This window comes from Cajanus cajan, chromosome 2 (genome assembly GCF_000230855.2).
Source record: "Cajanus cajan strain Asha chromosome 2, NIPB_CcT2T_4, whole genome shotgun sequence".
In the NCBI taxonomy this organism is placed as follows: Eukaryota; Viridiplantae; Streptophyta; class Magnoliopsida; order Fabales; family Fabaceae; genus Cajanus; species Cajanus cajan.
In genome coordinates, this window is record NC_138518.1 from 26,573,026 (window position 1) to 26,645,114 (window position 72,089).

Sequence of the window (72,089 nt, forward strand, 5' to 3'; positions counted from 1 at the left end):
ATTTTTAGAAATAATCTGTCATAGGGAACCCGAAAGGGGCGTTGTGGGGTGCTAACACCTTCCCCACACGTAACCGACTCCCTTACCCGACTCTGGTTGTAATGGCCGAAGTCGATTTTTGAATCGATTGCCTTAAGCTTCTTTTTCCAATGTTTTGAGTAAAACATTGGTGGCGACTCCATGAACCCTTCCTTTTTATGAAAACCGCTAATCCATGGAGGGTCCCGCTTGGGATTAACATGGATTGGTGAGCCTTTTAATAAAATTGCTCGTTTGACGAGGTCTCAGTTTGAGAATAAGTCATTCTAGCAATCCATATTTTTAAACAAATAAAAGAGTCCAACCATCCTTCGCGAATGCCGAAAGCCCGTTTCGGGCCGGTGGCGACAGATGGCGACTTCACTGGGGAAGCCTCGAGAGTCAGTCCCATTTAGTGACAGATTATTTTTAACAAATAATAGTTAAAATTACTTCATTACCCCTCGCTTGTATAATAACATGTTTTACCTATTTGGCTTTTAATAACTGTTGTTTGTTTAATTTTCGCAAATGTTTGAAATAAAAATTGCACACAAACCTTTGCACACAACAGTTCCCTCTATACCCGGGGGCATGAGTGGTAAGCCATAGGGAGTGGATGTTAGTACGGCCGGTTGTCGAATGGGTCTATAGGTGCCCGTAGACCGTTGTCGGAAAGCATCACTCAAGGTGATAACCATGAACTCGAGTCCGACAGTGCGTTGGAGCTTTCCATCGACTTACGACGAGAGGAATTGGGTCCCTATAATGGGGGCACCTTGGGGGCCTCAGACCGGTGAGAACAGTTAGAACCACCTTGAATATGCACTTTTCTGCATGATACCCCTACCTCGTGATTCGCTCGTGACTGTTCGTGGATGAGTGAATTGTTTGTGTAAATGCTTATGTGCAATTGTTTGTGCATTAATAAATAACCTCGTGATAAGGTCTAAAGAATAGTCCCCATGCATGAAAATGTCATGACATGAGAGGAAAAACCAATGTGTGAAAATATAATAAAAGTAAGGAGCATAGGCATCATTATCAATAATACCTCATGCATCCTCATCAATTATTCATTTTAGGATCACCAATACCCTCTCGATGTGAGTAAAAGGGACCCATGATTATTGAGATTCTCCGTTGGGGAGAGATCATAGGCTAGGGAGGGTGATAAACCTTCATCTTAAAAAGGCAGCGCCTTAAAGATGGAGTCTTATCAAGCTCACATCGAGAGCGTATTCATACCATGAATAAACTAATTAGAATAAAACATTCATTTTAGAAAGTGGCTGGTCATCTCTCTGTCCTCACACGCGCGCAGAAAATCAAGAAGATGGAAGCGCTGGAGGACCAAAATAAGAAGCTTACAGCCGAGCTCTCACAGCTCAAAGAACAAATGGCGCAAATGATGGAACTCATGCGTCACCATAATGTACATGGGTCTCACCACAGTGACCATGAGTCCCATCATCATGAGGAGGAGGAACATGAGGAAGAACCTCCACGAGCTGTACCCCTTGGGGCGGGGATCATGATTAAAGAGCCCGAGGTTTCAAAGGAACAATTCCATGCTCTTGAGGATCGGCTAAGGGTTATGGAGGGGCATGATTTTGACATCAAAGATGCCGCCGACATGTGCTTGGTGAGGGACATCCAATTCCCTCCCAAATTTAAAGTGCCAGATTTCCCAAAATATGTGGGATCGACTTGCCCTAAGAGTCATCTCACCATGTACTGTCGCAAAATGGCTGCATATGCCACAAATGAAAAGCTCTTGATCCATTGCTTCCAAGAGAGCTTAGCCGATACTGCGCTCAATTGGTATATGCAGCTAGATGGAAATCTAGTACATACATGGAGGCAGTTGGCCGACGCCTTTCTCAAGCGCTATAAATACAACATCGACCTAACACCCGATAGGTCAGATCTTCAAGCCTTGAGTAAGAAAAGTGATGAATCTTTCAAGGCGTACGCCCAACGATGGAGGGAGTTGGCGGCACAGATAGAGCCCCCGCTGTCGGATAAGGAGACGGTGTCCTTATTCATCAACTCGTTGACTGGTCCCTATTACGATAAAATGATAGGGAACACAACGACACTCTTCTCGGACATCATCACCATTGGGGAGAGAGTGGAACAAGGACTCAAAAGTGGGAAGCTGGCTAAGCCTTCCCAATCATATGAAGCTAAGAAGACCTTCGGGAAGAAGAAAGAGGGAGGAGTCAATGCTATAACCATACCCTCGGCTACTTTCACTTCGAAGTCGGGAAGATCGCAATTCACCCCTGTGAAGAAGTTTGATAAACTTCCGACCACTTATAGCGATCTCCTGCCGAAGCTAGTAGAAGCCAAACTTCTAGCTCATGTTCCACCAAGGAAGATCGACCCACCTTACCCCGATTGGTACAAGCCACAAGACAAATGTTTATACCATTCGGGGGCACCAGGGCATTCAACAGAGAAATGCCTAGCTCTCAAATACAAGGTCCAAAACCTTATTGATGCCGGGTGGGTCACCTTCGATTCGACAGCGCCCGACGTGAGCAAGAATCCTCTGCCAAAGCAGGAGTAGAGAGAAGAACAAGCCACGATAGGGCCCCTTCATTTTTCTCTTTTAGGGACTCATGATCAGTACCCGAGATCATGAGAACCTTTTCATGTAAATAAGGGTTTTTGTACAGTTTTAATGCATATCAATAAAGAGGCATTTTTCGCACATTACTCTCTTTTTTGTTCTTTTCTCTCTTCCCTCATTGACATTAATAATTCTAAACCTAAACAGAACCAATAAAATAATTATGTCTGTAATTGTTCGCTCTGACCGGGATCCGAAGGTGAATGGGTTGAGTTGGACAGTGATGAGGAGACCATCTCTCCGGATCTGCAAAGACTGCTAGAACGAGAAGCTCGCATACTCCAACTCATCAAGAGAAATTGGAGACTGTGAATTTGGGGCATGGCCGAGAGATATAAGAGGTCAACATTGGGACCCATATCAGTGATGAAATAAGAACACATGTTTCCGCTATGATTATAATAAAATCATTCTTCATTGCTTCTTTTCTTGCTTATAATAAAATTCTAAATCACATTATTTTTAACCCTGTTTGAATAAACATGAATGAGGTTAAAATCATCTTAATAATAATAAACCCGCATCATTCTTTATGTGGAAGTGTGTGTGACAACTTGGAGCACCTTCCCTTGGCCTCGACAAGTGCCATCATGGATAAAAATAAATCCTTTAAAATAAAAGAAGCTCGGCAGAAAACTCAAAAAGGGGACTGCGCAAAAATAAGAGCAAAAGACCCACTAGGAATCCCACGAAAGGGTGACCTAGGCAAAAGTTAGGGTTACAAAAATAAACAAAAACAAAGGTCCACTAAAACGCCACAAAAGGGTGTTTTAGGCAAAAATAAGGACAATCAAAAAAACAAAAATAAATCCATGATGGTACCATGAACCGAATTCAAAAAGAAAGGTTCAAAGGAAGCTATCCAAGTTGTCAATCACAACACGACTTTTTAACTTCATAAGTGTTTAATCAAACAAGCCTAAACACATAAGCCTATCTTGGCCATCCATTCTTACAAAAACCATTTTTGAAAAATAAATCCCCTCTAAAACACAAACTTCAGAACAAAAAATATCTTTCCTTTCTTTTCTCTCTTGTCCCAAACGATTTTAGAATAATATAGTGGAAGCATGGAGAAATAAATCATCACTGATAATGGATCTAATCTGAACAACAAAATGGTGGAAGAACTGTGCCAAGAATTCAAGATCCAACACCGCAACTCTTCCCCATATCGGCCAAAGATGAATGGGGCAGTCGAGGCAACCAATAAGAACATCAAGAAAATAGTGCAAAAGATGGTTGTCTCATTTAAAGACTGGCACGAGATGTTACCCTTCGCTTTCCATGGTTATAGGACTTCTGTACGCACATCTACAAGAGCTACTCCATTCTCCCTCGTCTATGGGATGGAGGCAGTGCTACCCGTCGAAGTCGAAATACCTTCCCTAAGGGTAATCATGGAAGCAAAACTTTCCGAAGCAGAACGGGTTCAAAGCCGGTATGACCAGTTGAACCTCATTGAAGAAAAACGGCTGAACGCCATATGCCATGGTCAAGCCTATCAGAGGAAGATCAAAAAGGCTTTTGACAAGAAAGTCCACCCTCGAATCTACCATGAGGGAGAGTTGGTAATGAAGAAATTGCTACCAACTCGAAAGGACAAAACCGGAAAGTGGGCCCCAAATCACGGAGGACCATACGTGGTAAAACGAGCCATCTCAGGAGGAGCATTGATCCTCACAGACATGGATGGAAAAGAACTTCGATACCCAGTCAACGCTGACGTGGTAAAGGAGTACTATGCTTGAAGACGTTGCTTGCATAGGCCCGCTAGGATGAAAACCCAAAAAGGGCGTCCTAGGCAAAAGTTAGGGCAAAACAAAAAGCTCGCCAGTACAAGGGTACTAGGCAAAACAAAGGCAAAATTATCCCCGCTAGGATACGTCCTAGGCAAAAGTTAGGGGCAAAAGAATAAGATGTAAAAGCAAAGCAAGCAACGGTCACTTGAATCGAAAACCGAAAGGCGGTTCAAGTGATTATCTTCTAGAAGCAAGCGTCTTGCAGCATCTACGCTCTTGCAGCATCTTCTGTATATCTTTCTGTAAAAACACTTGTGAATATCAATAAAATATCTATTCATTTTCTCTTCTCTCTTGACCATGTGATTATGCCTCTAAAATTGGTATTTCTAAAAAATTGTATGAAATTCCTTAATAATCGGTCAATAAAGAAAATTGGAGGGGTTCCTATAAAATCCATAATCTCCTGCATAAAAGGCTCACAAAAATATTCCCTCACGTCGATGACAGAAATTCCTCCAAGAAAAGGAGGATAGGGAGAGCCATTCATTTTTCTAAAAACATTAAATAATAAAACTTGCATTTGTGCATCACACACATTAGTTGCACATTCAAAGACCTTATCATGAGGCAATTGCATAAAATAGAAAAAATAGAAAATTGCTTGTGTATGACAGCAGTCAACAAAAGCCGAAAACGAAAAAAGGCAAGGATACAAACAATACTCCTCAGTTTGTACAGAATAATTGAGCCTGGAGAGGCTTGCTGAAAAAATACTTCCTCAGAATAATTAAGCCTGGAGAGGCTTGCAGAAACAATACTCTCTCACCATACAGAATAACCGAGCCTGGAGAGGCTTGCCGAAATAATACTCTCTCAGAAATAACTGAACCTGGAGAGGCTCGCCGAAATAATACTCTCACAGAATAATTGAGCCTGGAGAGGCTCGCCGAAATAATACTCTCTCAGAATAACTGAGCCTGAAAAGGCTTGCCAAAATAATACTCCTCAGAGACATTTCTGTACAGAAAAAACCGAAATCAACCAAAAAAGCAAAAACACAGAAAAAGCCAAAATCAACAAAAAAGGCAAAAACACAGAAAAAGCCAAAATCAACAAAAAATGCAAAAACACAGAAAAAGCCAAAATCAACAAAAAGGCAAAATACCAAAAATCCAACAAATTATACAGAATAAATGAGCCTGGAGAGGCTTGCCAAAATAATACTCTCCAAAAGACGTCTCAGCTCGCATTCTCGGGCTGAACAAAAAAAAAAACAATTCATCATACAGAATAATTGAGCCTGGAGAGGCTTGCTGAAATAATACTCTCTCAGAATAAATTGAGCCTGGAGAGGCTCGCCGAAATAATACTCCCTCATCAGAATAATTGAGCCTGGAGAGGCTTGCCGAAACAATACTCCTTCAGAATAATTGAGCCTGGAGAGGCTTGCCGAAACAATACTCTCTCAGAATAACTGAGCCTGGAGAGGCTTGCCGAAATAATACTCTTTCAGAATAATTGAGCCTGGAGAGGCTTGCCGAAATAATACTCGTACAGAATAATTGAGCCTGGAGAGGCTTGCCGAAATAATACTCATACAGAATAAATGAGCAGAATAATTGAGCCTGGAGAGGCTTGCCGAAATAATACTCTCACAGAATAATTGAGCCTGGAGAGGCTTGCCGAAATAATACTCTCTCAAAATAATTGAGCCTGGAGAGGCTTGCCGAAATAATACTCATACAGAATAATTGAGCCTGGAGAGGCTTGCCGAAATAATACTCTCATCAGAATAATTGAGCCTGGAGAGGCTCGCAGAAATAATACTCCCCAGAGAAACCCCAACTCAAGCTCACGGAACAAATCCCCAGCGAGAGCTATCAAAGCAAGATCGACAAAATTCCCAATGGAAGCACGATCGCCCAAGCAGTATATCTAGTCAAAGGACTTAAAACTTCCTCAGAGGAAGATAGCTCTCCAACTCAGGCGTTGAGTGAGTCTAAGCCTGTAGAGGCTTCCTAAATAATACTCTGGGATACATAAGATCCCCAAATCCCCAGTCGCCTACTCAAGAGGCATTCCTACAAAAAGGAAAAGATCAAAAAGATCAATAATCATTCCCCAAGTGGAATCCGGCTCTTAGCCAATCATTGAACATCAAGATGATCTGCCTAACAGAAGAGGCTAATCACAATCAATGACAAAATCCCCCAGCGGATAACAGCCTACACAGAGGCGACAAAACCAGAAAAACAAAAGAGATACCCGAATAAGGATAACCGGGACACTCCACAACGTCGAAAGGACGACAGCCAAACATAAGGCATCGCTCAACTCAGAGAGAGAGCTTCTGCGTCTACACCTCAAGGAGTCAGAAATTCTCCATGGGTACCAACTAAGCAATGCAAGTTGGGGCACAAAAACCTATGAATGACTGCACATCCCCTAGACGGATCCCTGCATTATCCAGCCCTCAGTGGCATCAAAATCAAAAACAATCGTCAAAGCAGCATCGTGGACTGTGGAGACAAAATCAAAATCAACATCCAGAACCCCCAGTGGATAATAGCCTACATAGAGGCTACAAAATCAGAAAATCAAAGAGAGACACCCGAATAAAGATAATCGGGATGCTCCACCAACGTCAAAGGACGTCAGCCAAACATAAGGCATCGCTCAATTCAAGAAGAGCATCTGTGTCTACACCCCAAGGAGTCAGAAATTCCCCATGGGTACCAACTATGCAAATGCAAGTTGGGGCACAAGAACCTATGAATGACTGCACATCCCCTAGACGGATCCCTGCGTTATCCAGCCCTCAGTGGCACAAAAATCAAAAAACAATCGTCGAAGCAGCATCGTGGACTGTGGAGACAAAATCATCACAAATCCCTGGAGAGGGTAAACTCGCATTGCCGAAGTGATCAGAAGACACGGACGCAGACCCTGGAGAGGGAAAACTCAGTTGCCCAAGTCTGGAGAGACGGTACTCAAACAAAGTCTGGAGAGACGGTACTCAAACAAGGTCTGGAGAGACGGTACTCAAACAAGGTCTGGAGAGACGGTACTCAAACAAAGTCTGGAGAGACGGTACTCAAACAAGGTCTGGAGAGACGGTACTCAAACAAAGTCTGGAGAGACGGTACTCACTCAAAGTCTGGAGAGACGGTACTCAAGGTCTGGAGAGACAGTACTCAACCATCAGCGTCGTCAGAGGCACGTTGGTGTTCAACTTCCAGCTCGGGCGTCGAGTGAAGTTGACCCTGGAGAGGGTAAACTTAGCTACCGAGGTTGTCAGAAGCGCCGAGGTATGCAACAACCTGGAGAGGCTACTCAACAATTTTCCACCGGAAGACACTACAAGTCGGAAGGATGGCCTTATTCCTCGGACAATTGGGTCAACTCCTTTACTTATCAACCGGTACACTAAAAGGCCGTTTGACTAAGTAAAGGGGGGGCAGCTGTAGACCCCTAAAATTGTCCGGGTCGGAAATAAGACTCGAAGACTCTCGAAGATTAAAGGAAAGTCACCCGGAAGGACTCCTGGAAGACCCTAGAAGACCCTAGGATGACAATCTGTAGGTTTAGAGGTCTTAGAGTAGCAAAAAATAAGAAAGTGGAGGGAAGGAAGCCCAATACGGCCTCCCAGAAGTTCAATACGGCCGTATTGAAGTTTCTGAACTTCAATACGGCTGCATTGAACTCAATGCGGCTGCACTGAACTTCAATACGGCCGTATTGAGGTTTTTGAACTCAATACGGCTGCACTGAACTTCAATACGGCCGTATTGAGGTTTTTGAACTTCAATACGGCCGTATTGAATTCAATACGGCCGTATTGTAGTTCAAAACTTCAATACGGACCGTATTGACCCTCATAAACCGTATTGAGCCTCATCCCTATAAATGTGACGTCAATGGGACGTCATTTGACACTTTTACACACAGTTTTGACTCCCTCCTTGAGTATTCTGGGGTTTTTGAGCAGTGTTCTGCCCTAGAAATCTCTCTGGGAGTCGATCCGACGAAGTTCTGGAATTCCGAGCATTTAGCTTGGAGATTCGAACTTAGTCGAAGGGAAATCCTCCGGATTTCCATAGTCAAAAATTATTTTTAGGAAGGAGTGAGCGGGCTTGTAGAGCGAGGGAACGCCAAAAAGCTTCCCAGTTTTACTTGATATATAAAAAGCACGCTTCAAGAGGTTTCTTTTCTAAAAATCCCTTCTTTTACTGCTTTCTGTGTGCATATTAAACTGTCATCATGTAGATAGTTAATTTATAATTGCTTAGAATAAATAGGGGTAATTTAGTAATTTTGCACTATTATTTTTAGAAATAATCTGTCATAGGGAACCCGAAAGGGGCGTTGTGGGGTGCTAACACCTTCCCCACACGTAACCGACTCCCTTACCCGACTCTGGTTGTAATGGCCGAAGTCGATTTTTGAATCGATTGCCTTAAGCTTCTTTTTCCAATGTTTTGAGTAAAACATTGGTGGCGACTCCATGAACCCTTCCTTTTTATGAAAACCGCTAATCCATGGAGGGTCCCGCTTGGGATTAACATGGATTGGTGAGCCTTTTAATAAAATTGCTCGTTTGACGAGGTCTCAGTTTGAGAATAAGTCATTCTAGCAATCCATATTTTTAAACAAATAAAAGAGTCCAACCATCCTTCGCGAATGCCGAAAGCCCGTTTCGGGCCGGTGGCGACAGGCACCACTATTACCAGCCATCAAGAATAGAAAAGGCTAGAAAAAGGAGAAAGACGAAGAAAGAAGAAGAGGGAGATCGATGGAGACAAAGAACGAGGAAGAAGGTAGAGCAGGGGAAGTACTTGGTACTCCTCAGATAATGACCTTAATGGCGACTCGATTACCGAAAACAGCGACGGTAGGGCACAACGAAGCCACTAAGAGAAAATGGAGATGAAGGTAAGTGATCGAGAGAAGAGCGTATGAGAAATGTAGACCCCTAAAATTGTCCGGGTCGGAAATAAGACTCGAAGACTCTCGAAGATTAAAGGAAAGTCAGCCAAAGGGACTCTTAGAAGACCGTGGGATGACAATCTGTAGGTTTAGAGGTCTTAGAGTAGCAAAAAATAAGAAAGTGGAGGGAATGAAGCCCAATACGGCCTCCCAAAAGTTCAGTACGGCCGTATTGAACATTTTAAACTACAATACGGCCGCACTGAACTCAATACGGCCGTATTGAAGTTTCTGAACTTCAATACGGCTGCACTGAACTCAATACGGCTGCACTGAACTTCAATACGGCTGCACTGAACTCAATACGGCCGTATTGAGGTTTTTTGAACTTCAATACGGCCGTACTGAATTCAATACGGCCGTATTGTAGTTCAAAACTTCAATATGGACCGTATTGACCCCCAGAGGCCGTATTGCGCCTCATCCCTATAAATATGACGTCAATTGGACGTCATTCTACACTTTTACACTGAGTTTTAACCCTCTTCTTGAGTATTCTGGGTTTTTTTGAGCAGTGCTCTGCCTAGAAATCACTCGGAGAGTTGATCCGACAAAGTTCTCGAGTTCTGAGCTTTTTGCTTGAGTCTCGAACTGAGTCGAAGGGAAATCCTCCGGATTTCCATAGTTAAAATTTTCTAGGAGGGAGCGAGCGGGCTTGTAGAGCGAGGGAACGCCAAAAAGCTTCCCAGTTTTACTTGAATATAAAAGCACGCTTCAAAGGTTTCTTCTTAAGACCTTCCTTTTACTGCTTTCTGTGTGTATATTTAACTGTCATCATGTAGATAGTTAAGTTATAATTGTTTAGAATAAATAGGGGTAATTTAGTAATTTCGCACTATTATTTTTAGAAATAATCTGTCATAGGGAACCCGAAAGGGGCGCCGTGGGGTGCTAACACCTTCCCCACGCGTAACCGACTCCCTTACCCGACTCTGGTTGTCATGGCCGAAGTCGATTTTTGAATCGATTGCCTTAAACTTCTTTTTCCAATGTTTTGAGTAAAACATTGGTGGCGACTCCATGAACCCTTCCTTTTATGAAAACCGCTAATCCATGGAGGGTCCCGCTTGGGATTAACATGGATTGGTGAGCCTTTTAATAAAATTGCTCATTTGACAAGGTCTCAGTTTGAGAATAAGTCATTCTAGCAATCCATATTTTTAAACAAATAAAAGAGTCCAACCATCCTTCGCGAATGCCGAAAGCCCGTTTCGGGCCGGTGGCGACAGATGGCGACTCCACTGGGGAAGCCTCGAGAGTCAGTCCCATTTAGTGACAGATTATTTTTAACAAATAATAGTTAAAATTACTTCATTACCCCTTGTTTGTATGATAACATGCTTTATTTATATGGCTTTAATAACTGTTGTATGTTTAGTTTCTGCAATTGTTTGAAATATAAATTGCACACAAACCTTTGCACACAACAGTTCCCTCTATACCCGGGGGCATGAGTGGTAAGCCATAGGGAGTGGATGTTAGTACGGCCGGTTGTCGAATGGGTCTATAGGTGCCCGTAGACCGTTGTCGGAAAGCATCACTCAAGGTGATAACCATGAACTCAAGTCCGACAGTGCGTTGGAACTTTCCATCGACTTACGACGAGAGGAATTGGGTCCCTATAATGGGGGCACCTTGGGGGCCTCAGACCGGTGAGAACAGTTAGAACCACCTTGAATATGCACTTTTCTGCAGGATACCCCTACCTCGTGATTCGCTCGTGACTGTTCGTGGATGAGTGAATTGTTTGTGCATTGATTATGTGAAATTGTTTGAGCATACATTGCATTTCTTTAAACATACAACATTCCTATTCTTTTAAAAATAAGAATAAATAGGAATAAGAATCTTCCATTATACGGTGTTAACATCTACCTTCATCACATTCATATAGGTAGTTTCCCTTTTCACCCAAAAAATACAAAAAATACCCAAAAGAAAAATAGAGAAAAATATTATTTATCCAAACCAAGCAATATCATGCATCATCTTAGGGACATCCTAAAAACATGATAATGCTTAGTTGAATAAACACAATGCATGCATATTCAACGTCATCATCTCATATCATGCATTCTTATCAAAGATCATGGAGGGATCTAGGTTTACATTTCATACATCCCTCCTAGTAAATCATTAATAAACATTAATAAAAAGAAAGAATTAATCGATGCGTATGTTCAAAGAATGGATCGCACGCCGTTCGTTATCAAGTGTAAGCCAACAACCGCGCCAAGCGAACACACGTCAACTCCGTTGTTGGTAATCAAGACAAACAAAGGGGAAGGTCCAACACCATTAAGGATCACCGCTCCAAGGCCTTTCCCTTACGAATCAAATAAGGCTGTGCCGTGGATATACGACATCCACTCTTCTGCCAACAGCAATATCTCCAACATCGCTGGACTTGGGGGCATGACTAGGAGTGGCAGGATCTACACTCCCGAAGATCTTCAGGATAAAGCTCCCAAGAATAAAGGAAAAGAAGAAAAGAAAACCGAGGAAAAAGAATCTGAGGAGGAGACAGACGAGCTGTTAAAGTTTATCCGACAGAGCGAGTACTCCATCGTGGATCAACTTCATAGGACGCCAGCAAAGATTACACTGTTGTCGTTGATCCTAAGCTCCGAACCGCATCGGCAAGCTCTGTTGAAAGTCTTGAACGAGGCATATGTGTCGCATACTATCTCCCAAGACAAGTTTGAGGGGATTGTTAGTCACATCACGGCTAATGATCACCTCACTTTCACCGATGAGGAAATCCCCGCTGGGGGACCAAATCACAACAAGCCCTTGCACATCTCTGTAAAGTGCAAGGAGTATCACATCGCTAAAGTCTTCGTAGATAATGGATCTTCCTTGAACGTAATGCCAAAAAGAACGCTCGAGCAAGTGGCAATCAAGGGAATCCAAATGCGCCCGAGCAACATGATCGTCCGAGCTTTCGACGGTTCTAAAAGAGAAGTGGTGGGAGAAGTCAATCTTCCAATCCAAATTGGACCCACCATCTTCAACGTCGAATTTCAAGTGATGGACATTTCTCCCGCATATAGCTGTCTCCTCGGCCGACCTTGGATTCATGATGCGAAAGCTGTTCCCTCTACGCTCTACCAGAAAGTCAAATTCATAGTGGATGACAAACTGGTGACCGTACAAGCTGAAGATGACATACTCATCAGCAAGCCATCCACCATACCTTACGTGGATGCAGCAGAGGAAGCTTTAGAAACCGCCTTCCAAGCATTGGAGATCGCCAATGTTGAGACATTTCCCCGAGAAATGAAGAAGGTAGCCCATATGCTCACCAAGAATGGATACTTGCCGGGACAAGGACTTGGCAAGGATTCCCAAGGAATTCCCGAGCTACCTATTATCAAGGATAATCCGGGGAAACAAGGGTTAGGATACAACCCTAATAAAGATCAAAGGACGAAGAAGAACCAAGATCCTTCTCGACGTTCTTTAAGCCAGATCTTTAGGAAGGCCGGTTCACAAGCGTCAAGGCCGGTCGTCGTCATCAAGTGCTCTTCTCCTTCCGATAGGGATGTATAGACCTGATGACTATTAGAGATTACTCCTCGGGGACAGCCCGACCCCCGAGCCTCGATAGGGCACATGTTTCCATTATGATTATAATAAAATCATTCTTTATTATTTCTTATTGCTTCTTTTCTTGCTTGCAATAAATCTCTAAACCACATTATTTTTAACCCTGTTTGAATAAGCATGAATGAGGTTAAAATTGTCTTAATAACAATAAACCCACATCATTTTTATGTGGAAGTGTGCGTGACAACTTAGAGCACCTTTCCTTGGCCTCGACAAGTGCCATCATGGATAAAAAGAAATCTTTTAAAATAAAAGAAAGCTCGGCAGGAAACCCAAAAAGGGGGCTGCGCAAAAATAAGAGCAAAAGACCCGCTAGGAATCCCACGAAAGGGTGACCTAGGCAAAAGTTAGGGTTGCAAAAATGAACAAAAATCAAAAGTCCGCTAAAACGCCGCAAAGAGGTGTTTTAGGCAAAAATAAGGACAATCAAAAAACGAAAGAAATCCATGATGGTACCATGAACCGAATTCAAAAAGAAAAGTTCAAGGGAAGTTATCTAAGTTGTCAAATCACAACGTCAATAACAAGATTTGATTAACTTCATGAATGTTTAAACAAACAAACCTAAACACAATAAGCCTACCTTGGCCAGCCATTCTTACAAAAACAATTTTTCAAAATAAAAATAAATCCCCTCTAAAACACAAACTTTCAAAAAAGAATATACCTTTCCTTTCTTTTCTCTCTTGTCCCAAACGATTTTAGGATAATCTAGTGGAAACATGGAGATATAGTGGTCAATAGGAGGGTTGACATATCTTTTAAAGGAAGGGAAGGATCATTTGGTTGATGACACCAAATCTCAATATAACATGCATCATTCCTCGGTTACAGAAATCGGCAGCACACAGCCCGTCTAGAGGAATGGCAAAAATCCAAACAGAGAAACGCATCGGTTAATTCTTTTGAAAAGTGAATCAAATAGAATTAGGTGCATCATACTGCATACATGCATACAGATGATAGGTGTAATGGAAGATCACTTATTCTCTGTTTATTGAAAAAAACAAAAAAATATAAACTTCAGAAAAACAATACGCCCGTATCATGTTCAGTACTCCCGTACCAAAATTAGGGTTATGAACAAATTTTCAATTCAATACGGGCATACTGAAATGAATAACGGCCGTATTGGCAATAACAGAAATCCTCCCTCACGTCGATGACAAAATTCCTCCAAGAAGAAGAGGATAGGGGGAGCCATTCATTTTTTCTAAAAAAAAAAAAAAAAAAAAAAAACAAATTAATAAAATAATTAAACTTGCATTTTGTGCATCACGCACATTAATTGCACATTCAAAGACCTCATCATGAGGCAGTCGCATAAAATAGAAAAAATATAAAAATTGCTTGTGTATGACAGCAGCAAACAAAATGCAGAAATTCAGAAAATCAATAAAACGTACAGAATAATTGAGCCTGGAGAGGCTTGCCGAAATAATACTCTCTCAGAATAACTGAGCCTGGAGAGGCTTGCCAAAATAATACTCTCTCAGGATAACTGAGCCTGGAGAGGCTCGCCGAAATAATACTCTCTCAGAATAATTGAGCCTGGAGAGGCTCGCCGAAATAATACTCTCTCAGAATAACTGAGCCTGAAGAGGCTTGCCAAAATAATACTCCTCAGAGACATTTCTGAACAGAAAAAGCCAAAACCAACAAAAAAGGCAAAAATACAGAAAAAACGACAAAAAGGCAAAAATACAGAAAAAGCCAAAAAACGACAAAAAAGGCAAAAATACAGAAAAAGCCAAAAAACGACAAAAAAGGCAAAAATATAGGAAAAGCCCAAAAACGACAAAAAAGACAAAAAAATTAGAAAATCAATCGCATCGTACAGAATAATTGAGCCTGGAGAGGCTTGCCGAAATAATACTCTCTCAGAATAACTGAGCCTGGAGAGGCTTGCCGAAATAATACTCCCACAGAATAATTGAGCCTGGAGAGGCTTGCCAAAATAATACTCGTACAGAATAATTGAGCCTGGAGAGGCTTGCCGAAACAATACTCCCACAGAATAACTGAGCCTGGAGAGGCTCGCCGAAATAATACTCAACAAATTGTACAGAATAATTGAGCCTGGAGAGGCTCGCCGAAATAATACTCCCCAGAGATATCTCAGCTTCCACTCACGGGCCAAATTCCCCAGTGAAAGCTATCAAACCAAGATCAGCAAGATTCCCCAAGGAGGGTTTGATCGTTTAAACAGAATATCCAAGTCGAAAGGACTTAAACTTCCTCAGTGGAAGGTAGCTTTCCAACTCAAGTGATGAGTGAAGCTAAGCCTGAAGAGGCTTTCTAAATAATACTCTGGGATACATAAGATCTTCAAACCCCATTCGCCTATTCAGAGGCACCCCTTCAAAAAGCAAAAAATCAAAAAACATCAATAACCATTCCCCAAACGGAATCCGGCACTCAGCCGAACACCGAACATCAAGATCATTCGCCTACTCAGAGGCACCCCTTCAAAAAGAGGAAAAATCAAAAAGATTAATAATCATTCCCCAAGCGGAATTCGACACTCGGAACATCAAGATCATTCGCCTACTCAGAGGCACTCCTTCAAAAAGCAAAAAATCAAAAACATCAATAAACCATTCCCCAAATGGAAATCGGCTCTCAGCCAAACATCAAGCGTCAAGATGATCTGCCTAACAGAAGAGGCTAATCACAATCAATGACAAAATCCCCCAGCGGATAATAGCCTACACAGAGGCAACAAAATCAGAAAAACAAAAAGAGTCACCCGAATAAGGATAACCGGGATACTCCACCAACGTCGAAAGGACGTCAGCCAATCATAAGGCATCGCTCACATCAGAAAGAGCATCTATGTGTCTGCATCCCCAAGGAATCATAAATTCCCCAGTGGGCACCAACTACACAATGGAAAGTTGGGACACAAGAACCTATGAGTAACTGCACATCCCCTAGACGGATCCCTGCGTTATCCAGCCCTCAGCGGCATCAAAATAAAAAACAACCGTCGAAGCAGCATCGTGGACTGTGGAGACAAAATCATACGACAGAATCCCCTAGTGGATAACAGCCTACGCAGAGGCAATAAAACCAGAAAATCAAAAAGAGTCACCCGAATAAGGATAACCGGGATACTCCACCATCATCGAAAGGACGTCAGCCAACCATAAGGCACCGCTCACATCAGAAAGAGCATCTTTGTGTCTGCACCCCCAAGGAATCAGAAATTCCCCAGTGGGCACCAACTACGCAATGGAAAGTTGGGACACAAGAACCTATGAGTAACTGCACATCCCCTAGACGGATCCCTGCGTTATCCAGCCCTCAGTGGCACAAAAATCAAAAACAATCGTCGAAGCAGCATCGTGGACTGTGGAGACAAAAATCATCACAAATCCCTGGAGAGGGCAAACTCACGCTACCCCGAGGTTGTCAAGAACACGGAGGTATGCAACTGCCAGTGTCGTCAAGAACACGCTGGTATAGCCTGGAGAGGCGGTACTCGGCTACCCCGAGGTTGTCAAGAACACGGAGGTATGCAACTACCACGAGGTTGTCAAGAACACGTTGGTATAGCCTGGAGAGGCGGTACTCGGCTACCCCGAGGTTGTCAAGAACACGGAGGTATGCAACTACCACGAGGTTGTCAAGAACACGTTGGTATAGCCTGGAGAGGCGGTACTCGGCTACCCCGAGGTTGTCAAGAACACGGAGGTATGCAACTACCACGAGGTTGTCAAGAACACGTTGGTATAGCCTGGAGAGGCGGTACTCAGCTACCCCGAGGTTGTCAAGAACACGGAGGTATGCAACTACCACGAGGTTGTCAAGAACACGTTGGTATAGCCTGGAGAGGCGGTACTCGGCTACCCCGAGGTTGTCAAGAACACGGAGGTATGCAACTACCACGAGGTTGTCAAGAACACGTTGGTATAGCCTGGAGAGGCGGTACTCGGCTACCCCGAGGTTGTCAAGAACACGGAGGTATGCAACTACCACGAGGTTGTCAAGAACACGTTGGTATAGCCTGGAGAGGCGGTACTCAGCTACCCCGAGGTTGTCAAGAACACGGAGGTATGCATGAGCCTGGAGAGGCGACGACTAATACTCACCCTGGAGAGGGCAAACTCAACCTGGAGAGGCTACTCAACAATTTTCCCACCTGAAGACACTACAAGTCGGAAGGATGGCCTTATTCCCCGGACAATTGGGTCAACTCCTTTACTTATCAACCGGTACACTAAAAGGCCGTTTGACTAAGTAAAGGGGGGGCAGCTGTAGACCCCTAAAATTGTCCGGGTCGGAAATAAGACTCGAAGACTCTCGAAGATCAAAGGAAAGTCAGCCAAAGGGACTCTTAGAAGACCGTGGGATGACAATCTGTAGGTTTAGAGGTCTTAGAGTAGCAAAAAATAAGAAAGTGGAGGGAATGAAGCCCAATACGGCCTCCCAAAAGTTCAGTACGGCCGTATTGAACATTTTAAACTACAATACGGCCGCACTGAACTCAATACGGCCGTATTGAAGTTTCTGAACTTCAATACGGCTGCACTGAACTCAATACGGCTGCACTGAACTTCAATACGGCTGCACTGAACTCAATACGGCCGTATTGAGGTTTTTTGAACTTCAATACGGCCGTACTGAATTCAATACGGCCGTATTGTAGTTCAAAACTTCAATACGGACCGTATTGACCCCCAGAGGCCGTATTGCGCCTCATCCCTATAAATATGACGTCAATTGGACGTCATTCTACACTTTTACACTGAGTTTTAACCCTCTTCTTGAGTATTCTGGGTTTTTTTGAGCAGTGCTCTGCCTAGAAATCACTCGGAGAGTTGATCCGACAAAGTTCTCGAGTTCTGAGCTTTTTGCTTGAGTCTCGAACTGAGTCGAAGGGAAATCCTCCGGATTTCCATAGTTAAAATTTTCTAGGAGGGAGCGAGCGGGCTTGTAGAGCGAGGGAACGCCAAAAAGCTTCCCAGTTTTACTTGAATATAAAAGCACGCTTCAAAGGTTTCTTCTTAAGACCTTCCTTTTACTGCTTTCTGTGTGTATATTTAACTGTCATCATGTAGATAGTTAAGTTATAATTGTTTACAATAAATAGGGGTAATTTAGTAATTTCGCACTATTATTTTTAGAAATAATCTGTCATAGGGAACCCGAAAGGGGCGCCGTGGGGTGCTAACACCTTCCCCACGCGTAACCGACTCCCTTACCCGACTCTGGTTGTCATGGCCGAAGTCGATTTTTGAATCGATTGCCTTAAACTTCTTTTTCCAATGTTTTGAGTAAAACATTGGTGGCGACTCCATGAACCCTTCCTTTTTATGAAAACCGCTAATCCATGGAGGGTCCCGCTTGGGATTAACATGGATTGGTGAGCCTTTTAATAAAATTGCTCGTTTGACAAGGTCTCAGTTTGAGAATAAGTCATTCTAGCAATCCATATTTTTAAACAAATAAAAGAGTCCAACCATCCTTCGCGAATGCCGAAAGCCCGTTTCGGGCCGGTGGCGACAAGAAAAGCCAAAGAAAGGAAAGTGAAACGTGTGTATAGAGGAGAGGGAAAAGGGTTTTCAAACAGAAACGTGAATGGACGTGGCACAAGCAGAGAAACGACAAAAATAATGGGCATTAAATGAAGCCCATTATGATGGGTACAACCATCATTACAAAACCGTCAGTACCCATTAACACATCGCCCGCACTTTTTGGAGAACGAGGTGACACTTATGACACATGGCGTCATGGCAGAGAAATGTACGCGAAGAGTCATGACCCTTCATCGAGCTCAGTATTAACTCCTCGACCCATGGTCTTTGGAGCTCGGGGGGCTAGTGTATCCGAACCGCGAAGCCGAGCTTGAGCTCAGCATCATAGCACAGATCGACATCGGACATGCGCCACGTGACATCGGCCAAGACAAGGGCCCATCATCTGAACAAATTATAACTGATCTCGGGCCCAAAGCCCAGAAAAACCCTAATTCACACTAAGGTATGTGCATTACTTATACGAGACCCATACATCCTCAAACACTAACTTTAGCATCGAAGTCTCTTTTGCAGGTACCAGCCCCACTCTGGAACAGCAAGCGTACCCAACGAAGGAGGCTCACCAATCTTGCCCAGCAAATCACCCCCACGACCGATCTTCAGTAAGAATAGTATGTTATGGCTTAATTGTTCAATTAATTGAGTTATGGATGGCCTGAGCATGGCATAGTGTGAGATGTGTGAGGCAATTAACATGTATGTCGGCGTGGCACAACCTTGGGCAAGAGATGCTACAAGGGTGGCGTGAGCATGGCATAGTGTTAATTGCAATATTTGTGATGATTGTGAGTGAAATGTGATTGTGGTTCCTCACACTATGTTGGCGTGAGACGACCTTGGGCAAGAGATGCTACAAGGGTGGCGTGAGCATGACATAGTGTGGGATGTGTGAGGCAATTAACACATATGTCGGTGTGGCACGACCTTGGGCAAGAAATGCTATAGGGGTGGCATGAGCATGGCATAATGTTAATTGCAATATTTGTGATGATTGTGAATGAAATATGATTGTGGTTCCTCACACTTATGTCGGCATGGCATGACCTTGGGCAAGAGATTCTACAAGGGGTGGCTGAGCATGACATAGTGTGGGATGTGTGAGGCAATTATCACGTATGTCGACGTGGCACGACCTTGGGCAATAGATGCTACAGGGGTGGTATGAGCATGACATAGTGTTAATTTCAAGATTTGTGTGTGGCAACTAGTACTTATGTTGGCGTGGCACGACCTTGGGCACGAGATGCTACAAGGGTGGCGTGAGCTTAACATAGTACAAATTATATGATGTGATGAATTGGTGTGATTGAGAATTGTGATGTAAAGATGATGCATGATTGATAGAATTATGATATGTAGAAATGATTGTAAATATTTCATTATGTAATGAGTTATGATGAGATTACATTGTGGTGTGTTTGTATGTTCTTTCCATATAAAGGTTTTCTTTTCTCACCATACAATTTGCGGATATTTTAAGTGAGGAAGATCCGGATTTGAGTGACATCTAGAATGCCAACAGTTGAATTCTGGGTGTGCTCTAATATTGTGACATCGGGGCAGAGGATTTCTAGGACATGGATTGTTATATGCATTTGGAGTTATACTTATTCTTTTGAAAATAATTTGTAAACTCTTATGTTTTATTTTCCAACTTTTATTTTCAATTATTATGGATATGAGGAGGGATCTTTTTACTCTAGGAGTAAGTCTACCTAGATTTACTCTGTTCAATAACTCATGTTCTATATCAAATTTCAACGATCTAACCGTTCAATTTAAAGTTCTTAATGCATAAATTAAATCTGCAAATTTTAGAAAATTTGAAAATCATTTGATACTTTATTTTTTTAATTTAAATCTATATAAAATGATTTTATGATTATCCGTCAATTTGAATTAATGAAATGAAGTATCAAATAATTTTCAAATTTTCTAAAAAATTGCAGATTTGATCTATGCATTAAGAACTTTAAATTGAACGGTTAGATCGTTGAAATTTGATGTAGAACATGAGTTACTGAATGGAGTAAGTCTAGGTAGACTTACTCCTAGAGTAAAAAGATCCCCTCCTTTATGGATATTGAAGAACATTTATGAAGGTTTTTATGTGGACCCTTTTACCAATGTTGAAAAAACAAATTCTTTAGTTTATTTACATTATTACAATATATGTGTTGGGATAGTAAGGGTGTCACACAAGTCGTTCATAAAAATTGGTGACACTTATTTGTATGAGAAGTAACGAGGCACATTATTGATAACATAAGATTGTAATAATAATGTCCTTTCGTTTTCCTTTGTCATTGTTAAGGGAGAGGCTTTACTTGTGTGGTCATGATTTTTGTCTCATTTGTGTGAACACGTAAGTAACAAACGAGGTATATGTCTAATTTATGATCAACATCAGAGTATAAAGTCAACTATTGATAATGAAGCACTTGGTTTTAGATATCCTTATGTTATAAGTATTGCATTCACCTTATTGCTAGTAATTTTTAGCACCGATTCAAGGATTCCAAACTAAAATAACAATTGGTGAAATTAGGTATGACACTTCAAAATGTAAATTTTGTTCCACTTTTTTTTTTGTTATAATTGTTATGCTTGTCCTTGAACCTAATTTGTGGAATTCATGTTACACTACATGCAAGCAAAATTTTTATCGGAACTTGGAAAAATTTTGTGTTTAATCCTGATGTTCAAAGGTGGATTTGAGGGATATAAAAGAGAAATAGTCTATGGCATACGATGCAAATGGACACAAATATGGTCACATGAAGACAAACCTATCTGAATGTGTGAACAAAGTATTAAAGGAGTGTTGAAACATTTCTATCATTGCATTAATGTGATTGACATATACCAGGTGTGCAACTTCATGAAAGTTGTTGTATTCGAATAAAACAACTTTATGGAGGTTGTTGTATTTGAATAAGCATGTTGTTTATTCAAATAAACAACCATTTGTGTATATATTTTATTTATTGAAATAAAAAAGATATTGGTTCTTAAATAAAAGGGTAAAATTGTAATTTTATTTTAATTATAATTTCTTTCTTTCCATCAATTCAAACAAACAACCTTATAATATTATTTCTCTTCTATTTCTTATATGTTTATCTCAAACTAAATAATCTTATTTTCATCCTATTTCTACTCACTTGTTTCTCTCTCTTCTATTTCTCTCCACTTTATTTATCACATATTTTTCTCCTCACAACTAAGGATGGGAATAGGTTAGGCCAAGTCATACTTTTAATATATAGAATGGGCCTATTCTACAAAATTAAAGCATAAGTCTGATCTATTATTTATTATAAGTATTTTTTATAAACCTGATCCAACCTTTTTAAAGTCTAGCATACCCTATTAACTTATTTAAAAACATATTTATATTAATAATGTTAATTAGACCGATAGATTTAATTTTTAAAAGTCCAAAATTTATTTTTTAAAATATAATTAGCTCAATATTATTAAAATTTAAAAGAAATATGTGAGAAAAAGTGAATCATTTTCTATTGAAAGGATAATTCATGCGTAAGCATGCATATTAATGTATACTCACGCACAGGTCGTAAGCTTATAAACTTATAATGAAAAAAAAAATAATTGTATAAAAAATATTTTAAATATTGATATTTTTTATTTTATAAACTTATTTATTTATATTTTTAATAATATAAGTATGTTAACTTTTTATTATATTATTAAATAAAGTTATTTTTAAAATATAATTTTTAATATTAATAAAATTCAAATTTTAAAAGAAATTTAGGAAAAAAAAGTGAATTATTTTCTATTAGAGAAAAAATTCATGTTTAATCGTATGTTTGAGATACTCTCACAGGTACAACCTTCTAAGTCTATAATAAAAAAAGACAATTGTATAAAAAATATTTTAAATATTAATAATTTGTTTTTGTTTTATAAATTTATTTGTTTATTTATATTTTTAATAATATATGTATATTAATTTTTTTATATTATACAAATAAATAGGCTGACCTATTAGTTCTAACAAATATTTTTACAAGTTTAAGTTTGGTCTTTTTATATAAATAGATTTTTTGAAATGAACTTTTCCATTTAATTAAACAGACTAGACTAGACTTTAAAAATGTTTAGTCATAAACTTTTTTTTAAGGTCTGATTTATTCTCATTCATACTCACAACCAAATATAGTGTAAGAGTGTGTTTGATTATATGTTTCAAAGTATTAAAATATGTGTTTTTACTTTTTAATGCATAAAATCTAAAATTAAATTTAAAAACAACAAAATTATTACTTTAATAAAAATATATTGAATTAAACTTAATATTTATTCAAACACATACTTTAGTCTAATGATCTCCAATATCTTAATTATATTTTTAATAATATAACTATATTAATTTTTATTATATTATTAAATAAATTTATTTTTGAAATATAATTTTATTATTATTAAATTTTAAATTATGAAAAAATTTAGGGAAAAAAGTGAATTATTTTTATTTGAGAAAAAATTCACGTTTAATATCGTATGTTTGACGTACACTTACGTACATATTGTAAGCTTATAAGTCTATAATAAAAAAAAAGATAATTGTATAAAAAATTTAAATATTAATAATTTGTTTTTTTATAAATTTTTTTATTTATTTATATTTTTAATAATGTATGTATATTAATTTTTTTATTATATTATATAAATAAATAAGCTGATTTATTAGGTCTAATAAATTTTTTTACAAGTCTAAGCTTTGTCTTTTTTTATAAGTAAGTTTTTTTTAAAATAATTTTTGCCTTATGATTAAATAGACTAGCAGACTAGACTTTAAAAAGGCTAATAAACTTTTATTTAAGATGTGTGACCTATTCACATTTATAATCACAACTAAATATAATATAAGAGTGTGTTTAATTATTTGTTTCAAAGCATTAAAATATATATTTTTTACTTTTTAATACATAAAATCTAAAATTAAATTCAAAAATAAAAAAATTATTATTTTAATAAAAATAGATTAAATTAAACTTAATATTTATTGAAATACATGTTCTAGTCTAATGACCTTCGATATCTTAATAATAATAAAAAATAAAATTCTTCTACCTTAACTAATAATATGCAGTGATACATAGATATAACAAGTGATAAAAAAAGTATATAAAAAGTAAAATCAAGATGAAAGAAAAAGTTAATGATATTTATAATCTTTCTTAAGAGAATTTGTTATTTGTGGCTGTTTAGGAGTGTGGGTGGTCCTTTCATGGTGTCTATCCGTGTATTTGTCTGTCCTATTTTGTCTTGTGTGCTGTCATAGTCTTTTCCAGTACATGCAAAGAACCTCACAAAGTCGCGGACATTAAAGCAGTTAATTTGCACCGTAGGTCCCTCGTTCATCATTCACCTTCTAGTTTCTTTTGAAACTTCAAATTGAAACCCATCATCAAAGCAAACCCACTTCATGTTGTGCAAGTCAAAAAGACAAAAACAAAAAAAAAAACAAAAGGATTTGATTGGAGGTTCACAAATGCTGAGTCACAGTAAAAAGAGAAAAAGAAAAAAAGGAAAGAACCCTAATTCATTTATATAGAGTGCATGTATATATGTTAGATATGCAGAGTCATAGTTAAGTACAAAACACACAGTTTTGCCACAACTGGGACGCACATGAAGTTTCATTCCGACTCAGCAGACTCTGGAATGAAATATGCATGTATGTTGTGTATTAATGAAGAAGTGAGATCAAATCAGCTGAACAACTGCAACACAAAAGAGGGACACACTGAGAGATTGACAGAAGAGAGTGAGCACACGCTGCTAGTATTTGTATGAACGCATACATTTGCGGGTGCGTGCTCACTTTTCTTTCTGCCATTTTTTCATTCTGATGTGTTACCTTCTCCTTTCTTCTTTTTCACTTCTTATATTTAAAATTACTTTTTTTTTAGTATAATTTATTAGACCATGCTTAAATTTGCATTAAATTTTCATTAGATTTGAGTTAATGAAAGTAGTAATGGTAATTTCTACATTAATTTTAATGTGTAGTTCTTGCTAAAAGATGTACTTAATCTTTCTCTATTATCGCCTTGTTATCCCTAATTGTTACTCTTAGTGGTGAGAAGATTATTGTTGTTGTTAATAATGTTATGCTCTCACATTTTTTATTTATTTATAAATTACACATTGTTTATTCTGTTAGTTCTTGGTATTATGTGTCTAGTTGTTTCATGGAGCTGTGAAGAGTTTCGTAATAAAGCAGACAGTAGCTATTATTGTGCATAGCAACAGCCCTATGATAAATGGTAATGATCCCTTGAAATGACACATCGAATAGGACCTGACATTTTCTTCGTTATGTGTGTAATTTTATGCTTACTGGTTACTGCTCTAGTGGCGGTGCCTGAATAATGAACGAAGAAACAAGTGGCTGTTTCGATTTCCGAGTAGGAGAATTGGTGGTAAGCGTGCACAAATAACTCTAATTAGCAAAATGTTCTTACCGGGAATTCGAGGTATGGATGATCTGTTGGGTAAGATTGATGAGTCTCCTTCGTTGGTACGCTTGCTGTTCTAAGATGGGAGTGGTACCTGCAAAAGAGACTCCGATACTAAAGTTAGAGTTTGTATGAGTATAAGTTTCGTATAAATAATGCACGTACCTTTGTGTGTATTAAGGTTTTATTGGACCTTGGGTCCGAGATCAGTTTATGACCTAATTAGATAGCGAGCCGATGTCGCCTAGCGCGTGTCCAAAGTCATTCCAAGCTGTGATGCCGAACTCGAGCTCGGCCTGACGGTACGGATAGTACCGCAAATTTTTTTTCTGCAATTTCACATGATACCATTGATTATTACTATTATTTTATTTGTGTCTTATTTTTTTCTAGTTTTTTTTTAATTTATTAAATTACTTATTTTACATTTAAATATCATAGTGTTTTGTAGTGTTTTGTGCAATTCTGACGGTACTTCCCTTCAGCGAGTTTTGAGCAGAAAACCCAAAGGAAAAACCCCAAGGTACGCATAGCTACTATTCATATTTAAACGGAAAATTATTCTTGGAATTTTCAGAACCTACATCTCTTCTTCCCTCTCTATATGATCTCATCGACCATGCAAAACTGAAGAGGATTAATTTTCAGCCCAGATGCTCCCACACTCTTTGCCTCTCTTCAATCCCTCAGATTTGATTTTATCCATTTTGGTTTTTAGTTTATATTATGTTCTCGTTTGAATATATTATGAAGTCAGTAGCAAAAGAAAAGAGAACAACTATGGTTTTTTATTTGGTTTTAAGTTGAATTGTAAGGTTCAGAATCATCTGATACAGATTTCAGTCATCTTCTGTCTCCTAGATTGGAGTTTCTGCAGGTTTAGAAGGAGAGGATATTCTATTAGGAGAATACACATCAAAAAGCTATGAATGCCAAAGTTTTGTTCTTTCCCTTTGTGAGGTTATGTGTACTCATGCGCTGCCAAGATTATAAGTATTTCTACACCACCAGACTTTATTTGTTTGATTTTCCTCCACTAAAATTTTTAACTTTAGAAAATATTTATTTTTCTCAAGAGTTTATTAATAGAAATTAGTATACTTCCCGAAGTGGGGGATATTTTGAGGAAGAACAATCATTGACAGTTTTATTTTGAAATGGAAGGATTGATAATTGTTAAAATAGTTCGATTGTGTCATTGATGGTTGGAATGGTGTGAAATAGTCGATAAGAGAGAATCTCTTACTCATGAAAGCAGTGATTTATGAAAACTTTTCCAGAACTTGTTGGGTATCGTTCATCAAGTATGGCAACTCTAATCAAAGAAGCATGGGTAAATATTTTTTAATGGTACAATTTAATTTTATTTCAAGCATTTGATGTATTTCATGGGTTGATGGTGGTATTTAATAACTTAATTGAATCTATTATTCCACTACAACAAGAGGTGTTTTTAGCAACTTTAGAAAATTGTTTTCAAACTATAAGTAAATGTTGTTTAGGGACATTAGAAAATTGTTTTCAATTTTGTGAGGCAAGTATGTAATGTATGAGAAGACATATCCTTATTAGGTATAGTTTATAGATCACTTGTACCATTGTTTTCTAAAATATAAAATTTGAATCATTTGCTTTGGTTTAAGTTCGGGGAGGATTTCCTCATTAGCATGTGTAAATAACCGAAGCACAAATTGATCATTGTGTATTTTTGTACCAGCATATGTTGCATTCTTTGATTCAAAAGTGTTGGCTTTATCATATTAGAGTTCTCTAAACATGATACTGAAATCCAAACTTGTTGACCACAATTCGATTTTAGTGGGGAAATTATTATAATAGTTAAATAACTTATCATATTATTTAAATGATAAAGTTAACATTCAACATTTTATTAAAAACTTAATTTAATTTGTATGAGGGTGTTTGGGGGCGGATGTGAGTTTTTGGTTTTTGACTTTTAAATGCAATTTTCAAACAAAACGTGTTTAACAAAAATGGAGTTAAAATCATTTCTAACTTAATTTCATATCACTTTAACAATTAGTTTTTAAAACGAAAAAGGATCTGTTGTAAAGATTTTTAGTTTAAAAAAATTCTACATCCTACAACCAGTAACACACTTTCCTGCCAACAACCACCATCAAGCCTTCCTCTTTTGCCACCTCACCTTCTCTCAAAACCTCATCAATGGCATAAAGATGCTTTTCATGCAATGTACAATGTTTAAATCTTCCTTCCAAATATTTCTTTCATTTTGAAAATTGATTTGGTCACATTTTTATTAACTTGATAGGGTACATGGAAGATTGTGAACGAACCCTTGTAATCCTCAACAATTTGATATCTACTCAAGAGGGTGGAGATGCAACTAGGGTGTTGTGTTGGATTCATTCTCCATTTTGCTGGATGTGTTGAATTAGAGGAATTCACTAGAATGCCAAGAAAAGGCATTGTACATTTTGACCTTTATAACATACAAACCATATGATGATAAATAGGTATAGTTGAGGTTACTCCCCTCCTTCCACACCCTTGACCTCTCCTTTAACAACCTCTCTGGTGAGATTCTCGAGTGATTGAAGAAGATTTAGTAGTATAGGGTGATGCATTTGTGGGTTGTGCCCCCTATTATTCTTGCTTTGGCTTTCCTAAAAGTCAAACTACATAGAACAAAAAAAAAAGAACAACTTAAAATTGGTTTTAGTTTTAAATAAATTGAAATTTAAAACTAAAATCATCCAATCGGCCCTAAGTTTCTTACTTTTAAGATTCTTGTTATCTATTATTTGTTATATATTGTTTTAACTAAAATTGAAATCACCCAATAGGCGTGATTGAGTTGGCCATACATGTTGAGCTTATGAGGGGTGACTTGAATTTGTTTCTAGCATAAAATATCTTTAGGAAAGGGTGAGGAGCTTTAAGTGTGTTGGCTCAAAAAACCAAAGCTTGCAAAGATAGCTCAAGGTCCAACTTGTTAAAATGATAGCTCACCAACAAGGGGGCATTGAATTGGTGTGTAAAAAAATTATTAGAAAAAGTGTTACCTCCCTAGGACCGTTCTTTGAAAACAAATATCTTTGTATTTAAATATTTTCTTTAATGAGTTGATCAAAACAACTAGAAATCAGTCAGCCATTTAGATTGATGAAAGAACATTCAATTGATCAATGAAACATATTAAGATTATCATGAAACTAAAGTTGAGAGATAGAGATAATCACACATCAAGTTTTATACTAGTTGACTTTCAAATTGAGAGTTACATCTAGTCTTTTGTAATTCACCATTAATTACAAGACTTCCACTATATGCAAATTGCAAAGAGTTGCAATTAACTTAATCAACACTAGATCCCTAACAGTGACCTTTGGTTTCATATTTACAATTAGGAAACCCTTTCTTAGCTTTTACACTCGAGAAACCTATTTCAAGATTACACTTTTTTCAAATGGAATTACAAAACTACCTAGAAATCTACATAAATTTCTATAGCGAGATAGTATGAAACAATTTAACCTGCATGAAGCCTTTTCCAATTGATCTTTTTAGTTTCTTGAAAACAATAACTGAATTCTTGGTGAAAAAACTTCAAGATATTTGAACTCTTTGATCCAAAGTGTTTCTTGTTATCACCCACATGTGGTTATCACTCTTCATCACTTAGAGGAGAATTTTGAATTTTTAGTGCACTTTGAGAATTTTTGTATGTGTGTTATGAACCTCAATAGTTTATATAGAAAACTTTTCATAACTAATGTAATTAGTTACATTGGTATGCAATTAGTTACATTGCTTTTATTTGCAATTTGGTTTTTTCCAAAATCATGTATTGTCTAAATGTAGTCGGTTACCCTATTATGTAATCGATTACAATAGAAGGTTTTATTTATGAGCTTATATTGACACTCAATCATGTAATTGGTTACATTTGTGCAGCAAGGTTTTGACTTCAAAACTTAACCAATTAATAAGGCCCAAGTAATCAATTGCTTTAGATAAACCATTTAGGCAAAAAAACACATCATCTCTTATGTGTGTTTGGTTTATCATTTAAAAAGCATTCAATGAACTTTCACACATTCCAATGCACAAAACATTAAAGTAATTACTTTAGATAAACCATTTAGGCAAAAAAAACACATCATCTGTTATGTGTGTATTTCATTTATCATTTAAAAAGCATTCAATGAACTTTCACACATTCCAATGCACAAAACATTAAAGTAATTACTTTAGATAAACCATTTAGGCGAAAAAACACATCATCACTTATGTGTGTGTTTGGTTTATCATTTAAAAAGCATTCAACGAACTTCTACACATATGCACAAAACATTAAAGTAACTCTTTTGTCTTATTTGATCAAAAGCAAGTTATGTTCAATGTAACTTTTTCACAAACACAATCTATGTAATTGATTACCCCGTGTTGTGATCGATTACAACATTGAGTTGATTTTCCTAAATTCACTTTAGCACAATGTAATTGATTAAATTTCACTTAATCGGTTTCAATAGAGAAATTTTCTTTTTCCAGGAAATTCTAACACACTAGAATCGATTGAATTTAGTTTAATTGATTACAACATAGAGTTTTTGCTCTCTTCTAAAAAATCTAAGCCTTTTTGTAATCAATTACTTTTCTCATGTAATCAGTTACATTTTCTTTATTCCTCCTTTTACAGATTTATTTTACTGATTAAAAGTTTCTTTGTCCTTGAAGTTGTTTCTTATTAGTTGCTTCTTTAGAAATCTCTTTGATACTTTGGATTTGATTCACATGATACTTCAAAGCATCAAATCCTAAATCTATTACATTGGCTTGACTTGATGTTTGGCACTTTTTTTTGAAAAGGCAAAACACTTCTTTGCATCTTCAAACACTTGTAGTTTTTTTCTTTTAAATGCAACACTACTAGAAAGTCAAGAGACCTACTTATAATGGTTACAAAGAAATTAAAATTGAAATGTAATAATAACTTAAATATATGATTTATTTAAAATGTATATAAGTAGATTAAATTAAAAAGAAAATAAGTGAGCCAATTTCCTATAGGTTTCATTGACTTCAATATGGCGGAGATTTAGTTTAAAGTTTTCATTCGCACCTCCTATACACTACCTTGAATCCACTTGTTCTTTATGGGGTGAGAGCGGGGAGTGCCTGATCTGCCTTGACCCGCTTTGTTTCTACACCTAGTGACTCATTTAGAAATTTTGGGATTAACATGCAACTCATTGCTTATAGCAATTGCATTGCCTTATACTTTCTCCAGTCCTTTTCATAAGAAATAAGTTGTAGTTATAAAACACCCTATCACTTGTTTCTTATAAAAAGGATGAGAGGTAGTATTTGATATGGTTTATAATGGTATTATAGTTTCGTAAAACCACAAGCAAATAATGTTTCACCAATGCCAAGAGCTATACTTTAGCTTCGTGGTAGGTGTTTCAATCCTATAATTTGTATTAAAACAAGAAAGAGTTAATCATCCATACACTATCAGTGTAAAGTTCTTTTACATTGGCAGTCAATCATATCTTTTACTAGTGTCATGACATTTACTTATTTGATGAAATAAAAATAAAATAATTTAAAATATATGATTGGTTGCTAGTGTAAAAAACTTTATACCGACTCTTAAAACAATTACCTTTCCAATCTACCTTGTGACAAGGGACGATTGATGACTTTACTCAGTCAATTTCTCTTAACTTTTGGCCTGCAAACTAGTGACCTTTGGGTTCTTCAGAAAGTATAGTCTGACCAATTTTAGGATTTGCTCAATAAATATCCTTTTATGTTACATTCTCATTCAACATGTTAAAAAATTTGGTATCATATATCCTATGAATGTCATTTCACTTTAAGATTGGCTTCTTTGATCAATAATAAATGGATAGAGTGTGTACATGTTAGTTATACCATACTCTGAACATTTTCTATAACATTATTAATTTTTTTTAGTATTTTAGGTTGTTTTTAAAACCAGTATGAAGCACATATATTATTAAGGGGTCAATTTGCTACAATTCTAATACCTTGTGCTTATATGATCATATATGTACTGATATCCATCGAATGTGTATGTCGTAAACTTTTGAACTGTTTGGATTAGTAAAATTTTAGAGGCTCTATAAGGTTCCAGATTTTGTTTATAATGAACCATTTCACTGAGGCAGTTGTCTTATTTGATTGATGTTTCCATTGATGCATTCGTGTTATATCAATATAAAATTCAATAAATTATCTGATTATATGTATTTGTTTTTTGCATTTTTTGAATATATTAGCCCGATTTGAATAACTTATTGGAAGGATCTTAAAATTTTGAACCCTCATTATTCTGCATCACTTTTTTTTTTTCTTTCTTTTTTTGATACATTGACTTAAACATCACTGTAGAAGTGTTCTCTTATATTACACATTCTACCTTAGTGGACTTTTTTCTTTGTTCATTTTTTATATGTATGGAAATGTTAGAAACCGAATCAAAACATCCTGAACTGGGATAAATTTCCTGTATAATTGTACAATATCAATTCTGGTACCAATAAAGGCAGTACTAGAATAGCTGAATTACAGAAATGAAGGTACCAAACGGTGTTTGAGAGACGTTGCACTCTCCCTTACTGACTTCTACTATTTTTCCTGCCTTTCTTTCTTCTCCCTAACTTCTTTCTTCTAGCTATATATGGATCAAATAACTCAGATTCCTCCATTGATTCCCTTTTATTTCCTTACATAAATCATCCAGTTATTTCCTTATTTAAATCACTCAATTCCCCTGATAGCTGTTCCTGCAATCTATTATACATTAATCAGTCAATTTCAATTGATTCCCCCTCCGTTGTTACATAATAGATACCTTTTAATAGGTGGTTTTCTATTAAGGAACCAAATTATTGATTGCTAAGTAATGTGAAGCTCAATCAAGTGACATGTATGGAATTATGTGTTGCAAGCCCTCTACAACTTCTAGTAATCTTTATTTTGTACCATGTTGTTTATGTTTATTTTCAGAAAAATATTAATTGAAGCATTTGCTTTTATTTCAGTTGGGGGATGATTTATTCAGTTTGTTTTAACCTGAGCACAGTTGAACATTTTGAGTATTTATTTTTGGCCTGCATTTGTGGCATTCTTTCATCGAAAGTGCTGGCTCCCTTAGTATTATAATTGAACCATTTATATATATTTATTATTTTGGGGGAGGAATTCTTCAATTTGTTTAAACCTAAGCATAAATTAAACATTTTTGAGTACTTCCTTTTTGCCTGCATTTGTGAAATTCTTTCCTCGAAAGTTTTAGTTCCCTTAGTATTCTTGGGTAGGGGTTAAATCTAACTCCTATAATATCATATTGGGTTCAATTCTTCAATGTTTGGTCTGGTTTACTTTAGAATTGTAGTTTCAAGAAACAATGGGAAAATAAAATTTCACCAATTAATGCCTAGTAGAACTAAAATTGTAAGCTTATAAATAAATACATGTTCCTATAAGTGGTATATATTGAGACAAAGTTGTTGGTCTCGGGTAGAACACGAATCTAGAAGGAGGGTTGAATCTCAAACAATATACAAAGTATATCATTTTTATTACACAGCGAAATAGATGTTTTAACTCTAAATTGATTTTAGTAATTACCTTTTTCACTTTATTACCAGATTGCATATATCATATATTAGATTTCACAACACATCAATCTTAAATATTCAAGAAAACTTTTCTTTTACTATCTTGAAATTCTTTTTTATCAATTCAACAAGAAATATAACAACATATGAAGGTAAAGAAAGAAATTGTAAAGTGATTTATATTGGTTCAGTCATATAAAGGTCTACATTTAGTTTCAAACTTAGCTCCTTGCTAAATCCAGTCTTTCTACTATAATATTCTTTACAAACACCATGTACAAACAATATTATAATTAGAAACTCAATCACCTAATCTTGATCCCACAAGATTATACAATCACCAGAATTCTTGCACATCAAGAATCCACTTGACAAAACCTATCTCAAGATTTCTCTTTCACTCTGTCTCGAGACACCCTTATCTCAAAGAGTAACATATTATAGTATAACCAATTATTCAAACAAGAGTTTAAAGATCAGAATTGATACACACCTGATGTGTAGATTGATCTTCCACATAGAATTGTTCAATAATCTTGATTTTCTTGAACTTCTTTCAAGATAACATCTTTCTTGAATTTTCTTTCCTCTTTGATTGTTTTGAAAAATATTTGATCTTCACTAAATTGATTTTAAGATTCTTTTAGTCATATGTAATCTTCTCTCATATCATATCTTTTAGTTTTTGAAAAGAGTTATATTTATAGAGTAAATAAGAATTCAACATTAAATCCTCGTAACAGTAGTAATCTATTAGCAATATTAGGAAGTCTATTACCAACTTTTAATGAACCTGAAATCTGTTGAAACAAGAATTGAGATAATCGATTGCTGATCTTGGTAATCGATTATCTTGTGTTATAGGAACCATAGAACTCACTTTTTAGTAGAAATAATCGATTACTAAAGTTGGTAATCGATTTCTTGATACTTCTACAACATGTTTCACTTGTTTTCACTCAAAAGTCACCCTGGTAATCAACTACATCAATAGGTAATCGATTATCACGGAGAGGACTTTGAATTCAATTTCAAAACTAAGTTTTAGTAATCTATTACCTCACATGGTAACATGACTTAACCTTGAATTTTTTTTGAATGAATCAAGTTCCATTTTATGTCAAAACATATTGTAATCTCTTATATCATGTTTTTACATGAAATGAGAAACATTAAGTTAAAATGAGTTTTATGTTTTCTAAAACAAAATGTAATTTTCAACATAGGCCATGAAATACAAAAATGAATGAAGCAAACTAAACAAAACTATACAAATCTAATGCTAACATCATCAAAACTAAAACATCTTCAGTCTTCATAAAGATCTTCAATCTTCATAAAGATCTTCATGAGGAGCTTCAGTAATTGACTCAACAATTAGCTCAACAATCTCAACAAAAGTCACCTTTCCAATCTCGTAGGTGACTAGAGAAACTGCTAACTTTACACTTTACTTTGCATCGAAATAATGTTTTCAATCAAGAGGTACCTACTCTAGAGGTTTTTATGAATTTCGTTGTATAATAGGATGAACAATTTCTCCTCCTTTTTATGAATGATTTATAAATCCCATGGAATGTTTGAAGGGATTATAGGGAGTTAGTTTTTTGAAAGAACATTATAGGTGTGCAGGAATATAGCCATTTACTGGTTATGATATGGATATAGACTAGTGGACAAAGGATACTATATATATAGTTTACATTTTATTAGTTACATCACACATTTATAGCTTTTTTAATTTTTTTAGTAGTTTACACTGGCTTTTAAAAATAGTTTGAAGCACATTTACAATATCTGGTGCTTGCGTTATCTTTGATTTTTTGCCTACATTTATTTAATTAGATAACTTTTTGTGAACGTACGCTCAAACGATGATGGATGACCATCCTTAAAGCATCATATATGACCTATCACAAGGTCTATGGCAAGGAGAGTGGGGGAAGATGGAGAGCACACCATGCCTAAAGCCATGATTATCATGTGTGTGGATTTTGAGCCTCTCCTTGAGCCTATCTAGTTATTTTCTTTTTCTTCCATTTTTGCCCTTGCATTTTGGGGCATAGTAAATATTAGGATTTTATTTTATATTTTTATTTAGCTTTTGTATTATGGGAAAGATTAGTCTTAGGACTTATTTTGGAATTTAAACCTTGACTTGTGAAGTCAAAGTCCATTTCTTTCTTTCATAGACCTAGGGGTACTTTAGTCTTTTAAGGGAGATGAAAGTCCATTTCATTTGGACTGCATTTAGGGCTCATCTAGGATGTATTTAGGCTTGAAATTTTCGGCCAAGTGCTTCCCAAGAAACCCTAGTTGCTCCTCTCTCTATAAGTACTCTAGGTCATCCACCTTGTAGCCATTTTGAACATTTATGATATTGAGTGAGCCTTTTTGCCTCAACATCCCTTCCTTAGTCACTTAGGGTTCTCTTGGCCCCCTTCCTCTCCTTTCTTCCTTAGAGTGAGCTTTGGTCCCCCTAGGTTGGCCTTCATCACACTTGGTGAAGTGAGCTAGCTTAAGAACTTTAAAACACCAAAACACCACCCATCTCCTTTCCTTGTTTTTGCGTCACCATTCTACTTCTTCCATCATATTTGTGCCACTTTTCCCGCCCTTAAAGAGATCAACATCATCATCCCTTTAACTTGGAGAAGGGAAGGGACCAACAAAAAGCTCTCATAGAGAAGATGGTTCCATCAAAGGATCCAAAGATGTACATGAAGAAGATTGAAGAGTTTGTGGATAATTTGGCTAGCTTGATGCGAATGTTGTGATACTGCAGTAATTAAGTCCCGAGAATTCTTTTTTTTTTTAATAATGAGTTTATTTTGTTTGACCTATTGAAAATGTAGGCTAAATACCTAATTTGGTCCCTTATAATATTTTAAAGTTTTAATTTAGTCCCACTTTAATTTTTAGTTTCAATTTGGTCCCTAATAATTTAAATTATTGCAATGTCGGACCTTCAGTCCAAATTTCTTAAACAGAGTTAACTGTTGGCCACGTGAATGCCACGTAGATGCCACGTAAATGCATAGGTGGATGCCAAATTTCTTTAATGCATATGGAACCAGAACGACCCGTTCTGCTTGCATTCGTGGTGTGTTAATTTTGCATCTGGAACGTCCCGTTCCAGATGCATTATTTAACACACAACGAGTGCAAGTACAACGGGTCGTTCTAGTTTTAGAACGGGCCGTTTTGGATTTAGAACGGGCTGTTCTAGAACGCCAATCACATACGTACATTCAACAAAATGCAGCAATGTGGTTCAAAGATTGAAAACAAAAATTTATAACATAACATAAATTCAAAGATTGAAATATGGTTTAGAGACTGAAAACAAAAATTCATAACATAACATATACTAAGAAAGTTCAAAAAAATTACTGAGGAGGGAAATCATCTGGATAACGTTGAAGGTGCCAATTATACATCCTATCCACCATATAATTATAGTGTTGTTGGCGTTCATCTATCTCTTGCAATTGACAATCCATACACTGAATGACTGACAGGATATCAACATTATTTACCTGTATATGTGATTGTGTGATGAAATGTTGGTTCTGTGTACTACAAGAAATGTTACATATAGTGACATACAAAAAGTGTCACTATAGATACAATATATGTAGGTATATATTTATTTGACATATAGTTACCCACAATTTTAGTGTTGATTTTTTATGAGATTTAACAACATATTTTATGTGTCACTATAGTCTATACTCACAATTTTTTTAATAATATACTAACATATATTGTAGTTATTGTGTGGATAAAAGTAATTTTTAGTGACATGTATAGTGTCACTATAGGGTGTGTGTCACTATATGATAATTTTGTTGTAGTGTGTGTCCTCTTCCTCTACTTCAGGTTGTACCTCCTCAAGAACATGTTGTTGGGGTACATCGGTTAATGACTCCAAGGGGAAATACCATGTCGTTTAATCCTTGATTGTATAGTGCCGATTTGGTAGTAAGTGGTTCGCTTCAGTTTGACTAACAATGAAATAAAACTTGTCACCATTGTCCTTAGTGATACACTGCATTGCATAACAAGTATTATAATTAATACTTTTAGGACTTCCTATATCCTGCAATTGGTCCAGAAATGGCGTATAGCCCAAATGTTTAGTAATTGAAGTTATCAATCTCCCATTGACAATATTACCATATCTAGTATTTGAAATGCTTTGTACCTTGAATTTTTTTCCCTTGCACTATTCAAACCGTGATTTAGAATCACGGGCGTGAACTACAATCATACTTTTTGTGTTTGGCGTTCTGGAACCAGAACGACCCGTTTTAAAACTAGAACGACCCGTTTCTAGATGCATTAAAGAAACTTGATATCCACTTATGCATTTACGTGACATCCACATGACCAAAAATTAACTCTGTTTAAGAAATTTATACGGAAGGTCCTACATTACAATAATTTAAATTATTTGAGACCAAATTAAAAAAAAAATTAAAGTAAAATTAAATTGAAACTTAAAAATATTATAAGGGATCAAATTAAGTATTTAGCCGAAAATGTATTGATAACACAACTTTTTACCCTTTAACTTTTAGTTTGTTGATTACTTATGTCCGTGAAGGAAGTAAACTTTGAACAACGCAATTTAACGTATTTATCCAGACACATCAAATAGTACGCCCACCCTTCGTTATGTGTGTAATTTTATTTACTATTGTTTCAAAACTGGATCAAGAAGACATAAGCGTCCCCAAACCACAAATAACTCGATATGTCTTTTTTTTTTTTCTCTTTTTTTTCAGTCTCACATGCCAGCCCTATTTGTTAATATTTGTGACTTTTGTTTTTCCTATATATATTCAGATTGTTTTAAACCTTTTACATAATATATCTAATTGTATAATGTAATTATGTATATCATATATGCATTTTGAGAATTTTTTACAGAAATATTATTTTTTAAAAAAAAAATTACTTAATTAATCACTGTGCAGCTTTATTTACAGGGATAGAACCATTTACTGTTTAAGCTCAGAATTCGGTTCTCGGGGAACCGAATTCTGAGCACCAAAATGTATTTTTTTTTGTTTTTTCAACTCAGAATTCGGTTCCCGGGGAACCGAATTCTGAGTTGCTTTTATATATTTTTTTTTTCGTGTTTGCAGGAGAGACGTGGGCTGACGTTGGAAGTGGAACGGCCCGTTCCGAAATCAGAACGGGCCGTTCTGCTTAAAGAAACAGCGTGGAATTTGTAAAAGTGAAACGGGGTCAAGAACGGGCCGTTCCAACGTTAAGAATTAAGGTTGAATTAGATGTTGGAAGCGGCCCGTTGTAAACAAATTTTGTGGTTGTTTTTTTTTACGTGGAACGGGCCGTTCTTCTTTTAGAACAGCCCGTTCCAAAATAGAAATTTACACATTTTTTTACTCCTGGAACGGCCCGTTCCAGGAGCTGTTTTAACAAAGGGTTTGTGATTTGGAACGGGCCGTTCTGGTTTTGGAACGGCCCGTTCTGGGTAAACAGTAAAAGTTGCGTTTTTTCTATAAATAGTCTCCCTCCCCTTCATTTTTTGATGCGATTTGTACTGCTTCTGATTCACCTTGATAGTAAGAAATTTTTTTTTTCTTCAATTTTTATTAACTATATCAAAAATGTTGTTGTGGAAGCAAAATGAGCATAGGTCTGCTTTCATTGGTAGAACTGTAAGTTCAGCACTTTCGTTATATACTTTAAATTTCAATTAACTTGTAACAAATTAGTACTAATTTTGGTAATTATTATTGCAGGAGACTGAGAATATTATTTGTTCTTACTGTCATTCAATGCCAGAACCTCACCCTCTAATTGTTCCTATACTAGAGGAAGTGGGTTTTTCTGGGGTTGCAAAGCTCAGACATCTAAAAGTGGATCACGCATTAATCACAGCTTTGGTTGAAAGATGGAGACCTGAGACTCATACATTCCATTTTCCAACTGGAGAGTGCACCATAACACTGGAGGATGTTGCACTTCAACTTGGCTTAAGAGTTGATGGTTTACCAGTCATTGGCCCAACATTATATGACTGGGAGGAAATGTGCTCCACCTATCTCGGAATCATGCCAGTTAAAGGTGAGTCACTAATTGGCTCTATGATTAAGTTAAAGTGGTTAAGAGATAATATGTTAGAATTACCAGAGGAGCCATCTCAAGAACAACTTGATGCACATTGTAGATCATATATATTAGGGTTAATAGGAGGTGTTTTGATGCCTGACAAAACAGGCAATAAGGTACATCTTATGTATTTATCTTTATTAATAAATCTTAGAAGAACAAGACGATATAGTTGGGGGTCGGCTTGTTTAGATATGTTATATAGGGAAATGTGTAGAGCTACAAATGTTAGTAGCAAAACAATGGGTGGTTGTGCATCTCTGTTACAATCTTGGGCATGGCATCGCATGCCATATATTGCGCCTATTTCCAGGTTACCAGCATCATTCCCTCTAGTCTGTAAATGGAGCGGGGGCAGAGTTTTAAACTTTCAAAATGTACCTCATAATGATGTTGGATATAGATCAAGGTTTGATCACATTCAGAATGATCAGGTAACTCTTTAAAATCAAAGTTTTATTTTTTTTTTCTTTTGTTTAGCATAATATGTTAACTAAAGAAGTTTAATTTTTTTTGTAGTTTTTATGGGCGCCATATGGAGTATTGCAAACAGCAATACCGATGCAAGCATATAGAGATGCTCTGCTATGGACATCATGCACCTCCATTATTTGTTTTGCAATTGTTGAATGGCACCAATCTGATAGAGTGAAATTGCAATTTCGTCTCTTCCAGGATGTCCCTTCTCCACCGAATAATTTGGATAACCTGCACAACATTGACATGAGGGGAAGACAAGATGAAAATTGGGTTACAAGACATGCTCATTGGATCGACATATGGAACAATAGACGTGAGCACACATTGATGGGTCATCCAATGTAAGGCCCACTGTTTCACACACGAGAATACATGGAATGGTACATGGCCAATTCCATCTATTTTTTATCTGTGCCACGACTACTACAAGATCCAAGGACCCATCAACAACGAAGGACTTCCACAACATTTGAGACTGGTCGAACTTCCATGCGATCGCATGAAGAGACTGGTCAACATGTATCAAATCCTCAGTACGTCACTCCTGAACAAAACATAATTGACAGACGACATTCATTTGCAACAACTTCAGAGGATTTTTTTACAAATTTATTTGGAGTAGATTTTAGAACTCCATCTTCAGCACAATCATACATGCAATCTCTTTACCGTCCACAATTCGGTAATGAACCTGGAAGTTCTTCAGCACCATTTCAACATCCGGTGGTTGATGATGAAGCAAATCCTTCTGAGCAACAACCTCCACGGCATAATCCAGGCCGTAATAGACGTCGCCCTCGTTGTGGAACTGGACACCATTACGGAGATGGAAAAATGTATATAAATCACTCTATGTTAATGTTATTGTTTTTTTATTCTAATGTACTATGTGTTTTTATCAATGTAATATAAATTTTAATATTATGCATTTTTACATGCGATCTAGACTAAGAAGGTTATAAACTATTATAATTATAAGTATTGTAGCGAACATAATATACGATTTCAACACAATATACGATTTCAACACAATATACGATTTCAACACAATATACGATTTTAACACAAACACAACGTACTATCCGATACTAACACAAAGTAATTAACTTTAATATTACATAACTAAATAAATTTATTACAACTGATTACAACAATAATGATCATTGGTGGCGGGAACTACATCCATGACTAATATTCGGACATGTCTTCCTAGTGTAACCAGGAGTGTGACAATAAGAACAATTTTTGACATGAGTATGTTGTTCTATAATATCCATCTCTGTTCTAATCTTGGTGGACTTTGGTCGACCCTTCGAAGTTCTCTTCAGTTCTGGATTTGGCCACAAAGTTGGACCAGTGTAAGTAGGCCAATAATCTTCATGTCGAAGCTCTCCAAACTGTCCTTCGTATACCTTTGCAACTTGTTGTAAGGTATATATGGGAGATATGTACCTTTCATAGTCATGATGTGCATGTAAGCATGAAGCAAGCACATGTGAGCAATGGATATGAACTTTTTGGAACTTGCCACAATCACACCACAATTCATCAAGCCTTACCGCAAATCTCCCAGCTAGTCGAACTTCTCTCGAATGTTGCGTTTCTTCCACTAGAAATCTACTGCTTGATCTGTCAAAGCTGATAACTCTATGAGTATTTGCCTTAGACTGTGCATCTTGAATAGTTTTATTTGCAATTTCCGAGTAGACATGTCCTGCATTAATCATTGCGCCCACTTCCGTACCTCTTTGAACGAAAAACTTGTTGCAACGAGTGTATGTGGCCATTACCATGGAACAAATTGGCAAATTTCGTGTTTTCTTCAATACGAAATTAATTGACTCAGCTAGGTTTGTTGTCATGTGTCCCCAACGTCGTCCATTGTCCCATGCTAGTGTCCATTTTTCCCTAGGAATGTTGTCTAACCATTGAGCTGCTTTAACATTAGTATCTCTTACTATGTTGTAATAGTAAAAGAATCTAGGTTCAGTCATCCCGTAGGCTGCAAAATAATAAAATTATTAAATAATTAAAAGTAATAATCAAATGCTTTAAAAAAAGTAATGATAAACTTACCCATATTGACGACATCCTTCTTTAGTGCTGCATTTTTGAACCGTCGCATGAAATTTTGTGCAATATGTCGAATACAATAGACATGAACAGAATTGTTTTCCGTCCAGCCACTTCCATTTCTTGAGTATGCACTTCGAATAGCTTCATGACGATCAGAAATAAGGCACAACCCATCTTGCGGTGTTACATACCTCCTCAAGTTCTTCAGAAAAAAAAACCATGCATCACTAGTTTCACCTTCAACAACAACAAATGCAATAGGAATTATGTTGTTGCGACCATCTTGCGCAACTGCGACCAATAGTGTACCTTTATATCTCCCATATAAAAATGTACCATCCACTTGTACAATTGGTTTGCAGAAGGCAAAACCATCAATGCATGGTTTAAAGGTCCAAAATAACCTTTTGAAGATAACACTCCCCTCGTCCAATAATTCACCTTGGTAAGCCGGTTGCGTATTTAATTTCCAAATAAAACCTGGAACATACATTTGCATTGCTTGCAACATACCTGGTAATTTGTTGTACGACTCCTCCCAGTTTCCAAAGATATTCTCAATGGCATGTTGCTTGGCCAACCATCCCTTTCTGTAACTAATTGTATAACCCATGGTGGACTTGATGTGGGCTATGATGGTTGAAATGGATGCCGATGGATCAACCTCAATAATTTCACCAATGCTTTGGGCAATCATTTGTGATCCCAATTTATTATGATCTTGGGAGATAAGTGGGGAAACACATGTGTGGGGGCCCTCAAGGATCATGATTTCCCAATGTTGTTCCCTGGTTCGCAATATACCACGACATCTCCAGGCACAGTCGTGGTGAACGCATTCCATAACAAGCCTACTACTGCTTGAATTTTTAACCTTGTAAGTGCAATGGTTGACAATGTGAAATCTATTTATGGCATCCTGCATTTGTTCTTTTGTTTGGAAGCGTTGGCCAACAAATAGTGTTCCAGGTGGATACACAACCATATCACGCTCCAACAAATGGCTATACTCACTGTCTTGTTGGATTTCATTGGGAAACTCTAAAAAGTGTGGAGGTGGGTTGTATATGGCTACTGGTTGTGGTTGTAGTGGTGGATTATTTGGAATTGGGAGGGTTTCTTCATCATCATGTTCATGTGCAGAGAGAATTTCGTCTTCGTCCTCGCTAAAAGGATCAAAGACATTTTCTGTTGGGAGACCAACAACAACATCATCTTCAATGTTGGTTTCAACATTGGGTTGAGAAGCAGAAGGTCTAGCTTGCTCAAATGGCTGAGAAGGTATTTGATTAAGATCCATGATTGGACCACTTAAAAGCTGTGTGTATGACTCAATGTTGTAGTTGGAGGGGATATCATAAGAAGGGCCAGATGGGTTAGTGTACTGGTAACTTTGATAAACTTCGTAAGGTGAACGTGAAGGTGAAACTTGTGGTGCATGTGATTCAACTGTAGTAAATGTAGCATATAATTCAATACCTGATTGAAGTTGATTATAATCGTGAACATTGAAAACTGCCTCAACGTCTTCATCATCCGTCAACTCAACACAGGTATAGTTACTAACCCCTGGGCCAAGTCTAATAGGGTACCGAAAATGTATGCTAGCCACCCTCTCAGAATCTTGTCGATGTAGCTTTCTGTGGATGACTCTTTGAAGCCTTTCTAGAGTAATTCCTCTGTTGATACGAACTAATTTTGCAGATGGAGAAGAGAAGGTGATTCCTTCATTCGGACATTAGTTAATGGAACCATCAGAATGAACAATAACGTAGATTGAAGAAGCCATTTTATGAAAGGTTTAAAGGAAATTAACGTGATTCTAAGAAACTGATTCAAAAGGGGTACACGGAAGGAATAAAGGAGATAAGCTAATCTGAAATCGTGTGAAAAAAATGAAGGGGAGAGGGTCTATTTATAGAAAAACGCAAGTTTTTACTGTTTACCTAGAACGGGCCGTTCCAAAACCAGAACGGCCCGTTCCAAATCAAAAAAACTTTGTAAAAACAGCTCCTGGAACAGGCCGTTCCGAAGCCGTTCCAGGAGTAAAAAAAATGTGTAAATATCTATTTTGGAACGGGCTGTTCTAAAACAAAAACAGCCCGTTCCACGTTAAAAAAATTACCACAACAATTTGTTTAAAACGGGCCGCTTCCAACATCTATTTCAACGTTAATTCTTAACGTCGGAACGGCCCGTTCTTGTCCCGTTTCACGTTAACAAATGTCACTCTGTTTCTTTAAGCAGAACGGTCCGTTCTGATTTCGGAACGGGCCGTTCCGCTTCCAACGTCAGCCCACATCTCCCCTGCAAACACGAAAAAAAAAATATATATATAAAAGCAACTCAGAATTCGGTTCCCGGGAACCGAATTCTGAGTTGAAAAAACAAAAAAAAATACATATTGAAGCTTAGAATTCGGTTCCCCGGGAACCGAATTCTGAGCTTAAACAGTGAATGGTTCTATCCCTGTAAATAAAGCTGCACAGTGATTAATTAAGTAATTTTTTTTAAAAAAATAATATTTCTGTAAAAAATTCGCATTTTGACGGGAATTTCCTTCCTTGAGCAGAACAGAAGACCCAAATGCAAATCCACAAGGTACGCAACCCAACTGTTCGTATGTTAACGGAAAACAGTATCTTGAATCAACAACCCTTACCGTTTCTTCTCTTTCTCTCCTTTTTAATTTGCAAAGCTAAAGAGGAAAGTTTGGTCCTGATGCTACACACGCTTTGCTTGTGCTAAATCCGGCTCAGATTTCGGGTTTGACACATTTGTGTTTTTAATTTCTGTTCTTCTATGGATTTGCTTAGAGAAACTCTCCATTCTTATTGTGGGTTTAGTAGGGAGGGTTATATATGCGAAATTTTTTTCTTTCCCTTTTTGGGTTGAAATGAGTTAATGTACTGCTTTGATTAAAGCAACTCAGGTTCGAGTGGGAACCTTGTATGTTTTGATTTTTCTCCACATAAATTTTAGTTGAGAAAATGTTTCAATATGAAATAAATAAAATAAGAAATGCAGTAGTTAGTATGCTTTTGGGAATGTAGGATATTGTGAGAAAAAGCAAGTGTTGATACAGTTTATCTAATTTAGGAATAGATGGCTATTGATAATTGTTAAAATAGTTTTGATTGTTGGAATGGTTGAAATAGTTAGAAAGATGGAACCTTTCATTCATGGAAGGTAGTGATTTTTGAAATTAAACGTCTCAGAGAACAAAAGTAATAAAGTGCAGCACTTCTAACAAGGAAGCACGGAGCTGTGTTGAAGGAATTCTTCAAGTTACTAATTTTGAATGGTATGTTTTAATTCTAGTTCAATGTGTTGTCAATATCATGAATCTTCTGTATGATTTATATAAGTCCTATATATCCTCCCAAGTAATATAATCAGTAGTAGTATATCAATTTACACATATTGGGCAACTTTTTATTTTTGTTTATTTGGGATCTGTATGGAAATTCCCAACTATTGATATGCTAATTGCTAAATGATGGGAAGCTCAATTATGATACGTGCCAGTATGTAGAAGCCCTCCTAATCAGTCATAGTAATTTTCATTATGTTTTGACTATTTTATGCATCACTTATTTTTGTTTTCAGAAAACTAGAAATCGAACTGTTGGCTCTGGTTTGATTAATCTTCAGCTTTGTGAAAACCCAGCCACAAATTGAACATTTTGATATTTTTTTAATTTTTTTAATTTTTTTACCTGCATATGTGGCTTTCCTCATTCAGAAGTATTGGCTTATTATAGTTTTTGTCTCCCTTGGGAATTTTAACATCTCAGTCTCACTCAAAATCTTCTATGGGTGCAAGTCTTTAATGTTTGATATGGTTTTTTTTTTTTTTTAACTGTTGTGTTGTGATTTGAAGAAACCATAAGAAAGTAAAGTCACTCATTTCCAAGAGCTATATATGTTAGCTTACTAGTTATTGTTTGATCCTAAAAAGTGGCATTGAAAATGAAGTCACCTTTTCATTTCCCAGGTGACAAGGGAGAGATTGTTGCTTGCTAAGTCAACACTTTATAACTTTTAACCTACTAGGGAGCACTGGATTCTTCAGAAACTATAGTTTGATCTGACTTGTGATAGGTTAGACAACAAGTATCCTTTTAGGTTGCCTCTCATTCAACATATATATTAAAAAAATTGTTCTCATATTGCTGGTGAATGTTATTACAAGTGCTGGATACATTAGTGTGTACATTTTCGTTATAGCAGGCTCTAAATTTTCTATAGCATTTTATACTTTTAGCACTTTAAGTAGTTTTTTTGGTCAACTTTTAAGATCATTGTGAAATATTTTTAGAATATTATCTGGTTCTTAAATGATCTCATTTTTGTTTTTAATTATTTATTTATATAACTTTTTGTGGATGCTTAAAGGATCAATCCAAAAACGTCCAAGAGTCTGGGATGCAGTGTAAATAGTCTTTTCTAAATGTACTCATCTCGGTATTAATTTCATTAATAATTTACTTTGGAATCCATGTTAGAGGAGACTCATCGCATTGCATAGTCTAGGGTCTGTACCAAACAATAAATTGTACAAGCTCGCAACTCTGATGAAATTTCGTCTAAAATGGGTGACATTTGAGCTTGATTTGAAATAATCAAGTAATCTTTTGTTATGGTTATAGACCTATTTTCAGCAATAATAAAATCATTAATCTAATAATCTCATGTTGATCGTCGGGTAGATGAAAGTCATCTAAACGACGGTATCTATAAAGACTAGTTCTATCTTAACTAAGCCAATTTAGATTATACAATTGTCTAGGATTTAGGGAATCTATCCTAGAATTTGTTCCAATATCTATATTGGTTTGTATGTCAACTATCTCTTCTAGTTGGCGTGTGTTTGAATTTGTTCTTCTAAGAAATCTGTCCAAGATTCCAGGTTGTCTATTTATTGACTCACCTATGGGAGTATGTCCTGTAAGAGTTTGTGTTTGAGTTCTATTTGTCATTTTCTAGGTTTAGCTAGAATATATTTGTTTGAACTGGAGATGGTAGAAGTACTAGTTCCAAGACTGAGCTTAGAAAGTTGTCTAGAGATCTTATCTAAATCTCCGTTTATAGATTGAGGTTTTGTTTTCAGGATTTCAAAAACCTGGTCAAACTTATCCTCTAAAAGTCTTATCCTAGAAAGGATAATATTCTGAGTTTTGTTAACACTATCTAGATTCTCTAAAAGAGTCTCTAGATCTCTCTTAGTGGCCAGAACGTTACCGCTCTGATACTAGCAAAAACTGGTAGACAGCTTCTAAGTATCCAAAGGAGGTATGTTCACTTAGGACTTATCACTATAGGTATTAGAACTTTAACCAGATCTTTCGTAGGAGCTAAAGCCATCCTTGTCCTTTTTGACCGAAGGTTTAGGGATAATAATTCCCAGGCTATAATAGGGATAGTTGAAGTCGATCTTAATCAACCTGTTTCCCTTATCTACATAGCTCCTAATTTCACAATGAATCTTTCAGATTTTATTCAGAATATAAATCTGGAAGTACAAACTAGAGGTTTTGGAGAAAATTTCGAAGGAAATAATCTCCACCTAGATATAACCTTCATAGGAAGAATAAGCGATCATATATCTCCCAGATATAGGATTAACACAAATCCTTTGATTACCTCTTTAAGATCAAACGGAATACAATTTCTTCCACCACAAATCTTTGAGTCTAGAAGAAACCAAGGAATTGAATGGCAAACCCACCTAAATTCCGGGTCTACTAGGACTGCTATTACAGCACCACAAACAACCATCATGACAAACCGAAGAAACAGCCTTTCTATTAGGTTTGCAGATTATGATGACATAGTTGAACACAATCCCGAAGAAGAAGAACCTCCTAGAAATTCTTTCATGAATTTATGGACAGGATATTCTTATATTTCGGATTATATTCCAAAAAAGAAGGCTTACTAGGAAAAAGCCAACTCTCAGAAAAATTGCTTCTTGCAGTAGAAAAATGGGAAAAACAAAAGGAAATTGTTGCCCAAAGTTATAAAAATGAAATCTCCGATTCAGAAGAAGAGGAAGACGATTTTATTTTTAGACAAAAACTCTTTTCACAGCTTAATGAAGAGTGTAAAGAAGAACAAATCCTCAAAGAAATCGAGGAAGATTCTGATCTAGAAAATTGGTTAGAAAATGACAAAAATTTCAAAAATAAATTATTTTTTGAAAAAGAGGAAACTATTTCTGTAGTTTCTGAACCAGTTTCTGAGATCCAATCTTACAAAGGTTTAATAGGAGATAAATTATTTAAGGCATGGATATTCTATCCTCTTTTTGTTTATTTTATAGTATTTGTTTATTGGCTTTGTGATGACCTCTTGCCTAATATATTGGTTTCTCGCATCAGCATTTGGCAAAAATATCTATAGTAATGTATTATCTCTTTAGCTTTTTTTTAAAATTTGTTAATGATTACTACTGTAGAGAAGAGTGAAGCCACTGAATATCCGGTTACTTTATACTGACTATGCAGCCCTAAATGCAAGAACACATCATGTATAGTTTAGTACAGCCATTGTTATTAAATTAGCATTGATCATTTACTCAACCGGGATAAGTTATTGGGTTACTATTTTAACAATTTTGTGATAAATCAAATCTCACAAAATCAGATAAATACATGTTAAATGAAAAAAATATCTGCCACATCACAGGTTCTAAACTTTACAACATCGAAATACATCTAAACATGTTCGTTCAATCATCAATAAAAAAAGAAAAGTATAAGTTGAAAGACAATAGGAACTAGAATGAACAATGTAATAAACAATAGCAATAAACATGAGAATTAGATATACTTTCATAATATCTATATTTTATTTCTCTTTAATTTTTAATAAGTAATTTAAGATTTAATTCCATAGAGATGATGAATCATTGATTGCTAAATTTGATGTTATAAATACATTTCAATGATACCAAACAGATCAATGTCATGAATGACAATATATATGAGCTTTAGTATATATGTATAAATATTGAGGCAATATACAAGAAATACTTGTTCTCCATGAGAATTGTCAATTGCAGCTAACTTTGACGGAAAGCTTGTTGTCTTGACTTTCAAATGGAAACCCAGAAATGGGCTGGTGCTATTATTTCAAAAAGAAAATAGAGATTTACAAATTAATCTACCCCCTCTCTTTCCTTAGAGAACCGGCTTCGATTACAATCCAATGAAATTTCTTCAATCCTTCCCTTCTCAAGTTACTCTATATTTATTATCATCTACATCAACAAACTCCATAAAATTGATAGAAGTAAATCTTGAAGATAAGCTATGTTAACAAATTTCAAATAACATATTCATAAACTAAATTCTATAAATATAAGCTATGATAACAAAATTCAAATGATAAATCCTAGAGATAAATTATGGTAATAAATTCAAATAACATAATCCTAAAGAGAAATATGATAACATAATTCAAATGACATAGTCATAAATTAGATTTGTTACTTTGAATTGGGTTCTATCATTGCCCTCTCCTATGATATCAATCTTGTCCTCAAGGCTGAAATCCTTAATGAGCCTCTTCTATTAGCCTATTCACATTCTCTTGTTCCTCCTCTATTTACCAACTCAATCTCGTCTTCCCCATTGATAGCTTCCTCTTCAACAAGGAAGGTAAGTTTGACTTGTTTATTTGGGCATCGATGTATAGGATGATATCTTTGATAGTAATAATAACACAATCCCTTGTTTCTCATGTCGAACAATTCTTGAGAAGGTGACGAATCCCCTTACTCCTCACATCTCTTGGAGGCCTGTTATTGTCAACCTCTAACCCTAACTCATGTGACAACTTCAGGTTTTGAATTATGGGATTTATTCTTATGATTAAAGGTGGGATGGGATGAGGAAGAAAGCATATTCTTCGATTTATGGTAATTCAGTTTAGCATTGATCATCGATTTTAGACCAAAACTTGTCACCTTGCTATCTACCTCCCTATATAGAGCCCACTCCACATCTTGAGCTAGAGAGATAGCCTTATTAATTGTCTTAGGGTGGTGAAGACACACCTATTGTCTAATTTCAAGCTTCAACTTGTACATAAAATATCCAATGGCCTATGGTTCAACTAGACGAGGGACTTGGGAAGACAAAAATTCAAACTCTTAAATAAATTCTACAACGGAACGCCCCTATCTAAGTGCTGCTAGTTCATATGGATTATGAGTACTTGGGTCTGTACAATCAAAGGAAGGCAATTCAACTTTCCTTGTTGTAAGTTGATAGTCATTAGGAACACCTAAGGGAGGAGGGGCCACGTCAACCATATGGGGCTGTTTATTGGTTGTTGGATCGAGCGCTTACCACTAGGCCAAAAGTTATAGCTGATAGTCAGGGCGCAACTCTTTCTACTTAAGAGCGTAGCAGCCTAAGCGCCATGATTCGATAGTGACTTGGCCCACCTAGCCTCCGTCACGGGACAATTGATGCAACTCGCAACAATCTCCCCCTCAGCAATTGCCCCGCTAGGTATCGAACTCATGACCTTGGATCTGATACCAATTGTTGGATCGAGCACTTACCACTAGGCCAAAAGCTATAGTTGATAGTCAGGGCGCAACTCTTTCTAATTAAGAGCGTAGCAGCCCAAGCGCCATGATTCGAAAGTGACTTGGCCCACCTAGCCTTCGTCACGAGACAATTGATGCAACCCGCAACATTGGTGTTTTGTTTTAATCACCCATTTGACCTTGTATTAAGGGTCATTGATTTTCATATGTTTGGTTTTAGTAGTGGGGTGGCAAAATAGTAAGTATGTAGGTGAAGTTAGTAATTGGACCTTTGGTGGGCTTAGGAAATTTTTTACATATTAGACTTATTTTCTTCCATTTTTTTCCCAAGGAATTGATTTAACTAGGTCTCACCACCATTTGGTAAACCTAACTAAACCAATTCCAGGGTTTTTGGATTGGGATTAGATGAAGGAAATAAGCCTTGGCCACCTAGCTTCTTCTTTGGTCAAGTTCTACTTAGCTTCTCCAACACACTTGCTTCTAGTTAGCTTATGAGACAAGGTAACACATGGAATCCCTTGATTGACTCTTCTAGATCTAAGTGTCTCCTCCTTGTCTCCTCTAGAGACAAGGTGACACTTGACAAGTTAGGATTGGTCAATGTAGATCTAATGTCTCTACCTTGCCCCCTCTAGGTTGCTCTACAAGCTACTCCACCACTTTTATATAGGTTTCTTCACTTGTAAATTTCACTTTTGGATGTTATATTGAGATTGTCGAGTTTATTGCTCAGAATTCTCTCTCCCTAAAAGTCTTAAACGTCTTTGATTTTGATCTAATTCTCTTATCTTCTTCCTAAACCACTTGAAGAGTGTTCTTCACCATCTAAGGTGAACACCAAAGCTTCCTCTTCCATTGAAGGCTTTGGAGAAGCTTAAAGAGTGTCAAAAAGTCAAAGGTTTAGGGAGAAACTTGAAGGAGAAGCCAACACCAATCCTGATTCTCTAGAAGGTTTCGATCATTTGGTATCAAGAACTAAGTTTTCTTGGTAAACACTTTCTTAAGCTTCCTTATTTTTTTCGGTGAAAACATGTTGTATTTTGTCTAAATTTGTTCCACTTTTTTGCTCCTTGATTGTCTTGTATTTTGTATGGTTTAGAATTGTTCTTGTGTCACAACTATAAATTTATAGGACAATTCACCTTGTCTTGCTTATTTTTGATTCATACATCAATCCTTGTGAATCAATCTTGTTGTGTCCTTTTAGGATATTCTTGTATGTGCTTTTTAATGTTTTAGGTTTGCTTTATCCTTGTTTGGACTCCTAAGAAATTCAGTCAAAAAAATTCCTAGAAGAGAAACTAGAATAGAAAGCATTTTTCATTTCTTAATCTCCTACTTTTTTTCTTAGAAGTCTTGTGTAGTTATTTTACTTTTCATAACATGTCTTGTGTGCCTTTTTCTTTGTGAATCTAAATACATTTGTCTTTATTTTGATATGAAATAAATCTTAGAAGTGCTCATTGATGTTATTAGACCTAACATGTTCTAGTGTCAATTTTTTATGAACTCCAATTGCTAATTCTTTCTTAGCAACTTAAGGCTAGCAATTCTTGGTGTCTTGATGGAACCAATTTCTCCATGAGAGCTAGTGGTTGATTCCTTCTCTTCTCCAAGGTTGATATGATGTGAAGGATGATCTCTTCAAGGGTATGGAAGTGGAGGATTTGGTGTTTGGGAAGGTGAAGGGTGACGCACAAAATGAAAGAGAGAAATGGATGGTGTTTGGTGGTGTAGCTCCTTTAGGCTAGCTCACTTCACTTTGGATGATGAAGGCCAATCAAGGAAGACCCAAGCTCACTCAAGGAAGAGAGGAGAGGATAGGGGGCAATGGAGTTCCTAGAAGACTAAGGAAAGAATGAAGAGGCACTAGGCTCACTCAATAGCATTAATTTCCAAAGTGGCTACAAGGTGGGTGACCTAGGGTACTTATAGGGAGAGAAAGGCATCTAGGATTTCTTGGGAGCATTTGGCCGAAATTTTGGAGTCCAAATGCACCCTAAATGAGCCCTAAATGCAACCCAAATGAAATGACTATCATTCCTCCTAAAAGACTAAAGTACCCTTAGGCTTAGAAAAAGAAAGAAATGGACTTTGACCTCATAAATTAAGGTTTAAGTCCTAAAATAAATCCTAAGACTAATTTTGCCCCATAAGACAAAGGCTAAATATAAATACAAAATAAAATCCTAATATTTAATGTATCCCAAAATACAAGGGCAAAATAGGAAAATAAAACAACAAACTATGGAGAAGGCTCAAAATCTACACATGATGATCATGACTTTTGGTGTGGTGTGTTCTTCATCTTCCTCTACTCTCCTAGCCATGGACCTTGTGTTAGGCCCTATATGATGCTTCAAGGATGGTCTTCCATCATCCCCTCCTTTTTGAGAAGGATTTGACCTCAAATCTTTAAGCTCATCCATGCCATTGGTCCCTTGAAAGATGTGAAACCACAATTAGGGAAATAAACTTCTAAAATTTTCCTACTCAATCCTTAAGTACATGATTTATTAGATGAATGAGAGTGCTAGGGGTATTGGGGAGGCCCAAAAAAGGCATCACCAACCATGCATATAAGCAAATTTTGAAAAATTGAATGGCCCCATGCAAATCATTTAGCTTAGGGATTGGGTGCCTATATTTTATTTATTGATGGCTTTCTAAAATTGGTGCACATCTTCCATTGCCATCTTTCTTTAGCACCAAAAGAATGAGGATGACACAAGGGTTAAGGTTCTCTTGAACCTAGCCCTTCCTTCTCTCCAAAGGAAAAACTCTTTTCTTTTCTTTTCTTTTTCTTTTTCTTTTTGCTTTTCTCCTTTTCGTCTTGGATTTCAATTTGAGTTGGTCCTCATTCACTTGAGAGGGTGATAGAGGAAACAACACAAATTTCTTATCCAAATGTTGGAAACTTATTTTATTTGTGAGGCCATCATGGATTGTTTTCTTGTCAAATTGTCATGGCCTCCCAAGCAAGACATGACTAGCCTCCAATGACACTATGTCACACAAAACTTCTTCTTTATATTTGCCAATGGGGATTGGTATGCTTGATTGTTGGCTAACTACAATACCTCTTTCCTCATTGATCCATTGCATTTTATAAGGTTTAGGATGAGGTTTTGTAGTTAAGGCTAGCTTAATAACCAATCTAGTACTACAACAATTGGAAGTAGACCCACTATCTACAATGAGAGAACAAGTGTTTTGTAGAACCTTGCATCCTGTGTGAAATAAGTTCTCTCATTGAGATTGGTCAATTTCACTAGATTGATTGCTAAGGAGCCTTCTAACCAATAATAAGTCTCCTTCACAAGGTAAGATTTCTTCCTCGGAATCTATGGCTTCATCTTCACTACTAGAGGAAGATGAAGTAACTTCATCAAGGCTACTATAGTGATATTAGGGTTTTAAAATCATGGTTTTCTTTGTAGGACATTGAGAAGAAATATGTCCTCTTCCAAGACACTTGAAGCACTTAATTTTACTTCACTTAGATTCTTTGGAAGGTGCTTTGAGAGACGATTTTTCTTTTTCTTTTTCTTTTTCTTCCTTACAATAGGGTTGGGAAGAGTGGCCCTCCTTCTTAAAACTCTTGGAAAGAGAGGAAGTGGAGTTTTTTCAAAATGTTTTTCTTTTAAGTTGATGCTCCACTCTTGAACAAAGTTGAACATGTTCATTTAAATCTCTATAAGGCAAAAGTTTAACTTTGTCTCTTATTTCAAGATTAAGACCACTTTGAAATCTAGAAATGGTGGTCCTCTCTTCTTCCCTTATTCTAGCCCTCATCATAAGTAACTCCATTTGATGGAGGACCATCCAAGGAGGAGGCATGCATGAAAGCCATTGGACCTTTAACTAGGTCGATGGTTAGGAAGCTGGAGGAGGCTTCTACAGAGGAGGTGCTTCTTAGACCTTTGCCCTTCATGAGCATTGTGTATGATTACTCTTATTAGTCTCTTAAGTTTCCATTGTATATACATTTATGATACTTGTTCATAGTGTTGCTTGTATAGGTGTATTTTTCCTTTGTATTTATGAGGCACTTTCTTTCTTTTATTTTAGGTTATCCTTTAGGAATTTAGGGTATGTTACTTGGAGACTTTTGCTCCATTTGACCTTGTATTCAGGGTCATTCATTTTTGTATTTTTCAGTAGAGAAAGTGGGGTGACAAATAGCAAGGTGTATAGGTACAACTAGTAATTGGGCCAGGATTGGACTTAGGCCAAATTTTACATATTGGGCTTGTTTTACTCCATATTTCTCAAGGAATTGATTTAGCTAGGTCTCACCATCATATGGTGAACCTAACTAAACCAATTCCAAAATTTTGGATTGGATTAAACATGGAGAAAAGCAAGTTGGCCGCCTAGCTTTGTGTCTTGGCCGAAATTACCTAGCTTCTCTTGCACACTTGGGAAGCTTGTAGCACAAGCTTCTAACTTAGCTTGCTTCCCAAGCTTCTAAGTTAGAAGCTTGCTCCACAAGCTTCCCAAGCTAACTAGACCGGTCAAGTTAAGCTAACTATGGTTCTCTTGAACCGTAGTTAGCCTAGATTGCACCACAAGTTTCCTTCACCCTATATAACTCTTTTTCTTACCTTTGTAATCACTTTTGATGATATTGATTGAGTGAGATTAGAATTTGCACGAAAATTCTCTCTTCCAAAAGTCTTAAACCTTTTTGATATTCATCCAATTCTCTTATCCTTTTCATATAAGAGTGTGGTGAGGATTGAAGGAGCTTATCTTCCTTCCAAGGAGTGGCGCCTCTTGAAAGGTGTTCTTCACCAACCATGGTGATTCCAAGGCTTCTTCCATTGGGAGACTTGGAGAAGCTTGAGAAGAATCAAGGAGGCAAAGATCTAGGGAGAAGCTTGAAGAGGAATCAACATCAATCCGGTTTCTCAACAAGTTTTCCATCATTTGGTATCAAGAGCTAGGTCTCCTTGGTGTCGCAACCCGAAAATTTCCGATCTTACGACTAATGGTTTAGACATCCTTTTAAAGATCTCATCAATTAAGGAATGCCCAGACACCAGACTAATCCTTAATTAATGGTTTTGAAAATTGGTTCATGGAGTCGCCACCAATGTTTTACTCAAAACATTGGAAAAAGAAAAGGTTTTTAAATGGAATCCAATAATGGCCTTGATAACCAGAATTGGGTTCGGGGGTCGGTTACGTGTAGGGAAGGTATTAAACACCCCTACAGCGCCCTAAATCGGTACCCTATGATGAAGTTAACGTAATAAGAAATAATAAATTAAATATTAGATCCCCTTTTATTAATAATTATTTACATACTTGAAATTTAAATTATACGATTGACTCTAAAATGTCTACATGATTATTTTTATTATAAATAATATTTATTAAAAATAAGAAATAAAAGAGAGAGAAGAAAATTAGCTAAAATACCTCTTGAACGAGCTCTATTAATCTTCAAAGATGGAGATTTGGGTGCTTTTTGGCAACCCTTCACACTACAATGCCTCACAAAAATCTCAAGAAATACAAAGAGGGGGAGAGAGAAAAAGAGAGAAATTTCGTGCTCTAAGGAGTCTGGACGAAATTTTGGAGTCCGGAGAAATGAGCCCCAGCTGTCTATTTATAGACTTCGGGAAGGGGGTCCAGAACGGCCCGTTCCAAAATCGGAACGACCGTTCTGGATATGGCCGTTGTGGGTTAATTTGGACCCTGGAACGCCCGTTCTGAAACCGAAACGGCCCGTTCCGAGGAACCAGAACGGCCCGTTCTGATTTCAGAACGGCCCATTCTAGGGTCCAAATTAAGCACACATGATTGGTCTGGAACGGCCTTGGAACGACCCGTTCCAGATTTAGGAACGGCGCGTTTTAGACCCGTTCCAAATAAGCTTTTACCCCTTTTTGGAGGAGTTTGGAACGGCCTGTTCCAATCTTGGAACGTCCCGTTCTAATCTCGGAACAGCCCGTTCCAAATTAGGGTTTTTGGCTTTTTTGGGAGCCTCGGAACGGCCCGTTCCGGACCTTGGAACGGCCCGTTCCGGACCTTGGAACGGCCCGTTCCGCCGATTTTGAAACGGCTCGTTCCGGGCCCATAAAAATATTTAATTTGTGCTTTTGGGCCCTCTGAAGTCCTGTCTTCTCGTTGGCATGCTTCGGGAGCTCCTTCCCTTCGTAACAGAGATCCATGTCCTTGTTTGTGTGCCCCCCGGACGAAATTGGGTGTCTACACTTGGTAAATTTGTTCTTAAGCTTTCTGGTCTTGTTTGGTTCGGTCGAAAACATGTAATATTGTGTCCAAACTGTTCCTACATGTATTTCCCTTTATTGTGTTGTGTTTGTGTGCTTTGAGTTGTTCTTGTGTCACATTAATAAATTTATAGAACAAACTCACATTGTCTTGCTTATTTTTGATTCATGCACTACTTCTTATGAATCAATCTTTGTGTGTGCTTTTAGGTATTCCTTGTATTTTCTTTTTAATGTTTTAGGATTGTTTTTATTTTCCATTGGACTCCTAATAATTCGGTCAAAAAGAAACTCCTAAAAAGAAACAAGAATATAAGCATTTTTCATTTCTTAATCTTATAGTTTTGTCTTAGAGTCATGCGTAGTTGCTTTGCTTGTCATTAAATCCTTTGTGTGCCTTTTTGTTTTTGAATCTATATTCATTCATCTCTGTTCTTGTATGGTGTTATTGCTGGCTGGACATATATGAAATTTTAGATGTGCTCATAAAATGATTCCAATGCATGTTATTAGTCCTGACATGTTCTAGAGTCAATTTTTTGTGAACTTCAATTTCTATTAGTTTCTTAGCAATTTTTGGCCAATAATTCCTTGTCTCTTTTTGTGCTTGTCGCCACCGGCCCGAAACGGGCTTTCGGCATTCGCGAAGGATGGTTGGACTCGTTTATTTGTTTAAAAATGTGGATTGCTAGAATGACTTATTCTCAAACTGAGACCTCGTCAAACTAGCAATTTTATTAAAAGGCTCACCAATCCATATTAATCCCAAGCGGGACCCTCCATGGATTAGTGGTTTTCGTAAAAGGAGGGTTCGTGGAGTCGCCACCAATGTTTTACTCAAAACATTGGAAAAAGAGATAAGGCAATCGATTTTATAAATCAACTTTGGCCATTACAACCAGAGTTGGGTAAGGGAGTCGGTTACGCGTGGGGAAGGTGTTAGCACCCCACAGCGCCCCTTTCGGGTTCCCTATGACAGATTATTTTCTAAAATAACAGTGTAAAATTACTAAATTACCCCTATTTATTATAAGCGATTATAAATTAACTATCTACATGATGACAGTTTAAATATGCACACAGAAAGCAGTAAAAGGAAGGATTTAAGAAGAAACCTCTTGAAGCGTGCTTTTATATATTGAGTAAAACTGGGAAGCTTTTTGGCGTTCCCTCGCTCTACAAGCTCGCTCGCTCCTTCCTAAAAATTTTTGACTATGGAAATCCGGAGGATTTCCCTTCGACTAGGTTCGAATCTCCAAGCTAAGTGCTCAGAATTCCAGAACTTCGTCGGATCGACTCCCAGAGAGATTTCTAGGGCAGAACACTGCTCAAAAACCCCAGAATACTCAAGGAGGGAGTCAAAACTGAGTGAAAAAGTCCGGAATGACGTCCAATTGACGTCATATTTATAGGGAATAGGCGCAATACGGCCTACAGGAGCAATACGGCCGTATTGAAATTTTTGAACTTCAATACGGTCGTATTGGAGTTCAATACGGCCGTATTGAAGTTCAGAAATTTCAATACGGCCGTATTGAATTCAATACGGCTGTATTGAAGCTTCAATACGGCCGTATTGATTTCAGTACGGCCGTATTGAAGTTTCAGAAACTTCAATACGCCGTATTGAGTTCACTGCGGCCATATTGAAGCTTCAATACGCCCGTATTAAGTTTAGTACGGCCGTATTGGGCTTCATTCCCTCCACTTCCTTATTTTAAGCTATTCTAAGACCTCTAGACCTACAGAGAACCCTCCTAGGGCCTTCCAGGAGTCCTTCTGGCTGATCTTCCTTCAGTCTTCGAGAGTCTTCAAGCTTTATTTCCGACCCGGACAATTTTAGGGGTCTACAGCTGCCCCCCCTTTACTTAGTCAAACGGTCTTTTGGTGTACCGGCTGACAAGTAAAGGAGTTGACCCAATTGTCCGGGTGATGTGCCGACCTTCTGACTTGTAATGTCTTCCGGTGGAAAATTGTTGAGTAGCCTCTCCAGGTTGTTGCATACCTTGGCGCTTCTGACAACCTCGGTAGCTAAGTTTAACACCAACGTGCCTCTGACGACGCTGATGGCTGAGTATTGTCTCTCCAGACCTTGAGTATTGTCTCTCCAGACCTCGAGTACTGTCTCTCCAGACTTTGTTTGAGTATTGTCTCTCCAGACTTTATTTGAGTATCGTCTCTCCAGACTCTGAGTACTGTCTCTCCAGACTCTGAGTACCGTCTCTCCAGACTTTGTTTGAGTACTGTCTCTCCAGACCTTGTTTGAGTACTGTCTCTCCAGACCTTGTTTGAGTACCGTCTCTCCAGACCTTGTTTGAGTATCGTCTCTCCAGACCTTGTTTGAGTACTGTCTCTCCAGACCTTGTTTGAGTATCGTCTCTCCAGACCTTGTTTGAGTACTGTCTCTCCAGACCTTGTTTGAGTACTGTCTCTCCAGACCTTGTTTGAGTACTGTCTCTCCAGACCTTGCCTCTCAAAATGAGGTAGTTGAGTATAGTTTGTCTCCACAGTCCACAATGCTGCTTCGACGGTTTGTTTTTCTGATTTTGTGCCGCTGAGGGCTGGATAACGCAGGGATCCGTCTAGGGGATGTGCAGTCATTCACAGGTTCCTGTGCCCCAACTTGCATTGCATTGTTGGTACCCATGGGGAATTTCTGACTCCTTGGGGTGTAGACACAGATGCTCTTTCTCTCTGAGTTGAGCGATGCCTTATGTTTGGCTGACGTCCTTTGACGTTGGTGGAGTATCCCGGTTCATCCTTATTCGGGTATCTCTTTTTTGATTTTCTGATTTTTGCCTCTGTGTAGGCTGTTATCCGCTGGGGGATTTCGTCGTTGATTTTGATTAGCCTCTTCTGTTAGGCGTATCGGCTTGACGTTCGATGTTTGGCTAAGAGCCGGATTCCACTTGGGGAATACTTATTGATATTTTTGATTTTCTTCTCCTTTTTGCAGGGATGCCTCTTGAGTAGGCGATTGGGGATTTGGGAATCTTATTGTATCCCAGAGTATTATTTATGAAGCCTCTACAGGCTTAGCCTCGCTCAGTGCTTTGAGTCGGAGAGCTATCTTCCACTTAGGAAGTGTTAAGTCCTTTGACTTGTATATATTGTTTGGATGATCGCACTTCCATTGGGGATTGCGTCGATTTTGCTTTGATAGCTCTCGCTGGGGATTTTTCCGTGAACTTGAGCTGAGGTTCCCTCTGGGGAGTATTATTTCTGCGAGCCTCTCCAGGCTCAGTTATTCTGCATACTGTGGAGGATGTGGAGTATTATTTTGGTAAGCCTCTCCAGGCTTAGTTATTCTGTACAAACTGTTTGTTGGATTTTCTATATCCTTGCCTTTTTTCATTTTCGGCTTTTTCTGTATTTTGCCTTTTCTTCTGATTTGGCTTTTTCTGTATTTTGCCTTTTTTTTTTTTATGTTTTTGGCTTTTGCTGTACAGAAATTAAAAGTGCTAAAGAAATTAAATTTATGAGAGAGTATTATTTCGGCAAGCCTCTCCAGGCTCAGTTATTTTGTAGGAGTATTATTTCGGCAAGCCTCTCCAGGCTCAATTATTCTGTGGGAGTATTGTTTCGGCAAGCCTCTCCAGGCTCAATTATTCTGTACGAGTATTATTTCGGCAAGCCTCTCCAGGCTCAATTATTCTGAGAGTATTATTTCGGCGAGCCTCTCCAGGCTCAGTTATTCTGTATGACGTTGTTGATTTTCTGAATCTTTGCATTTTGTTTGCTGTTGTCATACACAAGCAATTTTTCTATTTTTTCTATTTTATGCAGTTGCCTCATGATAAGGTCTTTGAATGTGCAACTAATGTGTGTGTGATGCACAAATGCAATACAATTTTTTACTTTTGTTCATTTATTTAGAAAAGTGAGTGGCTCTCCCTATCCTCTTCTTCTTGGAGGACTTTCTGTCATTGACGCGAGGGAGTATTTTTTGTGAGCCTTTATGCAGGAGATTATGGATTTTATAGGAACCCCTCCAATTTTCTTTTATTGACCGATTATTAATGGAATTTCGTACAATTTTTATGAAAAACCAATTCAGAGGCATAATCACATGGTCAAGAAAGAAAAGAAACAAATGGATATTTTTATTGATATTCACAAGTGTTTTTACAGAAAGATATACAGAAGGAAATTTCTGAAGAATGGCTGGCCAGGGTAGGCTATATACATTGGGCTTAACAATTATATCTGTAATTGTTGCTCTTTACGTTCCCCTAATTGCTTCGGCCTGAGCCAGGAGTGTAGATGCTGCAAGATGCTTGCTTCTAGAAGATAATCACTTGAATCGCCTTTCGGTTTTCGGTTCAAGTGATCGTTGCTTGCTTTGTTTTTATATCTTATTCTTTTGCCCCTAACTTTTGCTTAGGACGTATCCTAACGGGGTAAATTTGCCTTTGTTTTGCCTAGTACCCTTGTACTGGCAGGCTTTTTATTTTGCCCTAACTTTTGCCTAGGACGCCCTTTTTGGGTTTTCGTCCTAGCGGGCCTATGCAAGCAACGTCTTCAAGCATAGTACTTCTTTACCACGTCAGTGTTGACTAGGTATCGAAGTTCTTCTCCATCCATGTTTGTGAGGATCAATGCTCCTCCTGAGAAAGCTCGTTTTACCACGTATGGTCCTCCGTGATTTGGGGCACACTTTCCGATTTTGCCCTTTTTGAGTTGGTAGTAATTTCTTCATTACCAACTCTCCCTCATGGTAGACTCGAGGGTGGACTTTCTTGTCAAAAGCCTTTTTGATCTTCCTCTGATAGGCTTGACCATGGCATATGGCGTTCAGCCGTTTCTTTTTGATAGGGTTCAACTGGTCATATTGGCTTTGAACCCATTCTGCCTCGGAAAGTTTTGTTTCCATGATTACCCTTAGATAGAATATCTCGACTTCGATGGGTAGAACTGCCTCCTGAAGTCCTATAACCATGAAGAGCAAAGGGTAATATCTTGTGTCAGTCTTTAAATGAGACAACCATCTTTTGCACTATTTTCTTGATGTTCTTTTTGGTTGCCTCGACTGCCCCATTCATCTTTGGCCGATATGGGGAAGAGTTGCGGTGTTGGATCTTGAACTCTTGGCACAGTTCTTCCACCATTTTGTTGTTCAGATTAGATCCATTATCAGTGATGATTTATTTCTCCATGCTTCCACTAGATTATTCTAAAATCGTTGGGACAAGAGAGAAAAGAAGGAAAAGGGTATATTTTTCAAAAGTTTGTGTTTTAGAGGGGATTATTTTTCAAAAATGGTTTTTGTAAGAATGGATGGCCAAGGTAGGCTTATGTGTTTAGGCTTGTTCGATTAAACACTTATGAGGTTAAGCACATCTTTGTTATTAATGATTGTGCTTTGACAACTTGGATAGCTTTTCTTGAGCCCCTTGTTGAATTCAATTGATGGTACCATCATGGATTTATTTTGTTTTTTGATTGTCCTTATTTTTGCCTAAAACACCCTTTTGTGGCGTTTTAGCGGACCTTTGATTTTGTTTATTTTTGTAACCCTAACTTTTGCCTAGGTCACCCTTTCGTGGGATTCCTAGCGGGTCTTTTGCTCTTATTTTTGCGCAGTCCCCTTTTTGGGTTTCCTGCCGAGCTTCTTTTATTTTGAAAGATTTCTTTTTACCCATGATGGCACTTGTCGAGGCCAATGGAAGGTGCTCCAAGTTGTCACACACACCTCCACATAAAAATGATGTGGGTTTATTATTATTAAGATGATTTTAACCTCATTCATGTTTATTCAAACAGGGTTAAAGATAATGTGGTTTAGAATTTTATTATAAGCAAGAAAAGAAGCAATGAAGAATGATTTTATTATAATCATAGCGGAAACATGTATCCTTATTTCATCACTGGTATGGGTCCTAATGTTGACCTCTTTTATCTCTCGGCCATGCCCCAAATTTATAGTCTCCAATTTCTCTTGACGAGCTTCTTGATCTAGCAATCTTTGCAGATCCGGAGAAACGGTTTCCTCATCACTGTCCAACTCAAACCTTTCACCTTCGGATCCCGGTCAGAGCGAACAATTACAGACATAATTATTTTATTGGTTCTGTTTAGGTTTAGAATTATTAATGTTAATGAGGAAAGAGAGAAAAGAACAAAAAAAGAGAATAATGTGAAAAATGCCTCTTTATTGATATGTATTAAAACTGTACAAAAACCCTTATTTACATGAAAAGGTTCTCATGATCTCGGGTACTGATCATGAGTCCCTAAAAGAGAAATATGAAGGGGCCCTATCGTGGCTTGTTCTTCTCTCTACTCCTGCTTTGGCAGAGGATTCTTGCTCACGTCGGGCGCTGTCGAATCGAAGGTGACCCACCCGGCATCAATAAGGTTTTGGACCTTGTATTTGAGAGCTAGGCATCTCTCTGTTGAATGCCCTGGTGCCCCCGAATGGTATAAACATTTGTCTTGTGGCTTGTACCAATCGGGGTAAGGTGGGTTGATCTTCCTTGGTGGAACATGAGCTAGAAGTTTGGCTTCTACTAGCTTCGGCAGGAGATCGCTATAAGTGGTCGGAAGTTTATCAAACTTCTTCACAGGGATGAATTGCGATCTTCCTGACTTCGAAGTGGAAGAAAATGAAGAAATGGTTATGGCGTTGACTCCTTCCTCCTTCTTCTTCCCAAAGGTCTTCTTAGCTTCGAATGATTGGGAGGGCTTTGCTAGCTTCCCACTTTTAAGTCCTTGTTCCACTCTCTCCCCAATGGTGATGATGTCCGAGAAGAGTGTCGTTGTGTTCCCTATCATTTTATCGTAATAGGGACCAGTCAACGAGTTGATGAATAAGGACACCGTCTCCTTATCCGACAGCGGGGACTCTATCTGTGCCGCCAACTCCCTCCATCGTTGGGCGTACGCCTTGAAAGATTCATCATTCTTTTTACTCAAGGCTTGAAGATCTGACCTATCGGGTGTTAGGTCGATGTTGTATTTGTAGCGCTTGAGAAAGGCGTCGGCCAACTGCCTCCATGTGTGTACTAGATTTCCATCTAGCTGCATATACCAGTTGAGCGCGGTATCAGCCAAGCTCTCTTGGAAGCAGTGGATCAAGAGCTTTTCATTTGTGGCATATGCAGCCATCTTGCGACAGTACATGGTGAGATGACTTTTGGGGCAAGTCGATCCCACGTACTTTGGGAAATCCGGCACTTTAAATTTGGGAGGGAATTGAATATCCCTCACTAAGCACATGTCGGCGGCATCTTTGATGTCAAAATCATGCCCCTCCATAGCCCTCAGCCGATCCTCTAGGGCGTGGAATTGTTCTTTTGAAACTTCGGGCTCTTTAATCATGATTCCAGCCCCAATAGGTATGGCATGTGGAGGATCTTCTTCATGCTCTTCCTCCTCTCCCTCATGATGGGACCCATGGTCACTGTGATGAGATCCATGAATGTTATGGTGACGCATGAGTTCCAACATTTGCGCCATCTGCTCTTTGAGCTGTGAAAGCTCGGTCGTGAGCTTCTTGTTTTGTTCCTCTAGCGCTTCCATTTTCTTGATTTTCTTTGCGCGTGTGAGGACAGAGAGATGACCAGCCACTTTCTAAAATGAATGTTTATTCTAATTAGCTTATTTATGATATGAATACACTCTTGATGTGAGCTTGATAATCTTTCATCTTTGAGGCGCTGCCTTTTTAAGATGAAAGTTTATCACCCTCCCTAGGCTATTATCTCTCCACAACGGAGAATCTCAATAGTCACGGGTCTCTTTCACTCACATCGAGAGGGTATTAGTGAACCTATAAATGATGATGAGGATGCATGAGGTATTATTGATAATGATGCCTATGCTCCTTACTTTTATTATATTTTCACACATTGGTTTTTCCTCTCATGTCATGACATTTTCATGCATGGGGATTATTTTTTAGACCTTATCACGAGGTTATTTATTAATGCACAAACAATTGCACATAAGCATTTACACAAACAATTCACTCATCCACGAACAGTCACGAGCGAATCACGAGGTAGGGGTCTCCTGCAGAAAAGTGCATATTCAAGGAGGATCTAACTGTTCTCACTTGGTCAAAGGCCCCCAAGGTGCCCCCATTATAGGGACCCAATTCCTCTCGTCGTAGGTCGATGGAAAGTTCCAACGCACCGTCGGACTCAAGTTCATGGTTATCACCTTGAGTGATGTTTTCCGACAACGGTCTACGGGCACCTATAGACCCATTCGACAACCGGCCGTACTAACATCCACTCCCTATGGTTAATCACTCATGCCCCCGGGTATAGGGGGAACTGTTGTGTGCAAAGGTTTGTGTGCAGTTTTTATTTCAAACAATTGCGGAATTTAAACATACAACAGTTATTTTAAAGCCATATAATAAATCATGTTATCATACAAGCAAGGGGTAATAAAGTAATTTTTAACTATTATTTGTTAAAAATAATCTGTCACTAAATGGGACTGACTCTCGAGGCTTCCCCAGTGAAGTCGCCATCTGTCGCCACCGGCCCGAAACGGGCTTTCGGCATTCGCGAAGGATGGTTGGACTCGTTTATTTGTTTAAAAATGTGGATTGCTAGAATGACTTATTCTCAAACTGAGACCTCGTCAAACTAGCAATTTTATTAAAAGGCTCACCAATCCATATTAATCCCAAGCGGGACCCTCCATGGATTAGTGGTTTTCGTAAAAGGAGGGTTCGTGGAGTCGCCACCAATGTTTTACTCAAAACATTGGAAAAAGAGATAAGGCAATCAATTTTATAAATCAACTTTGGCCATTACAACCAGAGTTGGGTAAGGGAGTCGGTTACGCGTGGGGAAGGTGTTAGCACCCCACAGCGCCCCTTTCGGGTTCCCTATGACAGATTATTTTCTAAAATAACAGTGTAAAATTACTAAATTACCCCTATTTATTATAAGCGATTATAAATTAACTATCTACATGATGACAGTTTAAATATGCACACAGAAAGCAGTAAAAGGAAGGATTTAAGAAGAAACCTCTTGAAGCGTGCTTTTATATATTGAGTAAAACTGGGAAGCTTTTTGGCGTTCCCTCGCTCTACAAGCTCGCTCGCTCCTTCCTAAAAATTTTTGACTATGGAAATCCGGAGGATTTCCCTTCGACTAGGTTCGAATCTCCAAGCTAAGTGCTCAGAATTCCAGAACTTCGTCGGATCGACTCCCAGAGAGATTTCTAGGGCAGAACACTGCTCAAAAACCCCAGAATACTCAAGGAGGGAGTCAAAACTGAGTGAAAAAGTCCGGAATGACGTCCAATTGACGTCATATTTATAGGGAATAGGCGCAATACGGCCTACAGGAGCAATACGGCCGTATTGAAATTTTTGAACTTCAATACGGTCGTATTGGAGTTCAATACGGCCGTATTGAAGTTCAGAAATTTCAATACGGCCGTATTGAATTCAATACGGCTGTATTGAAGCTTCAATACGGCCGTATTGATTTCAGTACAGCCGTATTGAAGTTTCAGAAACTTCAATACGCCGTATTGAGTTCACTGCGGCCATATTGAAGCTTCAATACGCCCGTATTAAGTTTAGTACGGCCGTATTGGGCTTCATTCCCTCCACTTCCTTATTTTAAGCTATTCTAAGACCTCTAGACCTACAGAGAACCCTCCTAGGGCCTTCCAGGAGTCCTTCTGGCTGATCTTCCTTCAGTCTTCGAGAGTCTTCAAGCTTTATTTCCGACCCGGACAATTTTAGGGGTCTACAGTGCTTGTTTTGAAAAAGAAAACAGAGTAAGAAGTGTATTAAAAACGAAAATCAAAGTGTAAAAAAGAAGAACAAACTAGTACCAAAATTAGTAACATTTGTGATTGAATTTTTGACTAGTACACTTACACTTCTTACTCTTCTTTTCTCCACCACTTGGAAACCTCTTTGTTATTGTTTGGCCTCTGTTTTTAAGTGCTCACATTCTATATTAAAAAGAAAAAGAAAAGAAAGAGTCAAAAAGACAACAAAAAGAAAAGAAAACAAAAGAGAAAAACCTAGAAAAAGAAAAGTGAAAACAAGAAACTATTAGGAGCACTTGGCCTTGAATTTTTGTGTGATTTTTCTTGAAGTTTGCTTGCTGTCTAGTGGCTGGAAAAAGACTTTTAAATACTCAAAATATTAGCACAATTTTTGTTTTGGTTTTATAATCAATTCTAGAGCCATTCCTAGGACTATCCCTTTGAGTGCTAGTGTTGAAAATAAACCCTTAATTGTTGCTTTGTGTCTTTCTTGGCTCTCTTTGTGTTTTGTCATATTACTTCCTATTTGAGTGTAGCCTCTCCTAATTGTGCATTTTTAGTTTTGATTTTATTGGCCTCCACACTCTCTTGATGGTTGTTAAGCCTTGGTGAAGATAACTCTTTTTCAAGCCATACACTTGGAAGGGAAGGATAATTAAGACATATTGGGTTCAACTCAAAGAGGCCACCACTTGAGGAAGATTGAGGTACTAAAATCCTTGAGTGATATACACTTTGGAAAAACTCACTTGTTTGTTCATTTTGCAGCCAAGGAATTTTTCTTATTTTAGGTTGAAGATTGGAGACAGATTTTGGAAGGAACTTAGTGACGGATTGTGAAGATTAGTGACGGATTTGTGGAGATCACCTACCTACCCTCAAATTGGTTACTAAACTTGATACAAGGGCTGTTCCAAATTCGGTCACCAACCTCCTTTGAAGAAACTCTTCAATTTCCTTGATTTGTATTACTTTCCTGTTTGTAATTCCTTAACCCTACTCTTGGGTTAAATTTTAACTTTCCTTTGTTAAAGTCAAACTCACATTTAGGAGTGGTTGTTGGGGAAAACTCTTTTGTTTTAAGTCCCACCACTACCTAAATAGTTCTAAATAAAGATAACAAAATCGTTTAATACTTGTGGAAGGGTCCCCAAAGGGCTTCAAGTGTCATTTGGGCTTCCACTAGGATTCGCCTAGCTTTATTGCTTTCATAGGACGTTTAGTACTCGTGGAAGTGGTCCAAGGGAATTCTAATTGTCACTTGGACTTCCACCCTAGGGAAAATCGACTAGTGTATTCTTTACTTGCTTTCCTTTACTTGTTTAAATTCTAAGTTCGTTTAGAAGGCTTCCTTTGCCTACTAGGGGTTTTGTGCACACACACACAACTACTTGACTTGCTTGTGTGAAAAGTTGTTTTGTGAGACAAGCATAAGGGGGTTTAGTAATTTCTACTTGAAAAGGCTTGGTTATTAAGTGGCTCCTTGTAGCTCACCTCCCTTGATAGTGCAACTTGTATACTTAGACCTCCAAGTACTTTGTCTTGCAGCAAAAGGAGAAAATTTTTTGTGAAAACCTTTATCACTCAATTTGCAAATTCCTTTAAAATTTGTGAAAACCTTTCTCTTGCAAAAATGAGTGATCATTCTCTTAATAGTAGTGTGCATGGTCATCATACTCCTAAAAGTCATAGGAGTACTAAAGATGAACTTAAGGAACTTAGGGATTATATTAGGAAAAAAGAAATAGAAAATGAAAAAAATAATAAAACCATTAGAGAGTTGTTAAGCAAACTTGTGGTGGGAAACTGTGTCGAAACGGCTCGTTCGAGATTGGGAACGACCCGTTTTGACATAGGGTTTTTAGGCCTTTTTAGGAGTTTGGAATGACCCATTCAAAATTGGGAACGACCTGTTCTGGACTCCTAACTAGCCTTTATTGGGCCTTGGGCCCTCTAGTGTTGTGTCTCTTTTGTTCTAAGGTTGTTCTTGGGATTTCGAGCACTCATTTTCTTCCTAATAAAACTCCATTTCTTTGTTTTTGGGTTCGGACGAAATTGGGTGTCTACATCTATAGCTTTACCGAATATGTGTTACCTTTCTAGATTATCGATGATGAGGGTGGATGCTTCATCCGTTTCTCTCAAGGCTCTCACTTGGGCTTTTAGAATTTCCATCCTCTTGGTTAAGGTGTTAATTTTTTGTTGCTCACAACGGTCTGTGGGTTTAATCATACCAGTGATCCTTCTTTCGGAAGAAGCTACCTTGGGTCTTCCTAGCTCGTTATCTTTGAATTAGGATGGTTTGTTCCAAGCTTATCTGATGGCGTTTGTGATTTGTTGTTGCTTGGAGTAAAGGTAGCAAAATCCTCCAAGATCTTATAGTTTGAGCAGAGTCTGAGTCTTCCAAAGTTGTCTTAATGCTAGCGTCGAGGAGTAGGTTATGCATCCTCTCAGCCCCATCAAAGGAATGCTAGGGAAGTTTCCACATCGGACTAAAACTTGTTTGAGACGAAACCAATGGCATGTCCATATGAAGGAATCCTTGGTGTGACTTTCCAGCTCAAGTTTCCAATCCATAGTGCATTTCTTCGGCATGGGTATTTTGGGGAAACTTCTCAATGGATCAGGCAACTTTCTCATGTGAACTTTGGCGAAGAAGTAGGTGTATGCACATACATATAACAACGGGCTACAACACTTCAATTATTTTTCTGACTTCTGGTTACAAATATCAACAAAAATCAGGGTGTTGGCAAGAATGGAAAGCACAGGACTTTTTAGATGTGCGTCCTAGGCAAAGAAAGCATCGATTGCAGCATGGTCCACCATTTTCTCATGAAAAGGGAAAAGTATGATCCCAAACATGTCTAGAGCGAGGGTCTTATTGAAACTTAGCTAGTCTCCTTGATCAGCTAAAAAGAAAAGGTAGCCCTTGTGTGTAGAGAGCTGTCATTCCTTGATTGCCCCGTTGCCTTCAAAAGTAGACAGATGAGGAGGCAGTATAATCAACTTGACTACTCTTTCTATGGAAATACACCTTTCTCTGACTGTGTAGACCCCTTCAGGCTTGGGCCACTTGATCATCAAGGTGTGGGAACTCGAAATAATAGAGTTTCAGCTTCCAGAAGTGCACCAAGGCTCTCATAAAGGCGGGGTCCACTGTTATTCTTAGCAGGTTGAGAATCCTTCCATATTGTTTCTCGAAATCTGATCAAACCTTCTTCGGCATAAAGACACACAAGTTGTTGACTCTTGGCATTCCACAGTTTAGGATGTTCACTTTCCTCAATGGTTCATGCATGCTATTATCTATGCCTTCCATATCTAATGATAGAATGAATGAACATTAATGCACTATCTTAAGAAAGATGCATGACACATATTTTCTACCTAAATCTTATCATGTTTTGATTGTCTATAGGGAGATGATACATGATAGCAAATCTTTTTCTTCATTCATTTTTTTTACTTATATATTTTTTTTTGAAAAGGAAACTACTTATATGATGTTGTGATGACCTAAGGACACACAAGTGGATATTAATTTTTATTGTCTATTTGCTTGTCTAGAATCCTAATCCACTTCTATTGAAACAAACAAAGCACACAAATAAATGCAACAAACATACACTCAAACAACATACACCCACGAACAGTCACGTTCAAATCCATGGGTTGAGGTCCTCGTAAAGAAGTGTGCATGGTATAGGATGGTTCTAATTGTTCTCTTCGATCTTTAAAAGGCTCCCAAGGTTCCCCCATTATAAAGACCCAATACCTCTATCATTGTCAACTAGTAGACTCTAAGGTCCATCCAAAGTAACCCAAAAAATTCTGACCTTGCCCATAGATGGTTTTGACTTCCATTTGAAAATCTCATCGGTTAAGGAATGCTCGAAGATCAGACTAATTCTTCACCAATGGTTTTCGAAAAAGGTTCTTAAGAGTCGCCACCAATATTTTACTAAAAATGTCGTAAAAAGGAAAAAGGTTTTCAAAAATCAATAATGGCCTTCATAGCTAGAATTAGGTTCGAGTTGGTTATTCATAGGGAAGGTATTAGACACCTCACAACGCCTTAGTTCGGCACCCTATGATGAGTTTAGCATAATAATGAACAATAATTACATATTTACCCCTTTTTATTTGTCATTTACATGCCTAATGTCTACATGAATATTGATTATTTTATGGCAATAATACTGTACCTGCACGAGGGTACTCCAGTAATTTTGCTACTCCTGCTAGGTCTTAGTCTTCCATGAGGTATCCTAGGGAAAGAGAGGGGTACCTGCAAAAGGCACTCCAAAAATGTACCTGCACGAGGGTACTCTGGTAATTTTGCTACTCCTGCTGGGTCTTCGTCTTCCATGAGGTATCCTAGGGAAAGAGAGGGGTACCTGCAAAAGGCACTCCAATGCTTAAGTCAGTCCTCGGTCTCAGAGATATCAATGCTAATCAAATTGGTGATTATCAAAACGTACCTTTGTTTGTCACTAATCACACTTATTTATACTAACTTTAATGGGCTTAGGCCCATATGTAGGCCCATAAGAGAATCCATTAGTGCTTATCCGTAATAAACAGGTTAATACCCTTATTTGGTATACATGCCCCTAGGATTTCAAAACTTTTTAATAATTATTAATTAATAAAAAGTGAAGAAAACCTAAAAGATAAGTCCGTCGCTTCGTGTGAGAAACCCTAGAGGGCAAGTGGGTTCGTCCTGTTGAGCCTTTGGTGGAGGTGGTCCTTCCTTGGGCTGAGAAGAAGAATCCTTCAAAAGACAAAGGCAAGGGTCCGAAGCGTAGGACTACTGAATGGTTGGAGACCGAGGTTGAAGCTGAAATGAGGGTTAAAAAGCAGAAAAACTTAACCCCTTTTTTCATTGGTCCTTGCACTTTGTCCCCTACTCTAACTTCAAGTAGCTTTTTGGATCTAACGATTAATACACGAGAAGTCTTCGGCCAAGGATTTATTTCCCCAGAAGGTCGTAACTTTTTGTCTCAAGAGAACTCCTCGACAAAGTGGTCTCTCTTGTGTGAGTTGATGGGTCGTTCTATGGAAATAGCTCAAACCCTCTTCATGGAACCGATCACTGAGACAGATAAGCTTCGTACCAGTTTGAAGAATTCAGAAGTTGCCCTTACTTCGGCTCTCAGCAAAAATGAAGAGCTTTCTGCCAAACTTGACAAGCTTAAGGCCGAGCGCACGAAACTGAATGGCTTGGTAAGCAATTTTCAAGAGAAGTTAGGTGAGGCCGAAGCATCAAAGGCCAAAGTGGTGGGGGAGTTCGAGGGACAACTTGAAGAGGTGACTGCTCAAAGAGACAAAGCTATTTCCGATTATGCGTCCTACAAAAATGTTTCCGAGGAAAGGATTTACAATGAACATGAAGAGGGCTTTAATCATGCCGTTCGGCAGGCCATTCGTTTCCTTGATGCTCCCTCAGACTTTCAATTTGACCTTGGAAAGGATTTTTACAAGGGAAACTTCATGAATTTGAATGAGGCCACCACCGAAGATGCTAACACCCCTCCACTTTTGTCTCAAGGTGCCAAAGACAGTGCCGCTCCAACTGATGCAAATCCTCATGTTTAGGCTTTTACTCTTTGTTTCATGATTGTTATTATGTACTTTTTATAGTTTGTACTCCACCCATGTTATGAATGTTACGTCTTGATATTTTTCGTTTATTCTTAACTTCAAGCCGAAGTCATGATCATGATCAAGTATTATTGAAAAGAATTAACGGTATCGAGGCAATGTAATTAATAAGCTTTTTGGCCGAGGAGTTATAAGAATTGAAACTTGAAGAATCTTTGGCCGAGGGGTTATATAAAAACTTAACCTTGGCGATTCTTGACTACGGACCACTTAATACATAAAACTTGGTTTTTGCTTCGTTTGACCGAGGACATAAAACGATTTTCGACTATTACTTGGCCGAGAATCTTTTTATACGTAAAACTTAAGCTTTTAATCATTTGGCCGAGAACTAATGCGTGTATATATATATAAAACTTTGGCTTTCAAAACTTTTTAGTCGAGATCTTTTTATGCGTAAAGCTTTAACTCTTGGAAAGTTGGCCGAGAACTACTATATATATAAAACATAGTTTGCCAACATTTGGCCGAGGACTGAAAACGGTTTT

The 72,089-nt window shown here is 37.6% G+C and overlaps 1 protein-coding gene across 8 annotated transcripts; it reads left to right on the forward strand.

The window, feature by feature from the left end:
• The first annotated feature begins 24,021 nt into the window (after positions 1-24,021).
• On the forward strand, positions 24,022-40,234 carry LOC114915406 (serine/threonine-protein phosphatase 7 long form homolog). Of its 8 annotated transcripts, XM_083068071.1 has the most exons (4): positions 24,022-25,338; positions 25,478-25,559; positions 25,898-39,254; positions 39,340-40,234. In XM_083068071.1, exons 3-4 carry the CDS (start codon positions 38,487-38,489, stop codon positions 39,643-39,645), a joined length of 1,074 nt encoding a protein of 357 aa, XP_082924197.1. In that variant the 5' UTR covers positions 24,022-25,338; positions 25,478-25,559; positions 25,898-38,486; the 3' UTR covers positions 39,646-40,234. The 8 variants fall into 8 exon arrangements, with proteins under 8 accessions (XP_082924197.1, XP_082924194.1, XP_082924195.1 ...); XM_083068068.1 differs by having other exon boundaries at positions 24,022-26,369; positions 27,330-39,254; XM_083068069.1 differs by having other exon boundaries at positions 24,022-26,029; positions 27,330-39,254.
• Positions 40,235-72,089: the final 31,855 nt, after the last annotated feature.

Bases quoted from the DNA above. Each gene is read 5' to 3' on its own strand.
- LOC114915406 (XM_083068066.1), top strand. From the start codon at position 38,487: ATGCCAGAACCTCACCCTCTAATTGTTCCTATACTAGAGGAAGTGGGT. The intron at 39,255-39,339 runs GTAACTCTTTAA...TTTTTTTTGTAG, and splicing joins ATCACATTCAGAATGATCAG to TTTTTATGGGCGCCATATGG.